Source organism: Pongo pygmaeus, chromosome Y (genome assembly GCF_028885625.2).
Source record: "Pongo pygmaeus isolate AG05252 chromosome Y, NHGRI_mPonPyg2-v2.0_pri, whole genome shotgun sequence".
NCBI classification, from domain to species: Eukaryota; Metazoa; Chordata; class Mammalia; order Primates; family Hominidae; genus Pongo; species Pongo pygmaeus.
This window is the reverse complement of record NC_072397.2, coordinates 5,208,528-5,280,616: the sequence shown is the minus strand read 5'-3', so window position 1 is coordinate 5,280,616 and position 72,089 is coordinate 5,208,528. Positions and strand designations below refer to the sequence as shown.

Below are 72,089 nucleotides of genomic sequence, written 5' to 3'. Positions count from 1 at the left end.
AATGTCTCATAGTTCTGGATGCCAGAAGTCAAAAATCAAAGTATCAGCAGTATTGCTTCTTTGTGATAGATCTAAGGGAAAATTGTTCTAGACTTCTATCCTAGTGTTTGGTGATGGCTAGCAATCATTTGTATTCCCTAGTTTGTAGACACATCACTCTAATCTCTGCCTCCATCTTCATATGGTGTTCCTCGTTTGTCTCTATATCTTCACATGGCTGTATTCTTATAAAGACACCAGTCACATTGGATTAAGGTACTATCCTACTCCAATATGACCTAATATTAACTAATTATATATGCAATGACCCTATTTCTAAATAAGGTCACATTCTGAAGTACTTAAGATTAAGACTTCAACAAATCTTTTGGGAAGGAGGCAATTCAAACTACTACAATACATTTTGAAGCTCTGTTATTAAGCATATTCACATTTGTCATTTTTATGTTTTTCTGATGAAATGACTCTTTGATCTAACAATGTTTCTTCTGTTACTCGTCTTCTTAATATATTTTTATTTATATTTATTGTTTGCTATTGAGTTTCTATCTCAACTTTTGTTTTTCCATTCCCACTCAACTGCCTTCCTTATGATTATTTTTATGTTTTCCTAATCCCTTTGGGATTCATTTATTGGCCTTTTAGCAATATTCCCTTTGTACTCTTACTTTATTTTACTTTGCTATAGATTGAAATATTCAAACTTGTGTTACATAGTTTCTCAGAGTTAATAGTCTACCACATAACACAAAATTTAAGAACCATTATGCCCCATCTAGTATATATGATATTACAGTAGTATATATTATATCCATATATATGTATACATATATATATTATAAACCTCTCAATATTGTGTTTTCCCCTGCAAATAATTATAATCATCCTTTGGTATCAATGGAGGATTGTTTTCAGGACCTCTTGTGGATACAAAACTGCCTACAATCTCAAGTCTGTAATATTAATATTAAAGTGGCATAGTATTTACATATAACCTATACACATTTTTGTATGCTATAAATCATCTCTAGATTATTTACGGTAATAACTATTACAGTGTCAGTACTATGCAGATAAAAAAAGGCTGTACATGTTCAATATAAATGCAATTTCTTTCTGAAATATTTTGCAGCTGAAGTTGGCAGAATCTACAGATGTGGAAACCATGAATACGGAGGGCTGACTGTGTACATTTTTAATTAACTTAAGAAAATAAAAAATCTAAATACTCTTGTATATTTATTTATGTGTATATCATTTGTAGTACTCTTTATTTGTCCTATATATTCCAGTTGTACCTAGTATCATTTCCTTATAGTCTAAAGGACTTTATGTTGAAATTTTTTATTGTAGTTCTACTGGCAACAATTCATTTAGCTTTCATTTATCTGAAAATATATATTTTGAAGGATATTATCATGGGGTATAGGAAAAAAAAACTTGCAGCACTTTAAATATGCAGTACCTTTGATATATGGCCTCTGTTGTTTCTGATGATAAGTCAAATATTCTATAACTCTGTATTCATTTGAATGCAGTGTGTTTGCTTTTCATAGCTACCATAAGGATTTTGTCTTTTTTTCTTGTTATCACTTGGCCATGCTGTACCTAAGTCTGATTATATTTATCCCTCTTGTGTTTTGATGAGACTTTAGGATTTGTAAGTGAGTTTTTCACAAAATTTGCAAATTATCAGCCATTAATTCTTCAAATATTTCTCTGTCCCATTCTCTTCCTTTTCTCCTTTAAGAAATGCGATTATATGTATATTAAACTGTTTGATATTTTCCCAAATATCACTAAAGCAATGCTCATTTATTTTCAATATTTATCCTCCATTTAGTTCAGATTTTATTCTTCTTGCTTATTTATCCTTAAATTCACTGATGCTTTATTTTGTCCTTTCCTTTTTCTTGTTAATCCTATGCAGAGATTTTTCCTAGTGTTTTAGTTAGCATTTAAAATTATACATATTTATGGGCTACAAGGTGATATTTTGACATGTGTATGCAATGTGTAGGGATCAAATCAGAGTAATTAAAATATTCATCACTTCAAACATTTATTATTTCTTTATGTTGTGAACATTTAAAATCCTCTCTTCTAGTTTTTTGGAAATATACAATAAATTAGTTACCTTATTTGCCTTACAGTGCTGCAGAGCACTAGAATTCATTCCTTCTGTCTAGCTGCAACTTTGTATCAATTAACCAACCTCTCCCTATCCTCCCTTCCCCTCTACCTTTCTCAGCCTCTAATACCAACAATTCAACTATTTACTTCCATGGGCTCATTTTTTTTTTTCAGTTCCCACATGGAGTGACATGATGTGGTATTTATCTTTCTCCGATTGACTTATTTTGCTTAACTAATGTACTCCAAACTTATTCAAGTTATATGCAGAGATTTTTTTTAAAATGATGTAATTTTAGCTCTAGAATTTCCATTCTTATAGTTTCAATTTCTCTATTGAGATTCTCCATTTATTCATTCATTCGGTTTCCCCATTTTTCTTAAAATATCTAAACACATTTATAATAATTATATTCAAGTCCTAGTCTGCTTACTCAAACATCTGAGCTATTTCAGAACCTGTGTCTATTAAGTGCTTTCAATCCTTATTACAGGTCACGTTTTCCCATTTTTTCCTTGTCTTGTGGGTATTACATTGTAGATACTACTACTGTTTTCTTCCACTGAAGAGTGTTGATTTTTACTTTTAACACGTTGTTAAATATGTTTTGTTTTCTTTGTGGTGGGCAGGAGCTGAAATGTCTGCTCAGTTCTTTCGACCTTTTATTTCTTGCTTTCTTCTAGGCTTCTGTGCATTTTTGGTGTTCCCCATTCTGTGTTCCCTTCTTTTCCTGATTTTCCCCATCACTTTCTAGATACTCTTGCAGTCCTGATGAAGCCTACTTGCTTGCCTTTTCTCCTCATTTCTTCTTTGCTTGCTTGCTTCTAGCTTTCTTTTTGATCTGTAGTCACTCCTTGCTGTCCTTGAACTGGAGCGTCTCCTATTAGAAAAAAAACACTGTTTACAATTAGACTCTATCCAGCGTAAACCCCCCCAGTTTCTGAGTTTGTGCCTGCTTTTGATTATTCCCTTGTACCTGTAATTAGTGCTTTTGTCGGTTTCATTTTCTTTTGTTTATATTTGTTTGTTTTACTATTTTGTCTGGATTTTATAGTTACGTATGGCAAGATTAATATGTTGCAAGTTACTCCACTTTTGGTGGGAAGTGGACCTTATTCATTTTTCAAGAACATATACCTTTTATTATGTGTCATTTTGTTTAGTAAGTATTAACTCAAAGTAATACACAAGGTTAAGTACTGTTATTTTAACTCAAAATAATATACAAGGTTAAGTACTGTTATTTTCTTCATTTTATTAATGAGGCAATTGAAGCATGTAATGTTTACCTAACTTTCCCAAGTCCACACAGCTATTAAGTGGCAGTGGCAGGATTTGATCCCAGCAGTGTGGGTGCTATGATATGCCACATTTATAGCCAACTGTTCGTTCTAACGCAAACATCAATTTCCAAAATTGTTTGGGTTTATAAACTTACATCTAATGTAGCATATGGGAAAATGACAAATCTACATAAAACGAATACATAGTCCTGAAAGTGTCTATGAATTGCATTTATAGTTGTCCTTTTCCAAGTATTGACAGCAGTTCCAGGATAAGTCGAACACATCTGAAGAGAAGAAGGTAGATTTCTGATTTCTAAAATAATAGTTTGCTTCTAGCAAGCCATGCTACACAGGAGAATGGTTCAGTATATGGCTGAGAGAAGATATTACAGGGAGGAGAAATAAGTTTTACATTCTGAAAGATGACAGAGAACTAGGTGAAGCGGTGCGTACTAGTCAAAGTGATGGTAACTAAGTTAAATGAGAAGACAATGTAAGTTAGGAAAGGTGTATTAGGAAAAAGCATTCAGGCAGATGTGTTTTTTGGTTTTTGTTTTGAGACGGAGTCTCACTCTGTCACTCAGGCTGGGATCATATGGCGCCATCTCAGCTCACTGCAAGCTCCACCTCCCGGGTTCACGCCATTCTCCTGCCTCAGCCTCCCGAGTAGCTGGGACTACAGGCGCCCGCCACCGCGCCCGGATAATTTTTTTGTCTTTTTAGTACAGATGGGGTTTCACCATGTTAGCCAGGATGGTCTCCATGTCTTGACCTCGTGATCCACCAGCCTTGGCCTCCCGAAGTGCTGGGATTACAGGCGTGAGCCACCACGCCCGGCCAGATGTTATTTTTATAAGCAAAATTTCAGAAATATAAAATAATTGTGGAGACTTTTTGAGGTATCTGGAGGAAAGTTGTTATATAAGTGTGACTTATTTTACTTCTTGCTGTGAGGCAAAATATTGCTTCAAGAAATACCTTTAGCAGGAAGATTTTTTGAATAGGATTTGGAGGTCATATTAGCATTTCATATCAAAATTGGGATAAATCAGCTACTTAAAGAAAGTAAAATCCAAAACCTCCTAATAAGTTTTCAAGGACTTTGTAAAATTTTGCATTAAAAATTTGATAGTTGTGGGGCAGGCACAGTGGCTCATGCTTGTAATCTTAGCACTTGGGGAGGATGAGGCAGGAGGATTGCTTGAGGCCAAGAGTTCAAGACCAGCCTGACAAACACAGCAAGATGCCATCGATTTTAAAAAAGTAAAAATAATTTGATAGTTTTTTAAATAAATACCAGTATCACCCCTCCTGCATAGCACAGTCTACATAATGTGAAATTTGAAATATTTTTCAGCTAAAAATTATGAATTTCTTTTTCTTTTTAAAAAATGTATTTATTATTTTAATTGGCAAAACAATGTCAATGGCGTACAACATGATGTTTTAATATATGTATGCATTATGAAATGTCTAAAGCAAGCTTATTAACATATGCATTATCTCATATACTTATATTCTTTTGGTAAGAACACTTATATTCTACTCTCTTAGCAATTTTAAAGTAGACAATACATTGTTATTAAATGCAGTCACCATGATATACGATAGATCTCTTGAAGTTATTTCTCCTGTCTAACTGAAATGCGTCCTTTTACCAGCATGTCCCCAGTCCACTACTCCAACCTCTGGTAGCCACCATTTATCAGAGAGTAACAGAAACTCAATTTCTTGAGTTTGATTTTTTTTACACTCTGCCTACAAATTAGATTATGACACATTTGTCCTTTTGTGCCTGGCTTATTTCACTTAACATCACATCCTCTGCATTTATTCCTGTTGTCACAAATGACAGGATTTCCTTCTTTTTTAAGGCTGGATAGTATCCTATTATGTGTATATACCACATTTTCTTTACCCATTCATTCATTGATGGACATTTAGGTTGACTCCATATCTTGGATATTGTGAAAAGTTTCATAAACTGATTTCATTTCCTTTGGATATATACCCAGTGGTGGGAGTGCTGGATCATATGGTAACTCTATTTAATTTTTTTGAGGAATTTCCATGTTGATTTCCATAATGGCTGTGCTAATTTACACTCCCAACAACAGTGGAAAATCTTACTCTTACAAATTTTTGTTTTCTGTATAAATATGATATATTTATCTTCACGTTGAAACTGCATTTTGTACAGCTTGTTGTTACAGTATAACTTATAGCTATATTGATTTTATTATTTTGCAGAAAATAATATATGGAATAATTAGATCTTAAGTATAATTCACCTATAAACATCTTAGCTGAATATGATTTTTTACAAATATTATTTAGTCATATATGTAATTTTTAAATGTACTAATTTTAAGATTTCTTATATATGTAATGTAAACATTATAAAGGCTCAGCATCAAGGAAGACACTATGGCCCAATTTACCCAGAAAATAATGTATCTTGGCCGTAAGGCCCATCTAATTTATCATTTAAACCAGAACTTACACTTTTATCAGAGTATATTTTTTAGCTTTTTGAATTTTAAATATTTTAATATTTAAAGAAAAGTTGCAGAAAAATAGTAAAGTATTTCTAAATTCCCTTCACTCTGCTAACCCAAATGTTACCATCTCCTATAACCTTATTACAGCATTAGGAAACAGACATTATAATTCAATACTATTAACACATCTAGAGATTTTAGTTTTTTGTTAACCGTCTTCCACTATGTCCCTTTTCTAGTTGAGATTATAATTCAATATCCTACATGTATCAATTTGTCATGCTTTCTTTTTTTTTTTTTTTTTTTTTCTGAGACGGAGTCTCGCTCTGTCGCCCAGGCTGGAGTGCAGTGGCGTGATCTCGGCTCACTGCAAGCTCCGCCTCCCAGGTTCACCCCATTCTCCTGCCTCAGCCTCCCGAGTAGCTGGGACTACAGGCGCCCACCACCATGCTCGGCTATTTTTTTCTATTTTTAGTAGAGACGGGGTTTCACCGTGTTAGCCAGGATGGTCTCAATCTGCTGACCTTGTGATCCGTCCGCCTCCGCCTCCCAAGGTGCTGGGATTACAGGCGTGAGCCACCGCGCCCTGCCAGTTTGTCAGGCTTTCTTAGACTTCTCTAATCTGTGACAGTTCTTCAGTCTACTTTGTCTTTTAAGATCTTGACATTTTTAAGATTATAAACCAGTTATTTTGTAAAATGAGATTATGATTAAGCATTTTGGGCACAAATAAAACAGAAGTAATGTTATGCTCTTTCCAGTATATCATTTCTGGAGCTATGTGATGTCAATATGTACTATTACTGGTGGTAGTAACTTCAGTCTCTTAGTTACGCTGGCATTGGCCAAGGTTTGTTTGTTTGTTTGTTTTTCTGTGAAGTTACAATTTTCCCTTTTGTCATTAATGATTTATGAAGATACTATGAGACTATGTAAATATCACATTTCTCATACTTTTACCCATTTATGTTAGTTATCATGATTCCTGCCTGTAACAATTATTGTGGTGTTTAAATAGTTATGGTTTTCTGTTGCTGTCATGCCTTTTACCTTTATTGTTTGGAATTCTACTGTAAGGAAGAGCTGCCCTTTCCCCCATCTCTGTTTATTTATTTACACAATTATTTATTTATGTCAATATGGAGTCATGGATATTTATTTCCAGATTTGGCTGTTAGTGGCTCCAACAAGTTGGCTCTTGTGTACCTTTCATCACACCTCCATTTTTGAGCCCTTTGTTACTTTCTGGCACCACAAAATCAACTTGGTTCGTGTTATCATTTCCCCACCCCAGTCCTGGTTATCAACTGTTTATCCAAGGATCTCCAGTTCTTTTACTTGGAAAGTAGTATTTACAAACTAAGATCTAGGTACCACATTTGTCAATTTATTGCTACTGGGATGTCATTGCTTCTAAAGCTTTCATCAGAGAGCTAAGAAATGTGTGTGTGTGTGTGTGTGTGTGTGTGTGTGTGTGTATCCTCACACAAATATCTCTATTTCTAAACCTATTGATCCCTACACATAATAATATCCATGACTTCATACTGACACAATTGCAATAAAGCACTAAGTGTTCCTTCTAGTCTTCCTTCTTTCTTATTTGTAACTATTTTCTCTAATGGGGAGAAACCTGACTCTGGTCCACAGTGTATTTCTTTATTTGCTCATTTATAAAATAAGGATAAAATAGCTTCAGATTTTTAATACACACTCCTGTGAAAGCAAATTTTCTCACTAGAATATCTGTGTACAGTTTTTGTTTTATTTTGTTTTCATTTTGCTTTGCCTTACAGGATACATTTACTGTTTTTTAAACTTATTCGTGTTAATTCTTTTTTCTTCTTTTTCTTTAGCATAATTACAATTTTCATTCGTAATATAGTTTGGTTTATTTATTACTGCTTTTTATTATATTTTTGGTTCCCATATTTTTTATTTTAGTTATTTTGAAATTTAATTTTTATTTACTTGGGGAGTATGTGAATCTTTAACATAGTTTCAAAATCAGAGCTATATGAAAATGTTCTGTGAGAAAATTGTCACCCTCCTATACTTAGTACTCAGTTCTCTGCCCCCATTCTTACTGCATTATTCTCACTCACCTCTTATTAGTAACCAATCTTGTTAGATTCTGGCTTTTCCTTTCCAAAATATTTTTGGGTGTATATTGTATGTACTCTCTTTCTCTCTCTCTCTCTCTCCCACTCTCTATCTATCTTATATATATCCTTATTCTTACGTGAATGGTAGCCTACTATAGGTACTATAGCCTACCATAGGTGCCTTTTGCACTTTGACATTTTTCACCTTCCAGTACATACTGGAAATAAGTCTATATCAGTTCATAGGGATCACCAAAATTCTGTATTCATTTTATAGCCTCTTCACACTCATTTGTGTATATGTGCCATAGTTTATTCAGTTATTTTCTCTGTATGGTCATTCAGTATTTTTCCCAATATTTTGCTATTATAAAAACTTTCAATGAGTAACCTTCTGTGTATGTGTTTTCATATTCTTATAGGTACATCTTTAAAGTAGATACCCCAGTTGGGCTGGTGGTTCAAACATTAAGTGGATACATAGTCTGGTTAGGACTCCCCATAGGTTTCCTTACTTGTTAAAAAAAAAAAAAAAAAGAGATAATAATGCATTCCTATCATAGGTATTTTGAAGATTAAAAACATAGAATATATAAAACATCTTACATATAGGAAATACTTAGTACTGCTTCAGTCCCTTGACTCTATTCACTTACTTCTTCAACATTACACACACTCACGGACACATTCACACATATATGCAGTTATGCACTGCATAACAAAGTTTTGGTGAGTGATGGACTACATATACAATGGTGTTCATTCAGTAAACAAAATCTAATTTATTATTGAAGAAAGAAATTTTGTATAAATTTAGTGTAGCTGACATGTATAGTGTTTATAAAGTCTACAGGAGTGTACTGTATATCCTAGGCTTTCACATTCATTCACCACTTACTGACTCAATAAAAATTACATATTTTATTATGTATTGCATATTACATTATTACATAAACCTATTATGTAGTGAATAGGATAGAATGTTCAACAGATTTGACTCAGGCCATGCATGCTCCAATGGTTGGTTCTGGGATTCTCATGTGTTTGCTCCGTCATGAAGAATTAGTTGTTTTACTTAAGAGTTAAGACATGACTGAATGAAAACCAAGAGCTAAGGTGCAGAGAAAGGTATGGAGGCCTGGTAAATAGAATTAAAATGATTGAGAAACTTAAAACTTGCAAATAAAAATTTACATGTGGCTACATGGAAAACTAATTGTGATACTTTTTTTTAGATTTTGTCTGTTGACTTTAAGAAGCCACAATCAATAAAACTCCAGTTTCTTTTTGTACATAGTAGATCCATATCTAACATTTCGAAATCCAACAGAAGTATATAAATAAATAGGGGAAAAAGGTTGTTTTTTTTAATCAATATCATTTAGCTGGTTGGTATTCAGTTCAATGTATCCAACATAAAAAAGGGATTCGTTAACATCTGACATTCCATTAGTGTATGTACAATAGAAGTAGTACTGATGTTATCAAAGAGCTATGTTATAATTCTAAGATTTTTACTGGATTCTATTATTTTACAAATATTAGAAATGACACTCATTAGATACCACACTAGATTAAACATGAACATTATTATCCTCCTTTTAATACAATTATAATGCTATAAATGCCAAAAGGATTAATTGGATGTGTGAATAAGTCACTACCACATATTCATTCATACAAACTTTGCATAGACTTTTTGCAGAGACTAATATTAGATATGCTTTTAGATATGAACTAGATACTGAATTCATAAACATTTTCATTATCTAGAGATTAAATCAATCAAAATGCCATAGAACTTTTCCAGTTGTACTTCATCCATGAAGAACAAAATTTTGTTTTTAAAAAGAACAAATGATAAAGAATTGTTTCTGGTCCTGGATCATTATCACATACATAGTAATTTTTTAATAATTGTTTTTCCACTTGATTCCACTGAAAGGAGAGCTCATTACATTCTAAAATTTACCAGTCATCGTGTGATTTCAGTATACTCTCTTTACTACCATTAGTTCATTTTAACAAGCGTAAGATTGTGTTCAATGGTGGCACTCTTTCACATCCAGCTGTATTATATCTAATTGAATCAAACTTTTAAAATTCATTTCATTTGTTTTTTTTCTCCATGACATTAGGCAGTCTGTTTAAATAGGTTGTGCACATTACTTGTAAGTCTGTATGTAGTAGCTTTTTCAGCAGATATCAATGCATTTTTTCATCCTTCATTATTATGCACATTTTTTCTTTACTCATAAATCATGAGTTTGAGTGCTTTTATTTGAAGAAAAAAAACTCTTGTTTGTATCACAAATTTAAAATACAAAATAATTGTATGTGTGTGTTTGTATGAGAGTGTTCATATGTGTCCTATGAATAAAACAAACATTGAGTGCTTACTATGTGTACGGCATTGTGCTTAGCGAAATGTTAGATAAAATCGATTTCTTTCTTTATCATTGTGAAAATGTGACGTAAATAGATTGCAAATATTGCTGTTTTAAAATCTTTTTTTGGCTAAAAAATGCAATGCATTGAAGGGATATATATCTAATTTTTCATGATAGAATTATTATGCATTGCATGCCTGTATCAAAATATCTCATGTATCCAATAAATATATATACCTACTATGTAGCCACAAAAAATAAAACTAAAAAAATTAAATAAGCAATGCAAAATTGAACAAGGTAGTTTTCACACCCATTACATTACAACTGGTGTTATTAAAGTTACACCTCATTTATTCAGAAATCAGATCTTGGCACCTTCAAATTCTAAAATGGGCTGCCCCAAAGCAAGAATTTAGAATATAATGAAATGGATAAATTCCTGGAAATATAAAACCTCTCAAGATTGAATCAGGAAGAAATTGAATAATTGAGCAGACCAATAATGAGTTCTGAAATTGATTTAGTAATAAAAAGCCTACCAACCAGAAAAAGCCCAGGATCAGACTAATTCACAGCTGAATTCTATACAAAAGAGATGGTTCCATTTCTACTGAAATTATTCCAAAAAAATGAGGAGTGAGGACTCCTCTCTAACTCATTCTATGAGCCCAGAATTATCCTATTACCAAAACCTGGCAGAGACGCAACAGAAAAAGAGAAATTCAGGCCAATATCCTTCATGAACATAGATGGAAATCCTCAACAAAATACTAGCAAACCAAATCTAGCAGCAAATTGAAAAGCTAGTCTACCACAATCTACTTAAGCAGGCTTTCTTCAACATATGCAAATCAGTAAATGTTATTTACCAGATAAATAGAGCTAGAAACAAAACCACATGATCATCTCAATAGATGCAAGGAAGGCATTTGATAAAATTCAACATCCCTTCATGTTAAAAATCCTCAAAAAACTAGGCATTCAAGGAACATACTCAGCCAACATCATACTGAATGGGCAAAAGCTGAAGCGTTTCCCCTGAAAATGACACTGAGAAAAGAATACCCTCTCTCATTACTCCTGTACCACTGGAAGCCCTAGCCAGAGGAATAAGGCAAGAGAAAAAAATAAAAGGTGTCTAAAAAGAAAGAGAGGAGGTCAAACTATCCCTGTTTGCAGATGATATGATTCTATACCTAGAAAACCCCAGAGTCTCTGCCCAAAAGCTCCTTGATCTGATAAAAAATCTTCAGCACATTTTCAGGATATGAAATCAATGTACAAAAATCAGTAGCATTCCTATACAACAACAACATCAAATCTGAGAGCCAAACCTACAATGCAATCCCATTCACAATAGCCACAAAAATAATAAATACAGTTAACCATGGAAGTGAAGGACCTCTACAATGAGAATTACAAAACGCTGCTCAGCAAAATCACAGATGACACAAAAAAACAAAAAATACATTTCATGCTCATCGATAGGACGAATCAATATTATTAAAATGACCATAGTGACCAAACCAATTTATAGATTCAATGCTATTCCTATTAAACTACCAATGATATTCTTCACAGAAGTAGAAAAAAACTGCTTTAAAATTCATATGAAACTGAAAAACAGCCTGAATAGACAACACAATCTTAAGAAAAAGAACAAAACTGGAAGCATCATATTACTTAACTTCAAACTATACTACAAGGCTACAGTAACAAAAACAGCATGGTACTGGTACAAAGATAGACACATCAACCCATGGAACACAATAGAGAGCCCAGAAATAGTGCCATACACCAAAAACCATTTGATCATCATCAAAATCAACTGAAACAAACAGTGGAGAGAGGATTCCCTATTCAATGAGTGGTGCTGGGAAAACTGGCCAAACATATGCAGAAGATATGCAAGGAACCCCTTCCTTGCACCACATACAAAAATCAACTCAAGATGCATTGAATACTCCAGTGTAAAACCTAAAACTATAAAAACCCTGGAAAATAACCTAGGAAATACCATTCTGGACATAGGGCCTGACAAAGATTTCATGATGAAGATGCCAAAAGCAATTGAGACAAAAGCAAAAATTGAGAAATGGGACCTAATCAAACTAAAGAGTTTCTGCACAGCAAAAGAAACTATCAATAGAATAAAGAGACAATCTACAGAATGGGAGAAAACATTTCCAAACTATGCATCTAACAAAGGTCTAATATTCATAATCTATAAGGAACTTAAACAAATTTACAAGCAAAAAACAACTCCATTACAAATTGGGCAAAGTACATGAACAAACACTTTTCAAAAGGCCGAGATGCCACCAATAAGCATATGAAAAAATTCTCAACATCATTAATCATAAGAGAAATACAAATCAGCACCATGATGAGATACCATCTCACATCAAACAGAATAGCTATTATTAAAAAGTTAAAAAATAAAGGTACTGATGAGGTGGTGGAGAAAAGGGGAATGCTTATATACTGTTAATGGGAATGCAAATTAGTTCAGCCATTATGGAAAGCAGTTTGTTGATTTCTCAAAGAACATGAAACAGAATTACTGTTCAACCCAGCCATCCCACTATTGGGTATATTCCCAAATGATATGGGTTGGATCTGTGTCCCTACCAGATGTCATACCAAATTGTAATCCCCAGTGCTGTAGATGGGAGGTGATTAGATCATGGAGGTGTTCTTCATGAATGGTTTAGCACCATCCCCTTGGTGCTGTCCTCTGGATAGTGAGTGAGTTCTCATGAGATCTGGTTGTTTAAAAGTGTGTAGCACTTTCCCCATTGCTCTATCACTTGCTCCTGCAATGTAAGATGGCTTCTCTTGCCATATCAGACTCCTTCTCCCCCTTTGCCTTTCACCATGATTGAAAGCTTTTTGAGGTCTCCCCCGAAACAGAATCCACTATGCTTCCCGTACAGCATGCAGAACCGTGAGCCAATTAAACTTCTTTTCTTTATAAATTACCCAGTCTCAGGTATCTCTTTATAGCACTGTGAGAACAGACTAATGTAGAAAATTGATAATAAGGAGTGGGGCATTGCTATAAAGATAGCTGAAAATACGGAAGCAACTTTGGAACTGGGTAATGGACAGGATTACCCTGTCTGAAGTGGCAATCAGCCACTTCAGATTGAGCAGCAACAGGTCTGTGATGCTCTTAAGATGTCTGCGGCTGCACGCATGCCACAATGACTGGCTGTCTTCTTCCCTTGGAGGACGCTTGCTTCAGCTTCTCTTGTCACTGGACATCAGACTCCAGGTTCATCTGCCTTTGGCCTCTGAGGCTTGCACCAGCAGCTTGCCAGGAGCTCTCAGGCCTTTGGCTGCAGACTGAAGGTTGCGCTGCCAGCTTCCCTGGTTTTGAGGCTTTCAGACTTGGGCTGGGCCACTACTGGCTTCTTTCTTCCCCAGTTGCATTCAGCCTATTGTAGAACTTTGTAATCATGTGAGATAACTCTCCCTAATAAACTTCCTTTTATATATACATATATCCTATTTGTTCTGTCCCTCTGGAGAAACTTGATTAATACACCAAGGAAATATAAATTGTTCCACCATAAAGACACATGCACTTGCATGTTCATTGCAGTACAATTTGCAATAGCAAAGACATGGAATCATCCTAAATGCCCATAAACAGACTGGATAAAGAAAATGTGGTACATATACACCGTGGTATATTCTGCAGCCATAAAAAAAGAATGAGATCACGTTCTTTATAGCAACATGAATGGAGCTGGAGGCCGTTATCCTAAGCAAACTAACACAGGAACAGAAAAGCAAATACTGCATGATCTCACTTACAAGTGAGAGCTAAACACAGAGTACATAAAGACACAAAGAGGCGTACAACAGGCACTGGGGCCTACTTGAGGGTGGAGAGTAGAAGGAGGGCAAGGATTGAAAAACTGCCTATTGAGTACTATGCTTATTACTTTGGTAACAAAATAATCTGTACACCAAACCACTACAACATGCAATTTTTCTATGAAACATACTGGCACATGTGCACCTGAACCTAAAATAAGTATTTTTTAAAAAAATGATATAAGGATCCTAGGCATGCAGCATATTTGCATGATACTCCAAGAGGAAGTTGTTTTTACCTTGAATGGCAATATAAGGTGTTGGTTAAAAGCTGGCTTAATATCCTGGCTTTCCCAAATTCCAACTCTAAAAAAAGGAGCTAAATTAATTTTTTATTGTGCTTAATTAAAATTACCTTTTGCAAGTTTTGAGTTCCTCAACCATTTCAATTCTATTTACCAAGCACCCCAACTTCCTCTGCATCCTCTTGGTCAACTATGGCAACATATTTACATACAAATACATGTACCTATGGCACACAACTTCTGATAGCTCCATCTAATGATTTTTGAACTTTACAATGGTGTAAAACCGATACACAATAGGCAGGAACTGTACTTCGAGTGCCCTTACAAGCATTCTGCTTTTCACTTTTAGTACAGTGTTCAATAAATTTTATAAAATATTCAATACTTGATTGTAAGATAGGCTTTCTGTTAGATGATTTTACCAACTGTAGGCTAATGTTGTGTTCTAAGTATGTTTAGGATAGGCTAGGGTGGCCCGCCCGGTGTGGGGGCTCACACCTGTAATCCCAGCACTTTGGGAGGCCAAGATGGGCGAATCACTTGAGGTCAGAAATTCGAGACCAGCCTGGCCAACATGGTGAAACCCTGTCTCTACTAAAATCCAAAAATTAGCGGGGCGTGGTAGCAGATGCCTGTAATCCCACCTTCTCAGGAGGCTGAGACAGGAGAATCGCTTGAACCCAGGAGGCAGAGGTTGCAGTGAGCTGAGATCGCACCAATGCACTCCAGCCTGGGCCACAAAGCGAGACTCCTTTTCAAAAAAAAAAAAAAAAAAAAAGGCTATGATGTTTGATAGGTTAGGTGTATTAAATGTATTTTTATTGTATATTTTCAATTTATGATGTGTTTATCTAGACATAATCCCAACAAAAGACAGCAAACATCTGTAAGTCACTCAGAATAGTGTACACACATAGCGTGTGTGTACATTTAACTTTCAAGATGGTTGATTATCATAAGCATTTCAACATATAATCTTGCATTTCAAAGTATGCTTCTGTTATCTCATTTAATTAGTGGTATTCATAACTAATTTACAGAAAACCTCTCTTTCATCATTTTATAGATTAGGAGACTGAAGCTCAACCAGTTAAATAATTTTCTTAAGTATAATTAGCAAGTAAAAGAATATGGTCAGTAAAATAGGAGATGGCTTTAAGAGCAGTTTCTGTTGATAACTTAAAAACCAAGGGAGTAGGGGAAAGGCCAAAACAAAACAACAAAAACCTCAAAAGCCAAAGTAGGTGGCTATGACTCACCTACTTACCCAAGAGTTGAACAGATTTGCATAAGGACCATACTGCTTTATATTATATAAAGGGGAAGCAATTATATTAAGCAAGTACTGCCACTTCCTCCTCCTTCAGCCATTAAAGTCTTCGTAAATTGCAACATTCATCACTTTACCTACATGAGGACATGTAATCATTTCTTACACATTACTCCATGAATCTGCTTTGGAGTGTTAGTGTTAGAAGCACAGAGTCTAGAACAGCAGTCTCTAATATGAGTCCTTATTACTTCTGTTGCTTAACATATCTGTGCCCCAGTGTCCTTTTCCGTGATATGGAGATAATAATAGCACCCGCTTCAAAGGATTGCTTTGGATCTTTACGTCTTTCTAATTAATTGTTCTTATTACCCCCAAGTAAAGGGATTTGACAGTAAAATGAATCAAATTTTCTCTCCTAGGTTAAAATATGTTAAATAAAATAAACAACAACAAAAAGGCTGGTGTGTGTATAGCACATTTAGTGTTGGCAAGATGGCTAATATTAATGCACTTTTTAAGTTAAAATGTAAGCTTTATATGAAAACATTGCTAAATTGAGATAGTAGAATAAGGTGTTTACTATGTTAACTTTCAAAATATAACTAGTATTATTTTGGGGCTATATTTTCTTTGGGGTAACTGGCACATTTTTCTGTAAACCATTATTGCTAAAGTCCAGAGATTTGAATTTCTCTTTAAATCTGCACTGGTCCCTGCTCCCATATTTCACTCATGTTGTTTTATCTATCAGTGCATTCCTACATTTTGAATGCATTTTGAATTCCTAAATTCTGGAAAAAAAACTTTATATAAAGTGGAGAAAAAGAACAAATTATTGTTTTACTTTAGATTTTCATAGTCATTCACATATTTTGAGGTGAATATTTGGACAAGAGAACCACAGTTGCAAAAATACTGGGGCCTATACAAAATATGTAATTCTTTTCTAATCTGAATTTTTTGAAAAGTGTTGACCTTTTTTGTGGCCAAGAACATCTATTTAATATGATACAGTATACCAGACTAATTTTAATTTGCATATTTCTGTTGGTCACAATCATCAAGTAATTATGTTTATAATTATATATACAAGCAACACACATTGTTTTGTTTTTGTTCCCATAAGTTTTCCACACTTTTGCATGCTGTTCCAGTACTCCAAATCTTAAAACAAACAACTGAAAAACAAAAAACAAAAAACAAGGATGATTAAATAAATTAACTTTCTATATCAGTGGTCTATTCCGCATTTAAAAAAAACTTAAAACAATAAAAATTTACCATTACATATTAGTCTGTGGTTGAGCTGAAACTTCTGCTGATCTGAGCCAGGTATGACTGATGTGGAACGACTTGCTCATATGTCTACACTGAGCCAGTGAGTTGGCCAGAGGCTGGTTCTTACAGGATGGTCTCATTCGTATGTCTGGTGACTGGATGGATAGGTGTAGGCAGGGGCAATAAGGGTGACTGGTATCTCTCATCATTCAACAGATTAGCCTGGGCATTAGCCTGGGTTTGATCACTTGATAATGAATGATTCCAAGACAATGAGTGGAAGAATATAATCTCTCTGGTCCTAGCCTCAAAACTGGCACAATGTAATGCTTGATGCACTCTATTTGTTAAATAATTTGCAAGAACACCACAGATCTATGTGGTAGAAAATAGACTCTTTCTTTTGGTGGAATGAGTGACAAAGTCACATTTCACAGGTGCATGGGTAGAGGAACAGGAATAATTAGAGTCACAACTTTAAACAATCCACAATACCCTCTTATAGATGATTGACTATTTGTGCACTTACCTTTATATACTTACTTGAAAATTCTAGAGGAAGTGAAAATTGAGACATACTACTTGGATTTAGAAATTCAAACTACTTTGCGATGGAAGAAATGGTCTGTTTCTTATTCATACATAAAGTTCATTTTAGATCAAAATGTTATCACCTGGCAAAATCAGTTTATTTCTTAATTTAATGCCTCTTAGTTACCAAGTAGCTGTTTACAAATAATGAACACACACAAGAAACTTTTATGTTGAATACATAAATAAGAAAAAAAATGAATAACTACATCTTATCTAATCACTATATTTTCTTTTGTGTAATGCTACTAGTATATTCATGAAACTAAACATTTGAAGATAAAAATACTTTATATGTGCATTTTAAACACTATGAGAGACTTCCTAAATTATTTATCATATTACTGCCATGCTCATATATTATTCTATATACTTCAAATAACTATATTGGTTTGGAAATCCATAATACTCAGAGATTTCCAAATTTCACCCATTGGAATACTTAAATATGTATTATTTCATAGGGAACTTTCAAGTATATCCAAAAATATTCTAATAACCACCATAAATATTTCACAGGTGTAGAAGAAATAGGATGGGTTTTGCTGCATTAATAGACATCCCAAATATGTCAATGGCTTGATCCAATAAAACAATTTCATGCCAAGTATATTGTACATCTCCCTGACATTCCAGGTCACCTATGTTGGCTCAAATTTCCAGGATGCACAAATGTTATGATACCTTGTTTTAGGCTGTTCTTGCATTGCTATAAATAAATACCTTATGTTGGGTAATTTATAAAGAAAAGAAATTTAACTGGCTCACGATTCTGTAGGATGTATAGGAAGAATGGCACTGGCATCTGCTCAGCTTCTGGGGATGCCTGAGGGAGGTTTTACTCATGGCAGAAGAGGAAGTGGGAGCAGGCATCTCACATGGCAAGAACAGGAGAGAGGCAGGAGATGCCACACACTTTTAAATGACCAGACCTCCTGAGAACTCGCTATCACAATGACAACACCAAGCCATGAAGGATCCTCCCCCAAGATCCAGACATCTCCAACCAGGCCCCATTTCCAATATGCGGGGTTATTTTGTTTCAACATGAGATTTGAGTAAGGACAAATATCCAAACTATATCATACCTCCATGAAAGTCATGAAAGAGTCAAAAGCAGGTTCACAAGTCAAACTCAAGTTATCCATTACTTTGATCTGAAATTAGTACATACTACTTCCATTTACTTTTTATTAGCCAAAGCAAGTCACGTGGCCACTCCTGTCTTTGCAGGGTGTGAAGTGGTGGTAGTAACATGCAGTCCTTCCACTCCTTCAGTATGTCTGTAAGGAAAACTGGTAATATTGGTGAACTGAGCTAATGTCCCCCACTATAGCTGTTATTAATTTGGGTGATTAAAAAAATCTTAGTCACACTTTTTCAATAGGAAATTTACAGACTTGAATTCCCCATGAATGTGAGAGAAAAGTTACAAATGATGCTCTTCTGGCCTAACAAAGAAAACATAAGTTTGCAGCTTTCAGGGAGTGCTATCAATTTAAACAGAATTGCCAGGAGTATAGTTATTAAGTAAGATATTTTATCAGAATTCCAGGCTTTTTAAAAGTTAAAATTTATTTTTAGAAGGTATAGCAACTACCTTGTGTTCAGGGTGTCTTAAATATTTGTATTACATGTAAGGGAAGTTTTAAGCAAGGAAAGCTTTAAGATAGTAGAAGGGTGTCCATTTTGTATGCTATAGGAGGGACTATTTTCTCTTGATTTTGTGGAGGTTTCTTTCATGGAAAAACTAAAAAGCTTTTTGTTTTTAAAGCCAAGTAGTGGATTTAAAAAGAAAGAAGGCTAGCAAGAAAAGTGTAAACTTCTATAATATGGAAAAGAAAGGGCCAGAATGAGATTAAAGTAGAGCATAGGGCATATAATCTTCTGCGTCTACACTGATGATATGGTGTATATTAAGTTTTTCAATGGTCATATTTTTCTCTTGATCATCTCCCTCATTGGATGCAATAATGTCTAAATTCAGAGAAATTATGCTTTAATTTTTCAGTTGTTGTACAGGGAAGATATGCATATAACACATGCCAGTCAACTAGGAGGCTAAAATATTAATATTTCCATATCCATAAATGCAGAATAACAGATATACTAATCAGATTATCTGGTCATCAGCTATTAAGAAATAAGTTGACATCATATGAAGGAGGGCAAAAGGGCAATACAAATCTGGTACTTGTTTCTTAATATTTCAGAGAAAAGGAGAAAAGAAAAGGCCTATATACAAAGGGAGCTATAATGAATCATTTGGTATTCATATGGCAGCAAAGAAAAAATGTTTATATGTGAGAAGGAATGATAGTGGTGATGAAAGGTAGCCTAGTTGCCCTAAATATAATACACAGACTTCAACATTTTGCATAAAATGGACCTTGGTTATTTTATTTCATGCTATTTTACTCCAATCAAATGTTGCTGCTCTGAGATTTAAGAATAGTTTACCCTTAAATATGATAATCCCAAAGTGAGTAGAATTAGCATGTATCTGTTTGAGATTTGACATGTATAAACTTTTTGTCTTCATCTGTTTACGTTAATAGCATAATTTTGTTAAAATTGAACAAGAGCTGTAGAAAGCACTTATTGCTTATTTATTCTTATTTACTCTCTTAGCTTGGTTATTTTAAAATATCATATTTATTTATGGAGGAGTTGCTTGTTATACTAGACTTTTCAAGTGTACCTCACTGACAGGAACTTGACCCAGGAAGAAAATTGTGTGTTTGTGTCAGAAAATATTAATCACATAGAAATGTAGATTCCGTGACCTTCATTGCCCTATCTTTTCTCAGATCTCATAAAATGATTTTGGGACTCCGATGGCAAATTTTAATGGAAGACTGCTATAATTGATTGTAGGCTTTAGAGAGTCAGAATGCAACATCATGCTGTTCAGTCAGTTCGAATCAACACCCACTACACTATTAGATCTATATACAGGCCAGCAGATAGGCTGATATTACCAGAGCTGCAATCTCTTAGGTGATAAGGTATAAATCAAAACTTAGGAAGCTATACGTAAGGGAATATACAACTCAAAGCCCTTTCTCTTTGGCAATATTAAGATACCACATTGTTTTTCACTCCAAGTGAGGTGGCGAACTAGCCACGGAAAAATTCAAACTTCTAAATATTTGTCATCTTTCTGGAAAAAAAGGGGCTAGTTATGCTCTGTTAAAAAAGTGACTACTTAAGCAATAAACATGACAATCTTCATTGAATTTTAACATATATTGCTAAGATGCAAATTTATCCTTCACATTTTGTTGCTAATTTTCAACATAAATGTGTGTATGCCAAGTGTTTAAAAATAATACTCTACATTCTTAGATGTGACAAATATGGCATGCACTAATATCTAAGAATGAAAGAGAAGGTTACTCTGAGAGGCTAGATATGTGTGCTAGTAGGAATCAAATCATTTTTTTCTCTGTCCTTATTCTTAAGCTACTAAAACTCAGGACTTCATTTTTTTTTATGTTATGTTGATATTATGATCTACAGTGCCAGAAAACTCAGCCTATTAGCCTTAAGCTCATCCATTCTTGCTGAGTATGCTTCTTACACTACTGACCATTTTGTAAACATGTCCCATTTGTCAAAATACAGACATGGGAAGTATAGATTGCTATTCATTTCATGTGCTGAAAAAAACTGCTGACCATGGACATTTTATTGAATGCCTCTGCAACACCATCTTGAAATATAACAAATCATATATGAGAAAGTAATAAAGAAGGATTGCTTCAAATTTGTTAATTTACCTATTTTCCTCAAGCACACTTACGTCCATTGTCCGAACAGAAAAAGAAAAAAGCAGTATCTTTGGTACTAGCTTCCAGTGGATTCCCTGGAGCTGTGTAAACAACCACTGTCTCTGACCTTTTGCTGCATGCATTTACAAAAGTAGTATATTTTAAACATATGTTGAATATAAGGCTTTATGTTCTGCAAGGGGGACGTAGCGGTAAATGAGGCAGATATAATCTGGGAGTCAAATGTTATTAAACTCTAGCAGCTCTGCAAGGTACTTTATAACATGAGAAACACACCTAGCCACCCACCCCTATTCCCCAAACACAGAAATATAGTTGGTAATAAAAATGCAAAACAGCGAAGTGTCAGTTCAATTGGTGAGCATAAATTCATTACCACAGGCAAGTAATTTCATGGCTATTTGAAACACAAGAAATAACTCTAGAGGTAAAGAAATATGAGTGATGGAGAGTTGTACCTAGAGAAGCTCTCAGCCTGGAATAATACGTTTTACACAACCCACAGAAAAATGCAAATAGAAAGAAGTTGTTGGATATGCTCAAGCGGAATGGTGAAATAAAAATGGGCAGAAAAAAAGACAATCTTAGTCACTTAATACTAAGTGTTTTGCCAATACACTGGTGAAATATATAAGTAGTTAACAACAACAGAAGTGCTGAACTTCATATGACCATTAAGCTTATTCTTTGATATTTACACATAATTTTTAAAGCCTAATACGTTTAATTCTATAGAAAATCCACTTTCCTCCCCAGATTTTGCAAACATCATAGAATCTTTATTCTCATGGTAAATTCTTGTTCCTCCTACTTTCCACCAACAAACTTTAGATCTAATATCTTATTGCTTTTGCTAAGTTATGTCCAAATGTGAAACTCAGCCTGTGTTCCTTAATTACCGAAAAAAGCACTTGTTTGTATCATCAATGTATGTAGCATATTTTAAAGGGTGTTTATTCATGAAAATTTCTATCAAATAATATCTTAAATTTCCATATTAATTTATGTTTGCAAAAGATTTTTATACCCATTCCACAGGTATTTTTCCCACTGGCAAGCTTTCTCAGAATAGATGTTCTGAAAAGATTGCTGGGTGTCCTTAAAAGAAAACTAGGCATCGTATAAGCACATACTTCTGGACTTTCTGACCCATATAGGGTCGCTTCACCTTTCCTAGTTTTTGAACTCTTTAACAACTCTGTTAGTTGTAGAAACTGACAGCAATATGAATGATTCTTGTCCATAATCATACCAATACGTTTTGTCCATTAGAAATACAATTAATCTCTCTCTCTGCAAACCACTGTTACATTTCATTATAAACATATTTCAGCATCATTTAATGCTTATATATGTGTGGTTCTTTGAATGTTCTTTGAACTAGTTGCAACATACTAGTTACTGGTTCCCATATCGATTAGCAAATTTAAAAGTATATTTGGCATGTGCTCATTCTATATTTGTGTGAGAAAAGATTATGAACTCTTTTGAAACAGTAACTTTCAGGATCTAATACAATTTACTAAATTCATTCTGTCCTTCTAGATAACCCATCTACCCCTGCTTCTTTATTTGCAGAAATTTTTTGTGTGTACTATCACAGAATCAATTACCATTAGACTTATTTGAATGATATATCCAAGGATGTATTTTTGTGCACACTTAAAAACAATAATACCCAGGTTTCTACTTTAAGCATCTGAAAATAATTTGAAGAAATGATAAAATTCTATATATTTTCTAAAATTCCATATGTTGTTCTCTTTCCCCTATTAGTGTATGTAATTTGAAAAGAGCAGAATAGATATATACTTCCTATTGATACAGCTTATGCCATGGCTATAAGAAATAAGAAGTATCAACCACGTAGTCTGATTTTTTTAACCCTGATTCATGCCTGCAGTATATATGGAAGTTTAAGTTGTTATATGTTGATATGGGATTGATTTTATAATGTTGAATGAGTACTTCTTAAATAATTTTCTTATTTTATTACCTTTTTGATTTCTAGAATTGAAAGAATCTCTAATTCTCAGATGTCCTTCAGCCAGGGGGCCTACAAATACAGGCCAGCAATAAAAATAAAATGATAAATCTTTCTCCATCTTTTTTTTCTTTTCTCCTGTGGGAGTCTTCTCTAGGATGACTCATGTCCATTCTTATTCTAGGCAATAATAAAACTTACTACAAAGTTGTGGTCAGTTTCATTTTGCAAAGCCATAAAAAGTTATGAATTAATCACAACTTTGTAGTTTGGAACATTATTCACCTATGTTTAGAAGCTCAAGCTTTAAAGTTTATCAGGGGAACCCACTCTAGATAATTCATCATTATTTCATGTAGGTTTTTTTCTATTTCCCTAAGTGTCGGCCGGTCTGAGAAATAAAGAGAAAGAGTACAAAAGAGAGAAATTTTAAAGCTGGGTGTCCGGGGGAGACATCACATGTTGGCAGTCTCCATGATGCCCCCTGAGCGGTAAAACCAGCAAGTTTTTATTAACAATTTTCAAAGGGGAGGGAATGTACAAATAGGGTGTGGGTCACAGAGATCACATGCTTCAACAGCGACAAAAGATCACAAGGCAGAAGGTCAGGGCGAAACTAGAAGCACTAATGAACTTCCATGTCCTGCTGTGCACGCATTGTCAGGATTCAAGAGCAGAGAACCGGTCTGACTAGAATTCACCAGGCTGGAATTTCTTAATCCTAGCAAGCCTGGGGGCACTGCAGGAGGCCAGGGTGCGTTTCATCCCTTACCTGCAACTGCATAAGGCAGGCATTCCTTATGCCTGGGCCTAGGGCAGCCATTTTAGAGGCCCCCCCGGGAATGCATTCTTTTCCTAGGGCTGTTAATTATTAATATTCCTTCATTAATATGGCTCTGTCCCGCCTCGCCCACAGACAGCCAGACTTTAAGGTTATCTCCCTTGTTCCCTGAAAATCGCTATTATCCTGTTCTTAAGGTGCCCAGATTTCATATTGTTCAAACACACATTCTCTACAAACAATCTGTGCAGTTACTGCAATCATCACAGGGTCCTGAGGCGACATACATCCTCAGCTTGCAAAGATGACGGGATTAAGAGATTAAAGTAAAGACAGGCATAGAAAATTATAAGAGTATTGATTGGGGAAGTGATAAATGTCCATGAATTTATGTTCTTCCGTCACAGCTTATGTTCTTCCATCACAGCTTCAGCAGGTCTCTCCGTTCAGGTTTCCTGACTTCCCTCAACAAAGTAAGAGAATGTTCATATTCATAGGAAGGAAGAACTGACAGGATGGCTGAAATCTCATGTGACTTGAAAACTTGTTATATTCAACTGTAATCATAAGTGTACCCAAAACCATATCAGTCTTCACTCTGGCCATAAACACAGTAGCTGTATTAGAGTAATGGAAAAACATAGTGGAAAAATGAGAACTGTTAAAAGAAATTTCACTTGTACAGATTTCACCTTCCTTTAGGTAATTTGCTATTAAATAAAATGTGAAAGAATATAAATATAGGAACATGAAGATAATATTAAAAATAATCATGTCTTAAAACAATGGGATATATGTCTTCCTGTCTTCCTACATATAGGAAACTCTGTTGGCTTAAGAGGAACTGCCAAAACATTATTTATCTAGTGGTCAAATAACATGGAAAGATTCCTTAAATCACGAATTAAGAGTGCTCCTTTGAAAAGTAAAGCTATTCTGGCTGAGAAATTAATAACAGAAAGGCATGACAAAATCAAAATGCTAACAAAAAGAAGCATAAAGCATACTAGGTCATCATTTAAGCTTACCATCATATTCTGAAATACCAAAAGCAATCTCAGACAATTCCAAAATAAACTGTGTGAAAAACCTCACAGTAAACCTTAAAATTTCCTTAGATTCTCATAATGAACTCTTTTTTAAAACAAATGTAATCTCATTTTAGTTTTAAGATTTCGGTGGCTATTTTGTAAATTTCAAAGTCTATGCTTTGTGGTTACATACCTATGAGGTCTTAGTAGAAATAGGTAACTTTGATACCATACAAATACAGAGTTTAATTTTTTCTCATAACTTTAGTTATGAAACTAAATTCTAATTTCTCAAATATTTTTCATAGTCAATGCTAGCATTAACAACTAGAAGAATAACAAGATTGAAAGAGATTCTTGTTTGGGTAAAGTCAATATTTGGATTGAATGAGAGAATGGGGAACAGGGTATATTTAATATACAAAACTTTCCACTAATTAATGAAAGGATCTCTTTATATGTTCCCACATGAATCCCAGTCCAAATATTTTCTTTTATTTAGTCATAAATTAATACAAATATTAAAGTTTATGGATAAAATGGGAAGCGTATAATAAAATTACTGTAAAATAATTATCCTTCTCAGTAATATCTCTGAGTCACTATTTGAAGGATCATTATCCTGCCTCCATCCAACTTTGCCATGAAAAATAGGTTTTTATTGTGTTAAACCACCTGATATTGAGATTTTTAAAAATCTCAATTTTTAAAAATGAATTGGTGTTTTCTCAGGAATGTTTTATTACCATCCCCATGGTACTGTCCTTGTGATAGTGAGTGAGTTCTCACAAGATCTGGTTGTTTAAAAGTGTGTGGCACCTACCTGCATTTCCTTCTGCTCTGTGCATGTGGAGTGTCATCCTCCCTTGAAGCCGAGCAGATGCCAGCACCATGCTTCTTATATAGCCTGCAGAACCATGATTCAAATAAAGCTCTTTTCTTTATAAATTATCCAGTCTCAGGTATTTCTTTACAGCTGTGAGAGAGCTAATACAGTAAATTAGTACTGATGAATGAGGCATTGCTATAAAGATGCCTGAAAATGTGGAAGCAGCTTTGGAACTGGGTAATGGGCAGAGGGTGGAATAGTTTGGAGGGCTCAGGAAGATGAGGGAAAATTGGGAATTCCCTAAAGACTTGTTGAATGGTTGTGAACCAAATGCTGATAGTGATATGGAGGGCTCAGGAAGATGAGGGAAAATTGGGAATTCCCTAAAGACTTGTTGAATGGTTGTGAACCAAATGCTGATAGTGATATGGACAGAGATGGCCAGGCTGATGAGGGCTCAGATGGAGATGAGGAACATATTAAGAACTGGAGCAAAGGTCACTTTTGTTACATATTGGCAAGGTTGGTTGGACTGTGTCCCTGCCCTAGGGATCTGTGGAATGTTGAACTTGAGAGAGATTATTTAGGGTATCTGGAAGAAGAAATTTCTAAGCAATAAATTTTTCAAGATGTTACCTTGCTGCTTCTAACAGCTTATGTTCTTATGCATGAACAAAGAAATGACTTGAAACAGGAAATTATTTTTAAAAAGGAAACAGAGCGTAAACGTTTGGAAAATTTACAGCCTGTTCATGTGGTAGAAGAGAAAAGCCCATTTTCAGGGCAGCAATTCAAGAAATGAAATAAGTAATGAGGATTCAAGTGCTAATAGCCAATAAAATAGGGAGAAAACCTCAAAGGCATTTCAGAGGCCTATGTAGTCTTGCGACACTGCTCCCTGCATCCAAGCCACTTCAGCTTCAACCGTGGCTAAGAAGGGCCCAGGTAGAGTGTGAACTGCTGCTTCATGAGATGGAAGCCATAAGCCTTGGTGGCTTCCAGATGGTGTTAAGCCTGATAGTGTGCAGAATGCAAAAGTTGAGGGTTGGGAGCCTGTGACTAGATTTCAGAGGATGTATGGAAAAGCCAGGATGTCCAGGCAAAAACCCACTTCAGTGGCACAGCCCTCATGGAGAACCTCTACTAAGGCAGTGTAGAGGGGAAATGTGGAGGTGGAGCCCCAACACTGACTCCACACTGGGGTACTGCCTAGTGGAGCTGTGAGAAGAGGGCCACCATCCTCCAGACCCCAGAATGGTAGATCCACTGACAGCTTGCACCCTGCATCTGGAAAAGCTGCAAGCACACAATTCCAGCCCTTGAGAGCAGGCATATGGGTTGAATCCTGCAAAACCACAGGCACAGAGCTGTCCAAGTCCTTGGGACCCCACCCCTTGTATCAGCATGCCCTGAATGTGGGACATGGAATCAAAAGAGATTACTTTGGAGCTTTAAGATTTAATGACTCCCCTGCTGCATTTCAGACTTGCATGGGGCCTGTAGCCCCTTTCTTTCATGAATTAGTCCCTTCTCAAACATGAATATTTACCAAATGCCTATACCTCCATTGTGTCTTGGAAATAACTAACTTGTTTTTGATCTTACAGGCTTATAGGCAGAAGGAGCTAGACTTGCCTCAGATGAGACTTTGGACTTTGGAATTTTGAGTTAATGCTTAAATGAGTTAAGACTTTGGGGGTCTGGTGAGAAGAAATGATTGCATTTTCAAATTTAAGAAGGGCATGAGATTTAGGAGGGACCAGGGATGGAATGATATGGTTTGGATCTGTGTCCCTGCCCAAATCTCATGTCGAATTGTAATCCCTAATATAGGAGGTGGGGCCTGGTGGGAGGTGATTGAGTCATGAATGTGGTTTCTCATGAAGGTTTAGCATCATCCCCTTGGTGCTGTTCACATGATAGTGCGTGAGTTCTCACAAGATCTTGTTGTTCAAAAGTGTGTGGCACCTCCCCACTTCCTCCTGCTCTGGCCAAGTGAAGTGTTGGCTTCCCCCTTTGCCTTCTGCTATGATTGTAAGTTCCCTGAGGCCTCCTCACAAGCCAAGCATATGCCAGCATCATGCTTCCTGTGCAGCCTGTGGAATCGTGAGCCAATGTAACCTGTTTTCTTTATAAATTACCCAGCCTCCGGTAATTATTTATAGCAGTGTGAGAACAAACTAATATATGATCCTTTATCACGTGTTTCCAGAAATTCCTACCTACCACTGAGGGTCATACATGAAGCCATCAACTACTCATTCTCTTGACCTGGGTAATGTAGTATGTTAGAAGAAAAGTGTGTGGCATCATGGATGAGTGTGAATAATTCATACTAGAATGGGAAGAGTTTAAGGAGCTATGTGCAATACCTTGAGTCAATCAGGTTTCTCCCATGTTTTCCCCAGGAGAAGCAGAATCATGGGCATATTTTCATCTGCAGCACAGCAGTGTTACTGAATAGTCACACAAAGGGTACAGCTGATGTGCCTTGGATGCCTTGGTTGAGCAAACCCAGCCACATAAAAATAACAGCTCACAGTTATTGAGCTGTGCAGGATTCTAAGTAAGTTCTGAATTATTTTATCTGTTCTTCAAAAATACAACTCTGATATATGTAAATTTCTTGTTTTTTATTTGTTTGGAATCAGAAACTAAGCAGCTTATCTAATGGCAAAACCTTATTGATTCATGTGAACTTTCCATCAAAATGTACGTGAAAAAATTATTTAACAGTTTCCACAATCTCCAATCAGATAGCTTGGAATATGACATCTGTTGGAGAAACTTAAAGTTCTACCACCAGCTATGCCTACAGGCTCCCCATTTGTCTGATTCATGTATTTATCCCCTGAATTCTGAGACAAAAATTTACAACTTGGTTGTGTTCTCATATTATGAGGTAGAAGATATGTATGCTCAGTAAAAGCGATAATGCACAATTAGTCCTGATTTCACACTCACAAACTTCAATTTGAAATGAATATATTATTTGGGTTTTATAAAGCAGGGCTCCCAGATTTCATAGAAATATATCTCCAGAGATTCTCCTTCCAGGAAGTCCTTGACTTCAGTGTTAAGCTATATAATTACCATCAGAAGTCTCTCGAACTCTCCACCTCCAATAGCAATTTTCAGAAGCCTAAGCATTTATGCAGATGGATGCCTTAAGTTTCAAAACATAATTCACTGGCAATAGGATAATAAATTAAGAGAAGCTTTTTAAATATATCCTTTAGACTACTTCAGTGGTTCACTTGCCAGAGTTCCCTGTCTCCCTGAGGCAGATGGATTAAAGCATATATAATCTCTTGAAATGGGGCTTCATCATCTTTCTAGAGCTGTGGTGTTCAGAAGTGTGGCAATGTTTCAGCCCCATGAGTTCAAGATAAGTCATTTTTTACTCAGTGTTCAGCAGGAAACTTCTACTGTCATACTGTCATATCAGTGTATATATTTTGACTGAGTATAAATATACCATTAATTAGGATGGTTATAGCTTTGTATTGATTTATTTCTAGAAATCATATTCTTGCATATCTGCTCACATAAAACTGAAAGACATTACTCCACCTCAGCATACATTTACAATGTTTGATTAAATGCATGTGATACTCAAGTGAATCTTCTCAGTACATGTTCTCTTCAGGGAATAATAGCCAGATGCCTGTGTTACCAAGACATATATTTCTTTATAAGGGCACCTTATATATGATTTTTGTGCTCACTAGAAGTTTAGGGTGAGTACTGACTAAAAAGTATATAACAAAATATGCTTTTTATCTATTTATAATGATTACATTCAAATTTTTATAATTCTACTGTTATTGAAAGCTTCTGGATATAGTAAGTCAGAGTGTATGATTGCTGTAAAATGAGCCATTGAATTAACTATTTATGTGAATTAAGTTCTTTATTAATACCAATAAAAATTAATGTTAATGTTTATGACAGCCAATTTTAAATTTGTCCTATATCAAAAGCTGCTTATTCTATTGATTGGATTGACAATAAGTAAAGGTTGTAGATTTGAACTTATGAAATGTATTTTTACTGATAAAATATCACTCATGTATATTATGCAGTTAAGTTTTACATAATATCTTGCTTGAAAACAGTTCTATATATGTGTATATACATATAGACAAATATGGATGTACAGATTGATAAATATACATTTATAGATATAAATAGATAAAGAAATAAGATCACAAAATATTTTCATACTAAAAGTACTAGGAATACATAATAATTTTCTATGCATGACATCACTAGGATGCTCATCTTCATTAACATGTGAAAAAATCCTGGTAACCATTAAGATTATGACATGTGCATCTAAAAACAGAGCCCTCATACATATGAAGCAAAAACTAACAGAATTGAAGGTAGAAATAGACAATTCAAAAATAATAGAGACTTCAATAATCCACTTTCAGTCAAGGATAGAACAATAAAACAAAATCAAAAAATGAAATAGATGATTTGAACAAATACTAGATCTAACAGACATTCATGAAACGCTCCACCCAGAAACAGAAGAATACACAGTTTCATCAAATGCTTATAAGGATGCCATCTAGAAAGTGAAAAAAAATCCAGAGAAAGGAAGAAAACAGGTGTAAATATACTTGATGAGGGTCTAGTAACCAGAATATGTAATAAACTTATAACCCTAATAAAAAGACAAACGACTACTTTAAAAAATAGGCAAATGATTTCAATAGGTATTTTTCCAAAAAAGCTTTATAAATGGCCAGTAAACACATAAAAAGATACTCAGCATAATTAGTCACTGAGAATTCAAATCAAAACCACAATAAGACACCACCTTATTCCCAATCGAATGGTTATAATTTTTAAAACAGAAATACAAGTGTTGGTAAAGATGTGCAAAAATTGGAACTCTCCTACATGGCAGATGCTAACTAAAAATCATACAACTGCTTTGAAAAACAGTTTAGCAGTTCATCAAAATGTAAAAACCATATAATTCTGCAATTTTGCTCCTAGGTGTATGCCCAAGATAATTGAAAACATGTGTTCTTACCAGAAGCTTGTACACAAATATTCATAGAAGCATTATTCGAAATAGACAAAAAGTGGAAACAACCCAAATGTCCATCAACTGATTGATGGCTAAACAAAATGTTTGTGATATATACATAAAATGGAATATTATTCAGCCAGAAAAATAACGAAATACTGACACACGCTACAATATGAATGAACCCGGAAAACATTATTCTATGTGAAAGAAGCCAGTCACAAGAAATCTCATATGGTATAATTCAATTTATATGAAGTACCTAAAATAAGTGAATCTATAAAAACAGAAAATAATTAGTGGTGACCAGGGACAGAGGGAAGGGAGGAATGAGGGGTGATTGCTGGTGGATATAGGTTTGCTTTAGGAGGTGGTAAAAATATTCTGGAGTTAAATAGTGGTGATGGTTGCATAACATTGTGAATATTTTAAAAAATACTGTATTACATATTTTAAAAAGGTGAATTTTATGTTAGATGAACTCTTTCTAAATAAATAAGAGGACAGATACTAATACAGGTGTTTGTTTTGAATTGCTTAAAGCATTAACAGAGATCTGACCACAGTGACTTAAAGAAAGTGTTTTAATGCACACACACATGCATTCAAATAAAATCCAAAGAGAGAGTGTTCAAGGATAGCAAATGTGATAGTTACAATAATATGCCTCTAAAGATATCCATGCTCAAATCTGCAAACCATTAAAGGAAAAAAAAGACTTTAAATAAACAGGCTGGGAACAATAATTGAAACATATATGATAGGAAAAGGGATAGATAGAAGAGAGATAGCTCCTAGAAATTGAGAAGAAAAAAACCAAATCTTCATTAAAAATATGGAATAAAAGAAATGGAAATTTTACAGGAATCAAAATGTCCCTTGACCAAATGAAAATATGCATAAAATTACTTATAATAATATAAATCTAAATTACAACTACACAGCCGGTACTGTTTCTCATAAGCCATATAAGAAAAAATCCAAAAGTTTGACAACACCATCTGTTGGTGAGCTGTGAGGAAAATGACATTTTCATATAGCTGGTAGAAACACAATATGATACAAGTTCTGTGAAGAGAAGAATAAATTTTTGAAAAATAACCAGAGTATATAACTTTTGACCCAGTAGTCCCATTTCTAGATGTCTGTCGTACAGATACACCTGCACAGTTTTGAAATGACAAATCTCTACACATGCCTATTACAAAATCATTTGCAACAACAAAATATTGGGAAAAACATGCATATTAGAACAGTCCAAGTATCCAAAAATGGGGAACTTATTAAATAAATGATGATGCATCAAATTCAGTATTGTACAGACATGCAAAAGAAAGAGGAAATTATCTGCACTGTGTCATTGAGAAATGCCCAGGATATATTTTCAAGTCAAAACAGCAAGGTATGTAAAAATGTGTATAATGATACATTTATGTAAGAGTGAGTGTGAGGATCATTATATGTCTCTGTGTGTGTGTGTATGTGTGTGTGTGAGTGTGTTCTGCTTACACTTGCTCATACACCAACAATTATAATTACCTATGGTATGATAGTGGGGATAGAGAATGGGTAAAGGGTACGGTGGTGAAAATGAGTCTTTTTCCTTTATTTTATGTGTCTTATAAGACACATTACATATTCAAAATAAGTTAAATAAAACAAATTTAAACTTACAAAGAGGGAAAAAATCTTTGAGAACAATTCTTGCATCAAATTCAGTTTTGTCAAAACATCCTCATGACGTAGCCCAAAGTTTCTGTCTCTTATGAAAGCCAGTGGTTCTTAATCTCTAATTTCTCATCCTCATTTATCTAATAACACATCACTTTAAGAATTGAAAGTCTTTACTTGCATGAATGCCAGAACTGAAGCAACATTCCAAGTACTAAAGAATGAGTTCACCTCCAAATGCATCCCTCTAATAGTCAAGTAGATGTGTTAAACACTATTGTAGGGGCCATGATACCTAAAGAAATAAGCATTCCACACAAAAATTGATCTCTTCCATGTACTTACTTGACAGGGAAGCTGGTACTACTCCTATTTTTGAAAAAGGACTACTGTTTTATTTTTTTATTTTCTCTTTTTTTGGGGGGTTTTTTGTTTGTTTGTTTCTAAAGCTGACTTTGAGACGTAGAAACCCTAACATCAATGTGCTCAGTATGCTTTTATGGTAAAGCCCAGCTATTACAGTCTGAGGTTAGGAAACCAATAATGAAATTAACATTACAAATGACATGGACACTATTTTTGGAGATATATAATTTTTGCGTGAATTGCATTCAACGTAACTAAAATTGCTGAGCACATGGCATATCACATCAGCTAAAACACCAAGGGAAATTATAATACCCCATCATGAGGATTTCTCTAGCCACAAAATGTTACAGCCATTAACTAGCAACCAGGACTTACTACGTTGATTCACCAGGTACATAAAGAAGTTGTCTTTACATAAAAGTGTCTAAGTAGAAAACTAGAGTCACCCAAACACAATTCTTAAAGATTTAGGGCAAAACCAGCCATATATATATACACACACATACATGGAATATATATATACACATATATGGAATATATATATACACATATATGGAATATATATATATAAATATATGGAATATATATATACACACATATATGGAATATATATGCAATATATATATACACATAAGGAATATATATATATGGAATATAAATGTAAGAAATATATATATGGAATATATATATAAGGAATGCATATATAGAATATATATGGAATATATATCTAAGGAATATATATATTGAATATATATAAGGAATACATATATGGAATATATATATGGAATACATATAAATAAGGAATATATACACACAGAATACATACATAAGGAATATATACACATGGAATACATACATATAAGGAATATATACACACGGAATACATATATATAAGGAATATATACACATGGAATACATATATATAAGGAATATATACACACGGAATACGTACATATAAGGAATATATACACATAGGATACATATAAGGAATATATACACATGGAATACATACATATAAGGAATATACACACACGGAATACATACATATAAGGAACATATACACACGGAATACATACATATAAGGAATATATATGTATAAGGCATATATATCTGGAATGTATATATAAGGCATATATATCTGGAATATATATATAAGGCATATATATATCTGCAATATATATAAGGCATATATATGGAATATATATAGGGCATATATATATCTAGAATATATATATATGCCATATATATATCTGGAATATATATATAAAGCATACATATATCTGGAATATATATATAAGGCATATATATATCTGGAATATATATATAAGGCAAACATATATCTGGAATATATATATAAGGCATACATATATCTGGAATATATATATATATAAGGCATACATATATCTGAAATATATATATGAGGCATACATATATCTGGAATATATATATATATGAGGCACATATATATCTGGAATATATATATATGAGGCACATATATATCTGGAGTATATATGTATGAGGCACATATATATATCTGGAATATATACATATATGAGGCACATATATATATATCTGGAATATACACATATATGAGGCACACATATACATCTGGAATATACACATATATGAGGCACACATATACATCTGGAATATACACATATATGAGGCACACATATACATCTGGAATATACACATATATGAGGCACACATATACATCTGGAATATACACATATATGAGGCACACATATACATCTGGAATATACACATATATGAGGCACACATATACATCTGGAATATACACATATATGAGGCACACATATACATCTGGAATATACACATATATGAGGCACACATATACATCTGGAATATACACATATATGAGGCACACATATACATCTGGAATATACACATATATGAGGCACACATATACATCTGGAATATACACATATATGAGGCACACATATACATCTGGAATATACACATATATGAGGCACACATATACATCTGGAATATACACATATATGAGGCACACATATACATCTGGAATATACACATATATGAGGCACACATATACATCTGGAATGTACACATATATGAGGCACACATATACATCTGGAATGTACACATATATGAGGCACACATATACATCTGGAATATACACATATATGAGGCACACATATACATCTGGAATGTACACATATATGAGGCACACATATACATCTGGAATGTACACATATATGAGCACACATAGGTATCTGGAATGTACACATATATGAGGCACACATAGGTATCTGGAATGTACACATATATGAGGCACACATAGGTATCTGGAATGTACACATATATGAGGCACACATAGGTATCTGGAATGTACACATATATGAGGCACACATAGGTATCTGGAATGTACACATATATGAGGCACACATAGGTATCTGGAATGTACACATATATGAGGCACACATATGTATCTGGAATGTACACATATATGAGGCACATATATGTATCTGGAATGTACACATATATGAGGCACATATAGGTATCTGGAATGTACACATATATGAGGCACATATAGGTATCTGGAATGTACACATATATGAGGCACATATAGGTATCTGGAATGTACACATATATGAGGCACATATAGGTATCTGGAATGTACACATATATGAGGCACATATATGTATCTGGAATGTACACATATATGAGGCACATATATGTATCTGGAATGTACACATATATGAGGCACATATATGTATCTGGAATGTACACATATATGAGGCACATATATGTATCTGGAATGTACACATATATGAGGCACATATATGTATCTGGAATGTACACATATATGAGGCACATATATGTATCTGGAATGTACACATATATGAGGCACATATATGTATCTGGAATGTACACATATATGAGGCACATATATGTATCTGGAATGTACACATATATGAGGCACATATATGTATCTGGAATGTACACATATATGAGGCACATATATGTATCTGGAATGTACACATATATGAGGCACATATATGTATCTGGAATGTACACATATATGAGGCACATATATGTATCTGGAATGTACACATATATGAGGCACATATATGTATCTGGAATGTACACATATATGAGGCACATATATGTATCTGGAATGTACACATATATGAGGCACATATATGTATCTGGAATGTACACATATATGAGGCACATATATGTATCTGGAATGTACACATATATGAGGCACATATATGTATCTGGAATGTACACATATATGAGGCACATATATGTATCTGGAATGTATACATATATGAGGCACATATATGTATCTGGAATGTATACATATATGAGGCACATATATGTATCTGGAATGTATATATATATGAGGCACATATATATCTGGAATATATACATATATGAGGCATATATATATCTGGAATATATATATGAGTCACATATATATCTGGAATATATATATGAAGCAAATATATATCTGGAATATATATGGGGAATATATATAAGGAATGTATATATGGAATACAAATAATATATATTATATATTATACTGTATATATATTTTATATATTATATATTATTATATGTTATATATAATATATGTTATATATTATATTATATATTATATATGTCATATATTATATTATATATTATATATGTCATATATTATATTATATATTATATATGTTATATATGCCTTATATATATTCCATATATTATATACATAATGTATATATAGTCCATATGTATTCCTTATATATATTATATATGGAATATATATAATATATACATTATATATAATATATATGGAATATATATAAAAGGAATATATATATGGAATATATATATAAGGAATATATATACAGAATATATATATAAGGAATATATATGGCATATATGTATAAGGAATATATATATGGAATTATATATAAAGAATATATTTAGAATATATATAAGGAATGTATATATGGAACATATATATGTGGAATATATATATGGAACATATATATGTGGAATATATATATGTGGAATATATATATAAGGAATATATATATGGGATATATATATAAGGAATATATAAATGGGATATATATGTATAAGGAATATATATATATGGGATAGATATATAAGGAATATTTATATATGGGATATATATATAAGGTGTGTATATATATAGGATATATATAAGAAATATATATAGAATATGTATGGAATATATGTGTATGGAATATATATAAGGAATACATATGGAATATATATATAAGGAACATATATATAAGGAATACATGTGGAATATATATATATGGAATATATATACATAAAGAATATATGTATGGAATATATATATAAAGAATATATGTATGGAATATGTATATATAAAGAACATATATTCCATATATATGGAAAAAGAATATATATATGGAATATATATATACAAAGTATATATATGGAGTATATATATAAAGTATATATGGAATATGTATATAAGGAATATATATATATATAAAGAATCAGAGGGTGATTCCTTCTCTCAGATAATTGTTCCCTTTTATTATCAGCTTATAGGAACTTATGGTGAACCTACATTCTCTCTCCCAGGATAGGTAACAACTCGAGGAGAAAGAGAATACAACTGACAACAATTTTCCCACTGTCAAGGACAGGTTCTGAATAAAACTTGGATGAATTAATTACTGATGTGTTTAAGTATTCTAATTTTTTTTTCTTTTTTTTTGAGTTGGAGTCTCTCTCTGCCGTCAGGCTGGAATGTAGTGGCATGATCTTGGCTCACTGCCACCTCCACCTCCCAGGTTCAAGTGATTCTCCTGCCTCAACCTCTTGAGTAGCTCGGACTCCAGGCACCCACTACCACACCCAGCTGATTTTTGTATTTTTTTTTTTTTTAGTAGAGATGGGGTTTCACCATGTTAGCCAGGATGGTCTCGATCTCTTGACCTTGTGATCTGCCTGCCCCTGCCTTTCGAAGTGCTGGGATTACAAACTAAGTATTCTAATATTTGTTATACATATAGGAATCCTGATCACCCTTGGGAAGTGATTTGCCTGAGTTTGATCACAACCCAACTTGATAGCTATATGGCAAGTAACTCTTTCACTTGCCTTTCTTCCATGCCACACTGGTGTATTCATCAAAAAACACTTTTCCCTTGTCAGCTACTGAGACTTCTATTCTCTATGATAAAAGATTCCATATCCTTATTCCAAACAACTTGCTTACCAATCCCATCTTATCCAGATCCATTAGTGAACCTCCTTGCATTATATTGTAACAATGGCCAAACAATGTAGGTCTCTCTTGAAAACAACATGACTAATTCATATTATATTAGTCCTGTGAAATTTATACATAAAAGTGCTACTTGTCTCTACCCCAAATCCAATTTCCCATGACCTATGGCTTTCATTCCTGATATTTTTTGCAATATCAACACCAGTACTGTCGTCCTAACCAATCAGAAACTGGAGGAGCTACAGGGTATCTATTAATTTCTGTAAGACATCTTCTAATATGCAAGAAAGTAACACAAACCTTATCTTCATAGACCCCCTTCATAAGAAGAAATGCATGGCTCATCTGATATTTACAACATCCCCTCCCTTCCAGACCCTGTACAACAATTTATTGGATCATTCAAGTTGATAAAATTAATTAGCTATATCACATCGTTTCTTCAATTTTTTCCAACTACTAATATGTAAATATGACATAATATCTCACAGATTTCACAACCAATCCAACAGATGAAACAATGAAGTTGTTCAACCCAGAAGAGTCAAGCTTTTCATCAGGTGGACTGTCCCTGCCACCCTAACCAGAATGAAGGAATTTGAAGGAGTGAAGATTTCAGCTCTGTTACTGACTTCTTAAAGCCATAAAAACTCTTCCTGATTCAAGTGTCTGATGAGAATGATTCCAACAGCCTCCAGCCTCTCCCCCTCCTTCATTTTTTGGTCAATCTTTACCTAAATCTAAATTCCTGTCCCAGTAGTCTTAAATCTCTTAGAATTATTGTTAATTTTTGGCTGTTTGGCATATCCAAACTAAACATTAACACAACCCAGAGAAGAATGCATAGCATAGAAAGATATAGGAGCTATATTTTATTCCCTCCCAGGAATGATCTGTTTAAATATGCTCTTGAGTAAGATATATATTGAGCAAAATGAATATTTCTTTTAATCTGGAATGTCCTATTTCTATGTACCATAATCCAACTAATATGAATATATATATATAAAGTTATTTAAAGTTTTGTAAAATAGTCAAGCTGTAAATTTAAAATTATCTTCAACACACATATATATATACCAACACACATAAAATAAAGGATTAAACATTTCTAATAATGATTATATAAAATCCACACTAACCATACACAGTATGTTGAGTTGCCAGATTCAGAGATAATAATAACACGTGAACATGAATGTCAAATTGCTAGTAATCAGAAAAATGTGTGCCAGGTGCAGCGGCTCATGCCTGTAATCCCAACACTTTGGGAGGCTGATGCAGGAAAATAACTTACGGCCAGGAAACTGATACCATCCTGGACAACATATCAAGACCTTGTCTCAACTAAAAATAAAAAATAAAGAAGTTATCCAGGCATGGTGGTGCATGCCTGTAGTCTCACTCAGGAGGCTGAAGCAGGAGGATCACTTGAGCCCAGGAAGTCCAGGCTGTAGTGAGCTGTGATGGTGCCACTGCACTCCATCCCGGGCAACAGGGAAAAACCTTGTCTCAATTAAAAAGAATAATGAAAAGAGAGAAAATCACAGGAGTTCAGGAAAAATGGGCACACATGTATTCCATATTTTTCATCATTTTACCTACAATGAATATGTGAAAGAACCATATAGAAATTCCATCATTGTCAGGTATTATGAAGTTTTGCTACTAATCCCATTTTCTGAGTTTTTTAAGTTAAAAGGGTCTGAAAATATTTTATTATTATATTATCATATTGTCAGTAATTCTTTTCCTCATGCTAATATTAAAGCAAGTTATATAGTAAGAATACCAGTTAAGATTCTGTGTTTGATAATCCTCTATGGTTCCTACAGAGTGAGAATGATATAGGACTACAAATATCCAGATTCAATTCTATTCTATTCCATTCTAAGTGGAAAGCAATTTAAGAGAAAAGTTGCTGTGCTCTTACCAGGGGTGTAACAGGGCCCATAATTCCTTAACTCTCATTGAAATACTTTTTTCTAGGTTTTATTTCAGCATAAGTTATTTTAAAATATAATATACATATTTTAAAAGATATTTCTACCAATAGTTATTAAACAAACACTCATGGAACCTCCATTTAAGTCAAAAACAATATCAACCACCTGCCAGAAAGTTTCAATTTATTCCTTATTAATTTGAATGCCTTCCTTAACTTATCTTAATATTTTGGTAATAGTTTCCTTCTTTTCACTATCATTTTAACACCAGTGATGCATCACTAACTGATATTTTATTCCCATGGTTATAAAGTATAATGTATGTATGTTGTTTCTCATCCTTTTTTGTTCATTATTTTGTTGCTAAGATTCATCAAGTGGTGTGTATCCATAGTTCATCAATTTTCACTAATTTTATTTGTCCATTCTCCTGTCCTGAGTAATTGGGATGTTTCCAGGTTTTTGGCAATTAAATTCAATATTATGAATATACTGGATATGCGTATCTGGTACATATAAGCACCTAGGTCTCCAGGGAAATACTAATATAACTGTCTGCATTGATTTAAATAATCTATTTGTCCTGTCCAATATAGTAGCCAATAGCTGCTGGTGGCTATTGAGCATTTTAAATACAGCAAGTGAAACTAGGGAACAAAGTCTTAATTTTATTTCATTTCATTATGATTAAATTTTATACTTAAATAGACACATGTGACTAGTGCCTGTCATTTGATACCACTGACTAACTTGACAAGTATTTTAATATTAAAGACCCCTGGACTTGAAAGGTGGAATAGGTACTTCTGATTGCACAAGAGAGTTTACAACAAGAAAATTAAAATTAAAATTCAGGACTTTAAATAATTAGCTCAAGTGACAGTCAAATGAACAGAGGGTTTATATGTCAGCCTTAAAAAACAATCTCTTATTTCTTATAACATCAGAAGCAACATATCTAAAAATAGGACCCCAAATTAACTGCAATATTTGTAAAATTGCGATGAAAATTTAATTCATAGATTGTCAAGTTTCAGATGTAAAATTTATAGCATCCATTGGAAAGTAGTGGGACTTTAGGAATTGAATGTGAATGCCTTTTAAAAAGAAATCTAAAGATGAAAAAGATATAAGAGACTTAGACTTTCAAGTCTCCCTGATGTTCCCTTGCTGCTGGAACCTGACTCTCCATCTGCCCTTGAAGAGACTAGGCTTTACTTACGTTAAGACAATATAATAACATTAACTCAGGCAGCTGTTTTGCAAGTAGATACATATTCTCCTCAAGTCTCATCACAACCATTCTTTATTTGCTATAGAACTATAAACAACCTTAGACAAGGGTATGCTCTGAAGCAAAAGTGCTAAGTCAGACCTAGAAAGAAATACAATGTATTCCAAAAGTGTTTCAGAAATTGGGGAAATATTTGCAAGAGTAGATTCTGAGGGAATCTCTGGTCTGGAAGCAAGTAGGATATTATAAATTACTGGGCTAGTCTCAATTTACTGGTATGGATACACCAAGCAAAAATTCGAGATGACATATATTAAAGTGAACTGGAAATGACTCAAGAATTTATTTCATTGGTTAATTGAAACTTGGACTTGTGAAGGCTTTTATTCAATGATGTTAAGATGCTAGAACTTTTATGGCATACATTAGTGAAAGAAATACAAAGATTTAGGGAGATATGGATATTGTAATGGCTTTGTCATTTACATATTAAATATCTATCTTTACCACTATCTTCTTCAATAAGTCCCAGAAACCATGCCCTTTACTGAGAATCTGTGAAATATAGACATGCATTGCTTAACAATGGGGAAATATACTCACAAATATGTCATTTGAGGGTTTTGTTGTCTTGCAAACATCATAGAGTGTACTTACAAAAACCTAGGTGGTATAGCCTACTATACACCTAAGCTATGTAGTATAAACTATTTGTTCCTAGACTATGAACCTGTACAGCATGTTATTGTACTAAATACTGTAGGTAATTGTAACACAATGTAAGTAGTTGTGTATCTAAACATATCAAAATATAGAAAAGGTACAGTGAATATATAGTATAATAGATTAAAAATGATGTATCTGGATAGCGCAGTTACCATGAATGTAGCTTGCATGACCGGAAGTTGTTCTTAGTGAGTGAGTGAATGGTGAGTGAATGTGAATGCCTAGAACATTACTGTATACTACTTTAGGCTCTATGACCACTGTACACTTAGACTACACTAAATTTATGAAAACGTATTTTTCTTTCTTCAGTAATAAATTTACCTTAGCTTACTGTAAGTTTTTACCTTATAAAATTTTAAATTTATAAAGGTAGAATGAGTACTTTTGATTGTACAGGAGAGCTTACACCTTAAAAGGGGTACTTAAGTACTTATTCCAGCATTTTAACTTCTTAACTCTTTTGTAATAACACTTAGCTTAAAACACAGACACATTGTATAGCTGTACAAAAATATTTTCTCTATTTATTTTCTTATTCTATATGCTTTTTTCTATGTTTAATGTTTTTTATTTTTTTTTTTTACTTTTGAAATTTTTTGTTAAAAACTAAGACACAGACACACACTTTAGCCTTGGCCTACATAGGGTCAGGATTACCAATATCACTGTCTTCTACCTCCACACATTGTCCCCCACTAGAAGGTCTTCAGGGGCAATAACATGCATGGAGCTGTCATCTTCTATATAACAATACCTTTTTCTGGGTACCTCCTAAAGGATCTTTCTTTCTCTCTTTCTTTCTTTTTCTTTTTTTTCTTTCTTTCTTTCTTCCTTCCCTCCTTCCCTCTCTTTCTTCCTTCCATTATTTCTTTCTTTCCTTCCTTCTTTCTTCCTTTCTTTCTTTCCTTCCTTCTTCCTACCTTCCTTTCCTCCTTCCCTCTCTCTTCCTTCCATTGTTTTTTCTTTCCTTCCTTCCCTCCCTCCCTCCATCCCTTCTCTTTCTTTCTTTCTTTGTCTGTCTGTCTGTCTTTATTTTTCTCTTTCTTTCTTTCTTTTCAGAGTCTCCCTCTTGTTGCCCAGGCTGGAGTGCAATGGCTGAATCTCAGCTCACTGCAAACTCAGCCTCCCGGTTCAAGCGATTCTCCTGCCTCAGCCTCCCAAGTAGCTGGGATTACAGGTGCCTGCCACGAGGCCCAGCTAATTTTTTGTATTTTTAGTAGAGATGGGGTTTTGTCATGTTGTCCAGGCTGGTCTCAAACTCCTGGCCTCAGGTGATCCACCTGCCTTGGCCCCCAAAGTGCTGGGATTACAGGTGCCTGCCACCATGCCCAGCTAATTTTTGTATTTTTAATAGAGACGGGTTTTTTCATGTTGGCCAGGCTGGTCTCAAACTCCTGGCCTCAGGTGATCCCCTGCCTCGGCCTCCCAAAGTGCTGGGATCACAGCTGTGAGCCACGACACCCAGCCTCTTGCTTTTTGACTTCTTAATAATAGCCATTGTGACTGGTGTGGAATGACAGCTCATTGTGGTTTTGATTTGCATTTCCGGGAGGGACCCTCTTCACTGAGGGTGTGAGGGTCTGCTTCAGGAAAATATTTCCAAGTTTTTGTGACCTGGTTCAGGGAAGACAGACAAAGACAGCTTTCTGTTTCTGCAATTTTCTCAAATTCCTTCGGCTTTATTTTAAACTGCCAAGATTCCATAATTTGGGAAGCGTGTTCAGAGCCACATCACTGTGGATAAGGAGCCTTTTCCTGTTCTCATTCAAGCGGTTTTCTTTCTCTCTCTCTCTCTTTTTTTTTTTTTTTTTTGAGACAGGGTCTCGCTCTGTCACCCATGCTGGAGTGCAGTGGCGCGATCTCGGCTCACTGCAGCCTCAACTTTCTGGGATCAAGTATCCTCCCACTTCAGCCTCCCAAGTAGCTGGGACTACAGAAATACACCACCACGCCAAGTTAATTTAATTTTTTTTTTTTTTTAATAGAGATGGGATCTTGCTATGTTGCCAAGACTGGTTTTTTATTTTTATTTTTATTTTTTTTTTGAGATGGAGTCTTGCTTTGTCTCCCAGCCTGGAGTGCAGTGGCGCGATCTTGGCTCACTGCAGCCTCCACCTCCCAGGTTCAACTGATTCTCCTGCCTCAGCCTCCTGAGTAGCTGGGATTACAGGCACCCACCACCATGTCCACCTAATTTTTTTGTATCTTTAGTAGAGACAGGGTTTCACCATGTTGGCCAGGCTGGTCTCGAACTCCTGACCTCCGGTGATCTATCCACCTCAGCCTCCCAAAGTGCTGGGATTGCAGGCGTGAGCCACCGCACCCGGCCAGTTTTTGATGATTTCTGCAGTAAACATCTCCACGTGGAGAAGCAGCAAACTGGGACTATAGACGTGCACCAGCATGCCTGCCTAATTTAAATTTTTTTAAAAAATTGTTTTTTTTTAAGAGATGTAATCTTGCTATGTTGCAGACAGATCTCAACCTACTGGGCTCAAGTCAGCTTTTTGCCCCAGCCTCCCAAGGTGCTGGGATTAGAGGCATGAGCCACCACCCCCAGTCTTCAGGTGATGTTTGAGTATTTCTGAAGTAGAAATCTCCTTTTTCAGAAACAGCAAGGGGGCTGAGAAAAGGAGGGAAGATGGACAAGGGAGGAACAGATACCTGAGGATGTGGGACGTCCTGGGACCACGTGAGTGACAGAGGAAAGTCAGCAGGCTCCAGCTCTGAACTTCACCTCCTAGAGCCGAGTGAGAGGAGAGAAAACAGGGCCGGACGGGCGTGGTGGCTCACGCCTGTAATCCCAGCACTTTGGGAGACCGAGGTGGGTAGATCACCTGAGGTCGGGAGTTCGAGACAAGCCTGACCAACATGGTGAAACCCCATCTCTACTAAAAATACAAAAATTAGCCTGGTGTGGTGGTGCACGCCTGTAATCCCAACTACTCAGGAGGCTGAGGTATGAGAATCACTTGAACCCGGGTGGCGGAGCTTGCAGTAAGCCAAGATCGTGCTATTGCACTCCAGCCTGGGCAACAGAGCCAGACTCCGTCTCAAAAAAAAAACCAAAAAGGAAAAGAAAACACAAAAAGAGGAAATTCTGAATCCAGTGCCCACTCCTTGCAGATCCGAGAACAGTGGTACCAGCCTCTAGTCTCATTGTGACGTTTGACTCCAGGACGATGAATTTAAGCTGGGACTGCCAAGAAAATACAACCTTTAGCAGATGTTTCTTAATTGACAAGAATAGAGTCGTGGAACCCAGGGTGAGACAAATTTCCCATGCTCAACCCCTGTCCTTTACACAGACCTTTCTGAGTTAAAAGCAACATGGCCAGCCAGGTGCGGTGGCTCAGGCCTGTAATCCCAGCACTTTGGGAGACGGAGGCGGGTGGATCACCTGAGGTCAGGAGTTCGAGACCAGCCTGACCAACATGGTGAAACCTCGTCTCTACTAAAATACAAAATTAGCCAGGCGTGCTGGTGCATGCCTGTAATCCCAGCTGCTCAGGAGGCTGAGGGCAGGAGAATTACTCGAACTCAGGAGGCGGAGGTTGCGGTGAGCTGAGATGGCGCCATTACACTCCAGCCTGGGCAGCAAGAGCAAAACTCTGTCTCAAAAAATAATAATAATAAATTAAATTAAATTAAAGTGAGAGGGCCACAAACACGTGTGGTATTTGGAGAAATGTCACAGCCACAATCTCAGGGGGACTGAGAAAGTGCTGTTGGCTCATGTCCACAAGGTGTACCGGAGCCTGATTCCCTGAGGCAGAGCATATTTTACCATATTTTAGCCCAAGAACGTATTTTACCCCAAGGGAAGAGAAATCCTGACAAATGCAGTTGGATGTGCGTCTGGGTCTGTGGTGGAAGAAGGGTGGAGAAAGTGTCAGTGACTTTGTCAGTGTGTCACCATCCTGGTCCCCCAAGGGATTAAGGTCAGGGTTTTTGGAACACAGGAGACAGAGACAGAAGAGTGGGGAGAGGGGAGGGAAGGAGGGAGAAACACAGAAAAAGAGAGTATAGAAGAGGAGGGAGAGGAAGAGAGAAATATAGATGATCGATAGATAGGTGATAGATGATTTATTGACTGATAGGTGATAATAGATGATTGGGAGATTGATAATCAATTCTATAGATAGATGTTACATGGATGGATGGGTGGTCTTACTATGTGACCCCAGATGACATACTTTTTTTTAATTTTGAGATGGAGTTTCACTTCTGTTGCCCAGGCTGGAATGCACTGGTGTGATCTTGGCTCACTGCAACCTCCACCTCCTGGGTTCAAGCGATTCTCTTATCTCAGCCTCCTGAGTAGCTGGGATTACAGGCACCTGCCACCATGCCCGGATATTTTTTGTATTTTTAGTAGAGACAGGGTTTCACCATGTTGGTCAGGCTGGTCTCGAACTCCTGACCTCATGATCTGCCCCACATTGCCCTCCCAAAGTGCTGGCATTACAGGTGTGAGCCACCGTGTCCGACCTTTATTTTTTGGGATGGAGTCTCGTCTGTTGCCCAGGCTGGAGTGCAGTGGCGTGATCTCAGCTCACTGCAAACTCTGGCTCCCAGGTTCAAGAGATCTCCTGCCTCAGCCTCCCGAGTAGCTGGTATTACAGGTGCCTGCCATCACACCTGGCTAATTTTTGTAATTTTTGGTAGAGACGGGGTTGTTGGCCAGGCTGGTCTCAAACTCCTGACCTCAAGTGATCCTCCCGCCTTGGCCTCCCAAAGTGCTGGCATTACAGGTGTGAGCCACTGTGTCCGATCCTTTTTTGGGGGGGATGGAGTCTCTGTCTGTTGCCCAGGCTGGAGTGCAGGGGAGTGATCTCAGCTCACTGCAACCGGTGCCTCCCAGGTTCAAGAGATTCTCCTGCCTCAGCCTCCCAAGTAGCTGGGATTACAGGTACCTGCCATCACACCTGGCTAATTTTTGTATTTTTAGTAGAGATGGGGTTTCACCATGTTGGCCAGGCTGGTCTCAAACTCCAGACCTCAAGTGATCTACCCGCCTCAGCCTCCCAAAGTGCTGGGATTACAGGTGTTAGCCACTGCACCTGGCCTCTAGTCTGATACTTTTAGCACTGCTAGAGTGTAAGATTGAGTTTTCACCTGCAAGCTGGTATTTGGCATATCCACTCAGATTCCTCGGAGGAAGCGTAGGGGGATGATTTCACAAAGGGAGGCAGGCGTGCGTCGCCAAATCCAGGTAAAAACCAATACCATGGCCGGGCGTGGAGGCTCACTCCTGTAATCCCAGCACTTTGCGGGGGCGAGGTAGGTGGATCACCTGAGGTTAGGAGTTTGAGACCAGCCTCGCCAACATGGTGAAACCCTGTCTCTACTTCAAATACACAAATTAGCTGGGTGTGGTGGCAGGTGTCTGTAATCCAAGCTACTCGGGAGGCTGAGGCAAGAGAATCACTTGAACCTGGGAGGCGCAGGTTGCAGTGAGCCGAGATCGCACCACTGCACTCCAGCCTGAAGAGTGGTAGGAGACAGAAGGTTGTTTCCTAATCGGCTCTGTCTGGTTGCAACTCTTCAGCTCAGTAACAACGAATGTTCGTGCACATTTCGTGAAATTCGTCTACATGGAGGAGTCATATTTGAGGTTCACGTGAATACCAGTCAAAGAGGATTTCAGCAAAAACTGCTTTATCCAAACTCAGGTAAGCAGGACAGCTCAGAGATCTGTTTACAGCACTACCCATCACCATCCCGCCAGCATCAAAGTACATCCCGTTGAGCTTCGGAGTGAAAATTATTTTGTTTCTGCCTCTTCCCAGGAAGGGAGGGTACCGCTGCTCAGAATTTCCCCTGTTTCATCTACAATGTGGATTTCATGAACTGTACCTGGGCAAGGGGTTCAATGGCCCTCCGTGACGTCCAGTATTTTTTGTACATACAAAACTCAAAGTAAGTGTTCACCTCATGTGAAGAATTATGAGGAATGCAGGGACGGGAGAAAAATCACGCTAGTTTTTTTTTTCTTTTTCTTTTTTTAAGACATGATCTTGCTCTGTTGCCCAGGCTGGAGTGCAATGACACCATCTCAGCTCACTGCAACCTTGACCTCCTGGGTTCAAGCAATTTTCCTGCCTCAGCTTCCCAGGTAGCTGGGATTACAGGCGCCCGCCACCACATCCAGCTAAATTTTGTATTTTTAGTAGAGACTGGGTTTCGTCATGTTGCCCAGGTTGTTTTCGAAGTCCTGACCTGAAGTGATCTGCCTGCCTTGGCCTCCCAAAGTGCTGGAATTACAGGCATGAGCCACCACACCAGGCTCTATATATTTATTTAGAGACAGAGTCTTGCTCTATCACCCATGCTGGAGTGTAGTGGTGTGATCTCAGCTCCCTGCAACTTGTGCCTCCCTCCCGGGTTCAAGCGATTCTCCTGCCTCAGCCTCCCGAGTAGCTGGGACTACAGGTGCACTCCATCACACCCATCTAATTTTTGTATTTTTAGTAGAGACGGGGTTTCACCATGCTGGCCAGGCTGGTCTTGAACTCCTGACCTCAAGTGATCCGCCCACCTTGGCCTCCCAAAGTTCTGGGATTACAGGCGTAAGCCACCGCACTGGGCTTGTTGTTTTGTTTTGTGTTTTTGTATTTTTTAGTTTTGTTTTGTTTTGTGTTTTTGTGTTTTTCTTTTGTTTTGTGTTTTTGTTTTTTTTGTTCCATGTTTTTGTGTTGTTTTGTGTTTTGGGGGTTATGTTTTGTGTTTTTGTGTTTTGTTTTGTGTTTGTTTTCGTTTTGTGTTTTTGTGTTTTTGCTTTTTTGCTTTGTTTTGTGTTTTTTTGTTTTGTTTTGTGTTTTTTGTTTTGTTTTGTGTTTGTTTTTGTTTTGTTTCATGTTTTTGTGTCTTTTGTGTTTTTGTTTTGTTTTGTGTTTTGTGTTTTTGTTTTGTTTTGTGTTATTGTGTTTTTGTTTTGTTTTGTGTTTTTTGTTTTTTCTTGTGTTTTTGTGTTTTTTGTTTTGTGTTTTCATGTTTTTGTTTTGTTTTGTGTTTTTGTTTTGTTTTGTATTTGTTTTTGTTTTGTTTTGTGTTTTTTTGTGTGTGTTTTCTTGTTTTGTGTTTTTGTGTTTTTGTTTTGTGTTTTTGTTTTATGTTTGTTTTTGTTTTGTTTTGTATTTTGTGTTTTGTTTTGTTTTCCTGATTGCTCTCTGAACACTTTCTAATCTTTCAGGAGAAAAAGGGAGATCCGGTGTCCTTATTACATACAAGACTCGGGAACCCATGTGGGATGTCACCTGGATAGCCTGTCAGGACTAACGTCTTGCAATTACTTTCTGGTTAATGGAACCAGCCGAGAAATCGGCATCCAATTCTTAGATTCACTTTTGGACACAAAGAAAATAGGTGAGAATAACACATATGATTTTCCTATTGTTTATAGGTGAAATGGAATTCGCCTCAAAATCTGTGTAACTGAGGCCAGGTGTGATGGCGCACACCTGTAATCCTAGCACTTTGGGAGGCCGAGGCAGGCCAATCACCTGAGATCAGATGTTCGAGACCAGCCTGACCAACATGGGGAAACCCCATCTCTACTAAAAATACAAAAATTAGCCGGGCATGGTGGCACATGCCTGTAATCCCAGCTACTCGGGAGGTTGAGGAGAATCACTTGAACCTAGGAGGTGGGCATTGCAGTGAGGTGAGATTGTGCCACTGCACTCCAGCTTGAGTGACAGAGCAAGACTCTGTCTCAAAAACAAGCAAGCAAACAAACAAAAAAAAAAGTAACAAATTAGAACTGAGCCGATTTAACTTTCCTCTTTTTGAGATACAGTCTCACTCTGTTGCCCAGGCTGGAGGGCAGTGGTGCAATCTCAGCTCACTGCAACCTCTGCCTCCCAGGTTCAAGCGATTCTCCTGTCTCAGCCTTCTTAGTAGCTTGGATTACAGGTGCCCGCCACTATGCCCAGCTAATTTTTATATTTTTAGTAGAGACTGTGTTGCACCATCTTGGCCGGGCTGGCCTCAGTCTCCCAAAGTGCTGGGATTACAGGTGTCAGCCAACACACCTGACCTCCCTCTTTCTCTCCTTCCTTCTTTCCTTCCTTCCTGCCTTTCTGCCTTCTTTCTTCCCTTCTTTCTTTCTTTCCTTCCTCCTTTCCTTCCTTCCTTCCTTCCCTTCCTTCCTTCCTCCCTCCCTCCTTCCTTCCCTCCCTCCCTCTCTCCCTCCCTTCTTCCTTCCTTCCTTCTTCCTCTCCTTCCTTCACCTTCACTTCTTTCCTCTTTCCTTCCTCTTTTTGTTCATTTCTTCCTCACCAACATCTCTTCATGTCCCAGTGCCCCACTCCTGTCTGGCCTCTTGGAGCCAGCCCCATATGCCCACACACTGTCCTCTTCCCAAGCCCACCGCATCCCACCCATGGACTCCTTCATCCCGTTGGACGTTCCCAGCCTCTTCAGGCTTAGAAGTCTCACAGAAGTGTGACTCCTGCCCATTGAGCCCATCCCCACCTCCCACCCTGGACCGCCTGCCCCACTGGGTATCTCTCCTGTACCTGGTAGCTGCCCCACCTCCACTTGGACCCAGTGTAGACAGAAAGATACCCTGCACCACCTCCACCTGGACCCAGTGTAGACAAAGATGTGTCCCTAGTCCACCTCCACCTGGACCCAGTGTAGACAGGAGGAGACCCTGCACCACCTCCAACTGGACCCAGTGTAGACAAGGAGGTGTCTCTACTCCACGTCCACCTGGACCCAGTGTAGACAGGAGGAGACTGCACCACCTCCACCTGGACCCAGTGTAGACAGGAGGAGACACTGCCCCACCTCTACCTGGACCCAGTGTGAAAGGGGCCAGCCCCTCTAAACCTGTGAGTATATCTCGTCAGGTGGGATGAGAGACTGAGAAAAGAAATAAGACACAGAGACAAAGTATAGAGAAAGAACTGTAAGCCCAGGGGGCCGGCACTCAGCATACGGAGGACTGGCACCGGCACCAGCACCTGTCTCTGAGTTCCCTCAGTATTTATTGATTACTATTTTCACTATCTCAGCAAGAGGAATGTGGCAGGAGGACAGGGTGATAGTGGCTAGGAGGTCAGCAGGAAAACATGTGAGCAAAGGAATCTGTGTCACAAATAAGTTCAAGGGAAGCTACTATGCCTGGATGTGCACGCAGGCCAGGTTTATGCTTCTCACCACCCAAACATCTCAGTGTAGCAAAGAGTAACAGATCAGTATTGCCACCAGCATATCTCACCTCCAGCCACAGGGTGGTTTTCTCCTGTCAGAACAGAACGAATGTATGATCGGGTTTTACATTGAGACATTCCATTCCCAGGAGCATGCAGGAGACGGAGGGCTTCCTCTTATCTCAACCGCAAGAGGACTTCCTCTTTTACTAATCCTTCTCAGCACAGACCCTTTATGGGTGTCGGGCTGGGGGACAGTCAGGTTTTTCCATTCCCACGAGGCCATATCTCAGGCTGTCTCAGTCGGGGAAAACCTTGGACAATACCCAGGCTTTCTTGGACAGAGGTCCCTGCAGCTTTCCGCAGGGCATTGTGTCCCTGGTTAATGGAGAATGGCGATGACTTTTACCAAGCATACTGTCTGCAAACATATTGTTAACAAGGCACATCCTGCACAGCCCTAAATCCCTTCAAACTTGATTCCATACATGTTTCTGTGAGCACAAGGTTGGAGCTAAAGTTACAGATTAACAGCATCTCAAGGCCAAACAATGGTTCAAAATACAGATCAAAATGGAGTTTCTTACCTTCCTTTTCTACATAGACACAGTAACAGTCTGATCACTTTTCCTTTTTTTCTTTCTTTCTTTTTTTTTTTTTGTTTTTGTTTTTCTGAGACAGAGTCTCACTCTGTCGCCCACCCAGGCTGGAGTGCAGTGTCGCGATCTTGGCTCACTGCAAGCTCCGCCTCCCAGGTTCATGCTATTCTCCTCCCTCAGCCTCCTGAGTAGCTGGGGCGACAGGCGCCCGCCACCACACTCGGCTAATTTTTTTGGATTTTTAGTAGAGATGGGGTTTCAGCGTGTTAGCCAGGATGGTCTCAATCTCCTGACCTCGTGATCCGCCCACCTCAGCCTCCCAGAGTGCTAGGATTACAGGCGTGAGCTATGTCACCCAGCCCCTGGATCTCTCTTTCTTTTCCCCACACAGAGTAGACAAAGAGGTGTCCCTACTCCACGTTTATCTGGACCCAGTGTAGACAGGAGGAGACCCTGCCCCACCTCCACCTGGACCCAGTGTAGACAAAGAGGTGTCTCTACTCCATATCCACCTGGACCCAGTGTAGTCAGGAGGAGACCCTGCCCCATCTCCACCTGGACTCAGTGTACATAAAGAGGTGTTCCTACTCCATATCCACCTGGACCCAGTATAGACAGGAGGAGACTCTGCACCACCTCCACGTGGACCCAGTGTAGACAGGAGACCCTGCCCCACCTCCACCTGGACCCAGTGTAGACAAAGAGGTGTTTGTACTCCACATCCACCTGGACCCAGTGTAGACGGGAGGAGACCCTGCCCCATCTCCACCTGGACCCAGTGGAGACAAGGAGGTGTTCCTACTCCACCTCCACCTGGACCCAGTGTAGACAAAGTGGTGTCTGTCCTCCATATCCACCTGGACCCAGTGTAGACAGGAGGAGACCCTGCACCACCTCCACCTGGACCCAGTGTAGACAGGAGGAGACCGTGCCACACCTGCACCTGAACCCAGTATAAATAGGAGAAGACTCTGCCCCACCTCCACCTGGACCCAGTGTAGACAAAGAGGTGTCTTTACTCCATATCCACCTGGACCCAGTGTAGACAGGAGAAGACTCTGCCCCACCTCCACCTGGACCCAGTGTAGACAGGAAGAGACTCTGCACCACCTCCACCTGGACACAGTGTAGGCAGGAGGAGACTGTGCCACACCTGCATCTGAACCCAGTGTAGATAGGAGAAGACTCTGCCCCACCTCCACCTAGACCCAGTGTAGACAAAGAGGTGTCTCTACTCCATATCCACCTGGACCCAGTGTAGTCGGGAGGAGACCCTGCCCCACCTCCACCTGGACCCAGTGTAGACAAAGAGGTGTCTCTACTCCATATTCATCTGGACCCAGTGTAGAGAGGAGGAGAATCTGCACCACCTCCACGTGGACCCAGTGTAGACAAAGAGGTGTCTCTACTCCATATCCACCTGGACCCAGTGTAGACAGGAGGAGACCCTGCCCCACCTCCACCTGGACCCAGTGTAGACAAAGAGGTGTCTCTACTCCATATCCACCTGGACCCAGTGTAGACAGGAGGAGACTCTGCACCACCTCCACCTGGACCCAGTGTAGACAGGAGGAGACCCTGCCGCATCTCTACCTGGACCCAGTGTAGTCAAAGAGGTGTCCCTATTCCACCTCCACCTGGACCCAGTGTAGACAAAGAGGTGTCCCTACTCCACCTCCACCTGGACACAGTGTCAACAAAGAGGTGTCCCTAGTCCACCTCCACCTGGACCGAGTGTAGACAGGAGGGGACCCTGCCCTACCTCCACCTGCACCCAGCGTAGACAGGAGAAGACTCTGCACCACCTCCACCTGGACCCAGTGTAGACAAAGAGGCGTCTCTACTCCATATCCACCTGGACCCAGTGTAGACAGGAGGAGACTCTGCACCACCTCCACCTGGACCCAGTGTAGACAGGAGGAGACCCTGCCGCATCTCTACCTGGACCCAGTGTAGTCAAAGAGGTGTCCCTATTCCACCTCCACCTGGACCCAGTGTAGACAAAGAGGTGTCCCTACTCCACCTCCACCTGGACACAGTGTCAACAAAGAGGTGTCCCTAGTCCACCTCCACCTGGACCGAGTGTAGACAGGAGGGGACCCTGCCCTACCTCCACCTGCACCCAGCGTAGACAGGAGAAGACTCTGCACCACCTCCACCTGGACCCAGTGTAGACAAGAGGATACCCTGCCCCACCTCCACTTGGACCCAGTGTAGTCAAAGAGGTGTTCCTACTCCAGGTCCACCTGGACCCAGTGTAGATAAAGAGGTTTCCCTACTCCACCTCCACCTGGACCCAGTGTAGACAAAGAGGTGTCCCTACTCTGTGTCCATCTGGACTGAGTGTAGACAGGGGGAGACCCTGTCCCACCTCCACCTGGACCCAGTGTAGACAGGACCTTTCTGGTTCAGGGGTGGGTCCTGCGCCCTCATTGCAGAACGATTCAACCCTCCGGGCAATGTCACTGTACGTTGCAACACGACGCACTGCCTCGTACAGTGGAAATAGCCCAGGACTTATCAGAAGCTATCGTACCTGGACTTTCAGTACCAGCTGGACGTCCACAGAAAGGCCGGTGAGAGCTCCCCAGGGCTGGGCACCAGGAGGGAGGCGTACAGGACACACCCACACAGGAGCCTGGGAATCCCAGGGAAGTGGCCTGGGGGAAGGATGGGTGGGTGGTGAGCAGTGACTCTGGGGTGAATGCACTTCGGGTAGCGGAGGAAGAGGTGAAGGGTCTGTGGCCTGTGAAGCCACCTTGAAGAAGGTTGCAGGGAGGATGGACAAGGATGATCCTGCACCCATGGAACCAGGAAGTGGACCGGGAGGTGTGGGGGACGATGCCACAAGCAAGGGAAAGCGTCCGCTCCACCTCCAGCTGGATGCAGTGTAGACAAGAAGGAGAGCCTGCCCCATGTCTACCTGGACCCAGTGTAGCTAGGAGGAGACCCTGCCCCACCTCCATCTACACCCAGTGTAGACAGAAGGATACCCTGCCCCATGTCTACCTGGACCCAGTGCAGACAGGAGGAGACCCGACCCCACCTCCACCTCCATCCAGTGTAGACAGGAGGAGACCCTGCCCCACCTCCACATAGACCCAGTGTAGACAGGAGGAGCTCTTGTCCCACAACCACCTGGACCTAGTGAAGACAGAAAGAGAGACTGCCTCACATCCACCTCGCTCCAGTGTAGACAAGAGGAGATCTTGTCCCACAACTACCTGGACCCAGTGTAGATAGGAGGCGACCCAACCCCACTGCCACCTCCACACAGTGTAGACAGGAGGAGACCCTGCCCCACCTCCACATAGACCTAGTGTAGACAGGAGGAGCTCTTGTCCCACAACTACCTGGATCCAGTGTAGACAGGAAGAGACCCTGCCTCACGTCCACCTCGATCCAGTGTAGACAAGAGGATATCTTGTCCCACAACCACCTGGACCCAGTGTAGACAAGAAGGAGAGCCTGCCCCATGTCTACCTGGACCCAGTGTAGACAGGAGGAGACCCGATCCTACCTCCACCTCCACCCAGTGTAGACAGGAGGAGACCCTGCGCCACCTCCATGGAGACCCAGTGTAGACAGGAGGAACTCTTGTCCTACAACTACCTGGACCCAGTGTAGACAGGAAGAGACGCTGGCCCACGTCCACCTCGATCCAGTGTAGACAAGAGGAGATCTTGTCCCACAACCATCTGGGCCCAGTGTAGACAAGGAGAGCCTGCTCCATATCTACCTGGAAGACAGGAGAATACCGAGCCCCAACGCCAGTGGGACCTTTCTGGATGGGTTACAGGAAGATATCTGGCCAGGAAGAATTCTGTGTTTACAGCTCCTCATTCTACCTGTCTTTTAGATTCGGGGTTTATGGAAGGAGACCTGCCCACCACTCCTCAGGGACTCTTTCCCATTCAGTGCTCACACCAAGAGAGACACTGTGTGAACCATCTAGTGTTTTAGAAATGGAAACGATGAGCCTTGTGTTGTGTTTTGTTTTGCTTCTAGAATAGCCAGACTGGCACGGAAAACCTACTAGTAAGTGAAACCACAGACCCCACTGACGACCCTCAGCGTAACCCTACAGTCCCCTTTTCACCAGATCTAGTGTAACCCTACAGTCCCCTACTCACCACACCTAGTGTAACCCTACAGTCCCCTACTCACGACCCCCGGAGTAACCCTACAGTCTCCTACTCACGACCCCTACAGTTCCCTACTCATGACCCCTAGCGTAACCATGAGCCCTGGCATAACCCTACCCATGAGCCCTGGCATAACCCTACAATCCCCTACTCACCACACCTAGCATAACCCTGCAATCCCCTACTCATGACCTCTGTAGTCCCCTACTCATAATCCCTAGCATAACCGTACAGTCCCCTACCCATGACCCCTGGCATAACCCTATAGTCCCCTGCTCACCACACCTAGCGTAATCATACAGTTCCCTACCCGTGACACCTGGCATAACCCTACAGTTCCCTATTCACCACCCTGGCAGAACCCTACAGTCCCCTACTCACCACACCTAGTGTAACCGTAAAGTTCCGTACCCATGACCCGTGGCAGAATCCTACGGTTCCCTATTCACCACCCTGGCAGAACCCTACAGTCCCCTACTCACGATCCCTACAGTCTCCTACTCATGACCCCTGGAGTAACCCTACAGTCCCCTATTCATGAGCCCTAGCATGACCCTACAGTCCGCTACTCAAAACCCCTACCGTAACCGTACAGTCCCCCACCCATGACCTCTGGCAGAACCCTACAGTCCGCTACTCACGACCCCTAGTCTCCTACCCATGACCCCTGGTGTAACCCTACAGTTCCCTATTCACCACCCTGGCAGAACCCTACAGTCGCCTACTCACCACACCTAGCATAACCGTATGGTTCCCTACCCATGACCCCTGGCAGAACCCTACAGTTCCCTATTCATCACCCTGGCAGAACCCTACAGTCCCCTACTCATCACCCCTACAGTCTCCTACTCATGATCCCTGGAGTAACCCTACAGTCCCCTATTCACAAGCCCTAGCATGGTCCTACAGTCCCCTACTCACAACCCCAACCGTAACCGTACAGTCCCCCACCCATGACCTCTGGCAGAACCCTACAGTTCCCTATTCACCATCCTGGCCGAACCCTACAGTCCCCTACTCATGACCCTACAGTCCCTTACTCACCAAACCTAGCGTAACCATACAGTTCCCTACCCATGACCCCTGGCAGAACCCTACAATTCCCTATTCACAACCCTGGCGGAACCCTACAGTCCCCTACTCACAAACCCTACAGTCTCCTACTCATGACACCTACTCATGACACCCTACAGTCCCCTATTCATGAGCCGTAGTGTGACCCTACAGTCCCCTACTCACAACCTCTAGTGTAACCCTACAGTCCCCTACCCATGACCTCTGGCAGAACCCTACAGTCCCCTACCCACGACCCCTGCAGTCTCGTACCCATGACCCCTGGCAGAACCCTACAATTCCCTATTCACATCCCCTGGTGGAACCCTACATTCCCCTACCCATGACCCCTAGTGTAACTGTACAGTTTCCCACCCATGACCCCTGGTATAACCCTACAGTCCCCTACTCACCACCCCTAGTGTAACTGTACAGTCCCATACCCATGACCCCTGGTGGAACCCTACAGTCCCCTACTTATGACTCCTAGTGTTGCCCCACATGACCCCCAGCGTAACCCTACAGTCCCCTACTCACGACTCCCAGTGTTGCCCCACATGACTCCCAGCGTAACCCTACAGTCCCCTACTCACGACCCCTAGCGTAACCCCACATGACCCCCGGTGTAACCCTACAGTCCCCTACCCACGACCCATGTCTGCCTGGACCCAGGGTAGACAGGAGGAGACCCTGCCCCACCTCCACCTAGACCCAATGTAGACAAGAAGGAGAGCCTGCCCAATGTCTACCTGGATCCAGTGTAGACAGCAGCATACTCTGCCCCACATACAGTTGAACCACTCACAACCCTAGCATCACCGTACAGTTTCCATGAACCCAGTGTAACCCTACAGTCTTGGTTTATGGGACACTTAGTGCCAGTGTGGCCCAGGGGTGGACACGGTGGACCCTGAACTGGAGGATGCAGATCTCACAGGGGTCCGCTCTTAGCCTCAACCTTCATGTCCCAATGGTTGAAATATTTATGCTCAGCCTGTTCTACTGATTTTCCATTTTATTCCTCTTTCCTCTACTTGGGTTAAGAATATATTCCAGTGACTGTCTAAGGAGATAATGTCTCCCTCTAAAATGCTTTTAGAGTGAGTACTGTTGCCGGATATTTACCAAGTCTTGCAGTCACTCTGACCCTCAGTATCCTCCTCTGTCCAATGCATATGCCAGACTTGGGGATCTTAATATCCCTTGCTAAACTATCCATCTGAAGCTCTGTTAATATCAGTTGTTGCTCCTGAATCATTTATTTATGTATGTATTTATTTTTGAGACGGAGTCTCGCTCTATCCCCCAGGCTGGAGTGCAGTGGTGCAATCTCGGCTCACTGCAACCTCCACCTCCCAGGTTCAAGCGATTCTCCTGCCTCAGCCTCCGTGGTAGCTGGGACTACAGGCACCTGCCACCACACCTGGCCAACAATTTCTGTTTCAAAAAATAAAATTTTAACCAGGCATGGTGGCTCACGCCTGTCATCCCAGCACCTTGGGAGGCTAAGGCAGGCAAATCACTATAGGTCAGGAGTTCAAGACCAGCCTGACAGACATGGAGAAACCCGGTCTCTACTAAAAATACAAAAATTACCCATGCGTAGTGGCGGGTACCTGTAATCCCAGCTACGTGGGAGGCTGAGGCAGGAGAATCACTTGAACCCAGGAGGCAGAGTTCGCGGTGAGCCCAGATCATGCCATTGCACTCCAGCCTGGGCAACAGAGCGAGAGTCTGTCTCACATAAAATAAAATAGGCTGGGCGCGGTGGCTCATGCCTGTAATCCCAGCACTTTGGGGGGCCGAAGCGGGCGGATCACGAGGTCAGGAGTTTGAGACCATCCTGGCTAACATGGTGAAACTCTGTCTCTACTAAAAATACAGAAATTAGCCTGGGATGGTGCTGGGCGCCTGTAGTCCCAGCTACTTGGGAGGCTGAGGCAGGAGAATGGCGTGAACCCGGGAGGCAGAGCTTGCAGTGAGCCAAGATTGCGCCACTCCACTCTAGCCTGGGTGACAGAGCGAGACTCCGTCTCAATAAATAAATAAATAATTTTATTTTTATTTCTTTATTTATTTTGAGATGGAGTTTCGCTGTGTCACCCAGGCTGGAGTGCAACAGCACGATCTCGGCTCACTGTAACTTCCGCCTCCCGGGTTCAAGCGATTCTCCTGCCTCAGACTCCCAAGTAGATAGGATTACAGGCACACGCCACTATGCTTGGCTAATTTTGTATTTTTTTTAATAGAGACGGGGTTTCACCATGTTAGTGAGGCTTGTCTCGAACTCCTATCCTCAGATGATGCACCCACCTCGGCCTCCCAAAGTGCTGGGATGACAGGTGTGAGCCACCGTGCCTGGCCCAATTTTTGTGTTTTTGGAGACGAGGTTTCACCATGTTGCCTAGGCTGATCTCGAACTCCTGACCTCAAGTGATCTGTCTTCCTCAGCCTCCCAAAGTGCTGGGATTACAGGCATAAGCCACCACGTCTGGCCCATGGTGGCGAAGTTTTAACAGCTCACCACAAATTTCCTTGTGCGCAAAACATGGGGCAGGCATGTCGCCTTTCATCTCAGAGCCATCTTACTTAGGAACCAAAAAGAGGGAGGCAGGTTTGCTGGTCCCAGTTCCCAGCTTGACTGTTCCCTTTGGCTAAATGCATTTGGATACCCGAAGAGATTTAATTTCCTTTCACACGTCAATCAACGATTCACCGCAGACGCAAACCTGTATGTCTCTCTAGGCTCTGACGACCGAAACCTCAGCTTTGTGTACATTTATGTGCTCCTGATTGTGGGAACCCTTGTCTGTGCCATCGTCCTCGGCTTCCTCTTTAAAAGGTAATCTGTGAAACACCTGGGCTTCCCCCAGGCAAACAGGCCAGGCCGGGAGCAAAGAGCTTTCCCCAAAGTCTCTGTCTCTGAGAAAGAGAAACACAGCCTTGGCCAGGAACGGCGGCTTACGCCTGTCATCCCAGCACTTTGGGAGGCCGAGGCGGGAGGATCACCTGAGGTCGGGAGTTCGAGACCAGCCTGACCAACGTGGAGAAACCCCATCTCTATTAAAAATACAAAATTAGCTGGGCATGGTGGCGGGTGCCTCTCATCCCAGCTACTCAGGAGGCTGAGGCAGGAGAATCGCTGGAACTCAGGAGGCGGAGGTTGCGGTGAGCCGAGATCAACCCGTTGCACTCCAGCCTGGACAACAAGAGCGAAACTCCATCTCCAAAAAAATAATAATAATAATAAATAAAAAGAGAGAAACACAGTCTGCAAAGCTACCTGGTGGTTCCATGACCCATCCAGTAATACAGAGAACTTGCTTGGGACCCCACGTTTTTGCTGGACGTGAGACCCCCGCAGAGCTCAGCTGCAGGCACAAAGGTTACGGTATCTTCCTGTCTCCTGTGGCTTTGCCGCTAAGGGACGATCCTTTCTGCCTTTCCCAGCTCCTGGGGGCTCCCTGCGTCCCTGGGCTTGTGGCTGCATCACTGCCGTCTCTGCCTCCGTCTCCACGTGACCTCCTGTGTGTCTGTGTCTCCTCTTCTGTCTCGTAGAAGGGCATCTGTCATTGGATTCAGGGACCACACAGATACACACTAAGAATCATCAAATGGGCGGGCGTGGTGGCTTATGCCTATAATCCCAGCACTTTGGGAAGCTGAGGCGGGTGGATCATGAGGTCAGGAGATTGAGACCATCCTGGCTAACACGGTGAAACCCCGTCTCTACTAAAAATTTAGCCCGGCGTGGTGGAGGGTGCCTGTAGTCCCAGCTGCTCGGGAGGCTGAGGCAGGAGAATGGCGTGAACCTGGGAGGCGGAGCTTGCAGTGAGTGGAGATCATGCCACTGCACTCCAGTCTGGGTGACAGAAAGAGACTCCGTCTCAAAAAAAAGAAAAAAATCACCAAATGATGAAAATCTTAAGGAACTAGGCTAGGCGTAGTGGCTCACGCCTGTAATCCCAGAACTCTGGGAGCCTGAGGTGGGAGGATCACCTAAGGTCAGGAGTTTGAGACCAGCCTGACCAACATGGGGAAACCCTGTCTCTACTAAAATTACAAAATTAGCCAAGCATGGTGGTGCGTTCCTGTAGTCCCAGCTACTCATGAGGCTGAATGAAGTAGGAGAATAGCTTGAACTCAGGAGGCAGAGCTTCCAGTGAGCTGAGATTGCACCACTGCAATCCAGCCTGGGTGATAGTGAGACTCCGTCTCAAAACAAACAAAAAGAACTGAAAGAACAGGAAATCCTATAGGAATACACAGTGATGCTCACAGGGAATCTTTCTAGAATCTTCCCTCAGCCTCTCAGGCACAGGGATGGGAATGGAAGAGGCAGTCAGCTGTGGGCAGCTTCAGGGAGTCTGAGGTCACTGGTGTTGAAGGGCTGAGCTGCAGAGGCGAAACGCCTGCCTTGATCCCACCAGCCTTGAAGAGCATGGTTTCTGGGTTGGAGGTGTTTTGTTTTGTTTTGTTTTTTTGAGATGGAGTCTCACTCTGTTGCCCAGGCTGGAGTGCAGTGGTGCAATCTCAGCTCACTGCATCCTCCACCTCCCAGGTTCAAGCGATTCTCCTGCCTCAGCCTCCTGAGTAGCTGGAATTTACAGGTGTGCACCATGATGCTTAGCTAATTTTTGTACTTTCAGTAGAGACGGGGTTTCACCATGTTGGCCAGGCGGGTCTCAAACTCTTGACCTCAAGTGATACACCCACCTCAGCCTCCCAAAGTGCTGGGATTACAGGCGTGAGCCACTGCACCCGGCCTAGTTCCTTAGGATTTTCGTCACTTGGTGATTCTTAGTGAAGCTGTTTTGCATAGTTGAGCAGACACCCTGCACGCAGCATCCCTCGGCACAGGGCATTGATAGAAGGAACTCTGGTGACCTGCGGTTCGTTCTCTTCACACTTTTCTCTGTGTCTCAGGTTCCTTAGGATACAGCAACTGTTCCCGCCAGTTCCGCAGATCAAAGACAAACTGAATGATAACCATGAGGTGGAAGACGAGGTAGGTAGGGATGGGTGGAGCGGTGACCTGGGATGGGAAGTGGGGAGTGGGGAGCGTGGGACATGGCCTCTGAGTGTCAACCATCTTGCTTCTCCACCAGCAGCGACCACAGCGTCGCCATGGGTGAGACGGGAATCTGTATCCCACTCCTGGGCCTTCTCCCGGGTCAGTCTGGGTCAGGATCTTCTCCTGGATTGGGGTCAGGGTTGTATCTGTGAGCTCCATCAGGAGAAACTGAGGCAGGGTAGTGGTCAAAAAAAGGAGAAGATGGTAGAGAGGGCTGGGCATGGTGGCTCACGCCTGTCATCCCAGCACTTTGAGAAGTTGAGGCAGGTGGATCACGTGAGGTCAGAAGTTCGAGACCAGCCTGGCCAACATGGTGAAACCCCATCTCTGCTAAAAATACAAAAACTTAGCTGGGCATAGTGGTGCACGCCTGTAATCCCAGTTACTCGGGAGGCTGGGGCAGGAGAATGTCTTGAACCCAGGGGGCGGAGGTTGCAGTGAGCCAAGATCACACCACCGCACTCCAGCCTGGGTGACAGAGTGAGATTCCATCTCAAAAGAAAAAAGAAGGTAGAGAGGAGAGGCAGAAATAAAGAGACAAGAGACAGAGGCAGAGAAAGATGGAGGGAGAGAGATGGAGGAGAGAGAGAGGAACATAGAAGAGAATGAGGAGACACAAAAGAGAGGGAAACAGGTAGACAGACTGACAGAAACAAAGGCAGACACACAGACAGAGAGAGAAACAGAGAGGAGGGAGAAAAGGGAGAGGGAAAGAGAGAGACACACACAGAGAGGAAGACAGAGACATATGAAGAGAAAAAGACAATCAGAGAGACAGAGATGGAGAAACAGAGACAGACAAAAACAAACACAAAGACCCAGGCGGGGGCTGGGCGCAGTGGCTCACACCTGTCATCCCAGCACTTTGGGAGGCCAAGGCGGGTGGATCACTTGAGGTCGGGAGTTCAAGACCAGCCTGACCAACATGGAGAAACCCTGTCTCTACTAAAATTACAAAAATTAGCCAGGTGTGGTGGTGCATGCCTGTAATCCCACCTACTCTGGAGGATGAGGCAGGAGAATCACTTGAACCCAGGAGGCGGAGGTTGCAGTGAGCCGAGATCGCTCCATTGCACTCTAACCTGGGCAACAAGAGCAAAACTCTATATCAAAAACAAAACTAAACAAAACAAAAAAACAACCGCAGCAGGGAGAGGAGAGAGACAGAGAAGAACAGAGGCACAGAGAGGGGAGAGAGACAAAGACAGAGAGACACAGAGAAAGACACAGAGACAGAAAAAGAGAGGGAGACGGAGAAGGAGAGAGAGAGACAGGGACAAAGAGAAAAAGACAGAGAGACAGAGGGAGAAACAGAGGGAGAGACATAGGTGGACACGGAGAGGGGAGAGAGAGAGAGAGAGAGACAGAAAGAGACAGAGACCAAGAGATGGGAGTGGAAGAGAGAGACAGAGGGAGGAAAGAGACAGAGAGGGAGGCAGAGAAAAGAGACACAGCGACACCGAGAGAGACAGGGAAGACAGAGGAGTGGGACTTAGTCTCAGCGAGAGCCCAGAGAGGGTGAACAAGTGCGAGGAACCATGTGACCTGCACCCCGAGACCCCAGTGGCATTCCTCTCCCACCCACCTCTCTCTGGCTCAGGGACTGTGCCTTATGTTGCAGTAGGCCAGCAGGCTGGAAAGTCAGGCCAGGGCTAATGCTGCATCCCAGAGGCAGAACCGTCCTGCATTCTCAGAGTAGGAGATGAAATTTTTAAAAAGGAAATAAAACTCTTGTCAGGGGAACCTCAGCTTTTATTCTTTAGACCTTTGACTGATTAGATGAGGCCCACCCTTCTCCTTTAGACCTTCAGCTGATTAAATGAGGCCCACTCTTCCCCCTTTAGACCTTCGGCTGATTAGATGAGGCCCATCCTTCCCCCGTTAGACTTTTGACTGATTAGATGAGGCCCACCCTTCCCTATATACCTTTGACTGATTAGATGAGGCATACCCTTCCCCCTTTAGCCTTCTGACTGATTAGGTGAGGCCCACCCTTCCCCCATATACCTTCAACTGATTAGATGAGGCCCACCCTTCCTCCTTTAGACCTTTGACTGATTAGATGAGGCCCACCCTTCCCCATATACCTTCGACTGATTAGATGAGGCCCACCCTTCCCCCTTTAGACTTTTGACTGATTAGATGAGGCCCACCCTTCCCCCATTACCTTCGACTGATTAGATGAGGCCCACGCTTCTCCTTTGGACCTTCAACTGATTAGATGAGGCCCACCCTTCCCCCTTCCACCCTTCAACAATTAGATGAGGCCCACCTTCCTCTTCATACCTTTGACTGATTAGATGAGGCCCATCCTTCCCCCTTTATATCTTCAATTGATTAGATGAGACCCACCTTTCCCCCTATATATCTTCGACTCATTAGATGAAACCCACCTTTCCCTTTTTAGACCTTTGACTGATTAGATGAGACCCACCCTTCCCGTTTAGATCTTCAACTCATTACATGAAGCCCACCCTTCCCTCCTTCCCCTTTAGACCTTCAGCTTATTAATTAGACAAGGCCCACCCCCTTTAGACCTTTGACTGATTAGATGAGGCCCACACCTCTTTAGACCTTCAACTGATTAGATGAGGCCCACCCCTTTTAGAGCTTTGACTGATTAGATAAGGCCCACCCACATTCTCCAGTCCTATCTCTTTTTCCTGGAAATCAGCTGATTGTGAAGTTGACATCTACAGAGCACCTCCGTAGCAGCCCGTGAGTCATGGTTTGATTCAATAACTGGGGACTGTAGCCTAGTCACAGGGACACGTCATTGGTGCTGGGTATCCGAGATATCATTGGTGCCAAGTATCCGAGACAGAGACCAAGAGATGAAAGAGAAACAGAGAGACTCAACCCGAAAGAGGTAGACACACAGGAAGCTGGAGATAGAGAGAGACCCAGAGATGGGGGTGGAAGAAGGTGAGAGGGGGAGGAAAGAGAGACAGAGAGGGAGACAGAGAAAAGAGGCAGAGAGACCGAGAGAGAGGCTCAACAGCAAGACCCCAGAGAGGGTGACTAAGAGCAAGACCCCAGAGAGGATGAGGGATCTGTGTGACCCGCATCCTCCCGGTTTCCACTTGCACACCCCCGTCCTAGACCCGGCCATCTGTCATTCCATTACCTTCCACCCCCACACCAGCCTCCTCCCTGGCCCCTGCTTTCCAATGACCCCCGGGGTCCCCCACATCGAGGTGCCAGGATGACGGCTTCAGGCTTCAACCTTCCCTTCTCTGAGCTCCGTCAGCCCCAAGGGCTTAGCACCTGCTGTACCCTGCCCAAATTTCATGCTCACAAGCTCTTCCAAAGGCCACCCTGTTCATCAACAACTATGAGGCTGCACGGGTGGATCTGTCTCAGATCTTTACCCCAGGAAAAACCCCTGGCCAGGCACACTGGCTCACGCCTGTCATCCCAACACTTTGGGAGGCTGAGGCGAGTGGATCACCTTAAGGTCACGAGTTTGAGACCAGCCTGGCCAACATGGTGAAACCACATCTCTACTGAAAATACAAAATTTAGCCAGTAGCCACTAAAGCAGGAAGGGTGGGCCTTATCTAATCAGTCGAAGGTATATAGGGGGAAGGGTGGGCCTCATCTAGTCAGTCAAAAGTCTAAAGGGGGAAGGATGGGCCTCATCGAATCAGTTGAAGGTATGTAGGGAACAGTGGGCCTCATCTAATCAGTCAAAGGTCTAAAGGGGGAATGGTGGGCCTCATCTAATCAGTCAAAAGTCTAAACGGGGAAGGGTGGGCCTCATCTAATCAGTTGAAGGTATATAGGGGGAAGGGTGGTCCTTATCTAATTAGTCGAAGGTCTAAAGGGGGAAGGGTGGGCCTCATCTAATCAGTTGAAGGTATATAGGGGAAGGGTGGGCCTCATCTAATCAGTCAAAGGTCTAAAGGGGGAAGGGTGGGCCTCATCTAATCAGTCAAAAGTCTAAAGAGGGAAGGGTGGGCCTCATCTAATCAGTCAAAGGTATAGAGGGGAAGGGTGGGCCTAATCTGATCAGTCGAAGGTCTAAAGGGGGAAGAGTGGGCCACATCTAATCAGTCGAAGGTCTAAAGGAGAAGGGTGGGCCTCATCTAATAAGTTAAATTTGTGGCGGTGGGCACCTGTAATCCCAGCTACTCAGGAGGCTGAGGCAGGAGAATCGCTTGAACCCGGGAGGCCTAGGTTGCAGTGAGCTGAGATTACACCACTGCACTCCAGCCTGGGCAACAGAGTGAGACTCTGTCTTGAGGGAGAAAAAGAAAATAAGCACAGCCCACTGAGTCCCAGGCTGAGCTCGTGAAGATCTGACAGCCTGAATCCTCCTTTTTCTCAGATCATCTGGGAGGAATTCGCCCCAGAGGAAGGGAAAGGCTACCGCGAAGAGGTCTTGACTGTGAAGGAAATTACCTGAGACCCAGAGGGTGTAGGAAGGGCATGGACATCTCTGCCTCCACGACACTGGGGAACTGTTTTCTTGTTGATGATGCTGTGAGCCTTTATATAATTTTCTATGTTTTTATTTAAAAACATGATATTTCGGGCCAGGCACGGTGGCTCATGCCTATAATCCCAGCACTTTGGGAGGCCAAGGTGGGCAGATCACGTGAGGTCAGGAGTTCAAGACCAGCCTGCCCAACATGGTGAAACCCCATCTGGACGAAAAATGCAGAAATTAACCCAGGCGGATGCCCATCACCCCAGCTACTCAGGAGGCTGAGGCAGGAGAATCACTTGAACCCGGGAGGCAGAGGTTGCAGTGAGCCAAGATCATGCCATTGCACACAACCTGGGCGACAGAGCAAGATTGCATCTCAAAACAAATAATAATAATAAATAATAAAAACCTGATATTTGGCTGGGTGCTGTGGCTCATGCCTGTAACCCTAACACTTTGGAGGATTGCTTGAGACAGGAGTTTAAGACCAGTCTGGGCAACATAGCGAGACCCTATCTCTACAAAAAATGCAAAAATTAGCTGGGTTTGGTGGCTTGTGCCTGTAGTGCCAGCTATCTGGGAGGCTGAGGTGGGAGGATCACTTGAGTTCAAGCTGACAGTAAGCTATGATTTCACCGCCACACTCCAGCCTGGGTAACAAACTAAGACCCCATCTCTCTGTCTCAAAAAAAGTGATATTTCACAAAGATGCTTAGATTCCAAGAAGCTTTTGCATCTCCCTCCAATCCAACCACTGAGGCACTGTCTAGTCTCCTCCTTGAATAACTGACCTGCTGAGCTGAGTTTGCACCATTGCAATCCAGCCTGGGCCACAAGAGAAAAACTCCATCTCATTAAAAAAAAAAAAAAAAAAAAAAAATTCATGGCCGGGCACGGTGGCTCACGCCTGTAATCCCAGCACTTTGGGAGGCCGAGGCAGGCAGATCAGGAGGTCAGGAGATTGAGAGCATCCTGACTAACATGGTGAAAGCCCGTCTCTACTAAAAATACAAAAAATTAGCCGGGCGTGGTTGCGGGCACCTATAGTTCCAGCTACTTTGGAAGCTGAGGCAGGAGAATGGCATGAACCCAGGAGGCAGAGGTTGCAGTGAGCCTAGATTACACCACCACACTCCAGCCTGGATGACATAGTGAGATTCCATTTCAAAAAAAAAAAAAATTTATTTATTATTGTACAGTGCCAGGCCTCCCTGGGTTAAAAACCCAGTTTTTAGCAGGTCTGGTTCCTTCTGGAGGACAAAGTGATGATATAGTTTGGTTGTTTGTCCCTTGCAAATCTCAGTTTGAAATTTGCTTCTCCAGGTTGGAGGTGGGACCTGGCAGGAGGTGTTTGAATCAAGGGGGGCAGACTCATAAATGGCTTGGTGTCTTTCTTGTAGTAATGAGTGAGTTCTTTCTCTATTTGTTCCTGAAAGAGCTGGTTATGAAAAAGAGGCTAGTGGCCGGGTGCAGTGGCTCACGTCTGTAATCCTAGCACTTTGAGAGGCCGAGGCGGGCAGATTGCCTGAGTTCATGAATTCGAGACCAGCCTGGGCAACATGGTGAAACCCCGTTTCTACTAAAATACAAAAAATTAGCCGGGTGTGGCGGCAGGTGCACCTGTAGTCCCAGCTATTCAGGAGGCTGAGGCAGCAGAATTGCTTGAACCCGGGAGGCAGAGGTTGCAGTGAGCCAAGATCACGCCATTGCACTCCAGCCTGGGCAACAGAGTTAGACTCTGTCTCCAAAAAAAAAAAAAAAAAAAAAAAGGTAAAAAGAAAAAGAGGCTGGTACCTCCTTCCCTGCCTCTTGCCACCTCTCCCACCATGTAACACCAGCTCCCCTTCCTCTCCCACCAGGAGTGGAAGTTGCTGAGGTTCTCACCAGTAGCAGATACTGAAGGCGTGATTCCTGTACAGTCTGCAGAATCATTTGTCAAATAAAACTTTTTTTTTTTTTTTTTTTTAAGATGGAGTCTCACTTTGTCTCCAGGCTGGAGCGCAGTGGCGCAATCTCGACTCACTGCAACCTCCGCCTCCCCAGTTCAAGCAATTCCCCTGCCTCAGCCTCCCAAGTGGCTGGGAATACAGGTGCCAGCCACCACGCCTGGCTAATTTTGTGTTTTGTTTTGTATTTTTAGTAGAGACAGGGTTTCACCATGTTGGTCAGGCTGGTCTCAAACTCCTGACCTCATGATCCGCCCCCCTCGGCCTCTCAACGTGCTGGGATGACAGGCGTGAGCCACCACGTCCAACCAAATAAACTTCTTTTTAAAATACATTACCCAGCCTGGGGAATTCCTTTGTAGCAACACAAAACAGACTAAGACAAGATGGAAATTCATTTCCCTCCCTTTCCCACGTCTAGAAAAGGCTGACTTTCTTCATTGGTGGTTGCTGTCACTCAGGCCTGCTCTTGCCTCCTCATATCTCACTGGACTGTGACTCTCCTGCCTCCCTCTTATAAGGACAATTATTATTATTATTAATTATTATTATTATTATTTGAGATAGAGTCTTGCTCTGTCACTCAGGTTGGAGTGCAGTGGCACGATCTCAGCTCACTACAACCTCTGCCTCCCAGGTTCAGGCAATTCTCATGCCTCAGCCTCTCGAGTAGCTGGGATGACAGGCACCTGCCACCACACCTGGCTAATTTTTGTATTTTTAGTAGAGATGGGGTTTCACCATGTTGACCTGACCACAGGTGATCCACCTGCCTCAACCTCTCAAAGTGCTGGGATTACAGGCGTGAACCACCGCACCTGGCCGTTATAAGGACAATTATAATTATATGTCAGGCCCATGGGGACAGTCCAGAATCATCTCTCCATGGCAATATCCCTGGAATAAAAGTCCTCCTTCCATAGAGAGCATTCTGTAATGTGTCGACAGGATGCTCATCCAGGTAAGAACATGCTGGGGGCTGTTATTCTGTGTAACACATGGGAATTAGGACGTGGACATCTTTGAGACCATTATTCTGTCTACCACATGGGATTAGGACGTGGACATCTTTGGGACCATTATTCTGTCTACCACATGGGATTAAGATGTGGCCATATTTGGGGACATTATTCTGTCTACCACATGGGATTAGGATGTCGACATCTTTGGGGCCATTATTTTGTTTACTACATAGCATTAGGACATTGACATCTTTGGGGTAATTATTCTGTCTACCACATAGAGATTAGGAGGTGGACATCTTTGGCGCCATTATTCTGTCTACCACATGGAGATTAGGACGTGGACATCTTCGGGGCCATTATTCTGTCTGCCACATGGGATTAGGACGTGGCCATACTTACAGGACATTATTTTGCTTCCCACTATCAGTGGGTGATTCAATCATCACAGATGCTTAAACATCAACTGAGATGGTGGCTGACAGGTGGTCTAGAGCCTATAGGAGACTTCAGGGCTTGGAGCCGAGAGAGAGCTGACCTTGGGATGGATCTCATGATGAGAATGGCAGTTCTTTCCTTCCTCATGGGCGTTCCACGTCCCTCCTGCAAACCCCGGCCAGCCCCTTGCTTCCAAGTTTCAGGGGAGATTTGACAATGGAGCAGAGGCAGACTTACAGAACCTTCTACACCTGACCTTTTAATTCACAAGTCAAAGCTTGGGGAAGAGATGGGGCCAGGCTTTTGGCAGGGAGGAGTGTCTAACACAGCAAGGAAGAAAAAGTGTGGAATCCCCTGGGCCCGCAAGAAGTGAGAGGAGGAGACCCTCGCAGAGTGCCCCAGGAAGCAAGTCCACCTCCCCAAGGAAGCACCACATCCCTGGGTAGGAACCTGTGGGTTTCAGAGACCTCAGGCCCCATTTAGCTCAGAAGCAGAGGCCTCCAGTGTCAAAGAGACAGCAGAGGCCAGGTGCAGTGGCCATGCCTATAATCCCAGCGCTTTGCCAGGCCAAGGCAGGTGGATCACTTGAGGTCAGGAGTTCAAAACCAGCCTGGCCAACATGGTGAAACCCCGTCGCTACTAAAAATACAAAAAAAAAAAAAAAAAAAGCTGGGCATGGTGGCACATGCCTGTAATCCCAGCTACTCAGGAGGCTGAGGCAGGAGAATCACTTGAACCCGGGAGGCGGAGGTTGCAGTGAGCCAAGATAATGCCATTGCACTCCAGTCTGGGTGACAGAGAGGAGCTGTGGCCCGGCACAGTGGCTCATGCCTGTAATCCCAGCACTTTGCAAGGCCAAGGCAGGCAGATCATTTGAGGTCAGAAATTCAAAACCAGCCTGGCCAACATGGCAAAACCTCGTCTCTACTAAAAAGACAAAAAAAGAGCCAGTTGTTGTGGCAGGCACCTATAATCCCAGCTACTTGGGAGGCTGACGCAGGAGAATCGCTTGAACCCAGGTGGCGGAGGTTGCAGTGAGCCGAGATGGCACCTTTGCACTGCAGCCTGGGCGACAGAGCGAGACTCCATCTCATAAAACAAACAAACAAACAAACAAACAAACAAAAAACATGGCTGGGCGCGGTGGCTCACACCTGTCATCCTAACACTTTGGGAGGCTGAGGTGGGCGGATCACCTGAAGTCAGGAGTTTGAGACCAGCCTGGCTAACATGATGAAACTCCGTCTCTACTAAAGACATAAAATCTTAGCTGGGTGTGGTAGTGTCTGTAATTGCAGGTGCCCTACTCAGGAGGCTGAGGCAGGAGAATTGCTTGAACCTTGGAGGCAGAGGTTGCAGTGAGCCAAGATCATGCGATTGCACTCTGGCCTGGGTGAGAAGGCAAGACTCTGTCTCAAAATAAATAAATAAATAAATTAAATTAAATAAAAAACAGCCAGCAGAGACATGGCCTAGGATGACTGAGGCCCCTGAAGGCTGTGGAGATCAGCCCCTCCCCTGTGTTCTCTGGCACCTAAGGACCCTCTCCAGGGGATGGGTGGGCAGAGGCTGTCAATATTTTAGATGATAGACATAGATGATAGATAGATAGATAGATAGATAGATAGATAGATAGATAGATAGAAAATAGATAAAATAGAGAGATGATAGATAGATAGAAAATAGATAAAATAGAGAGATGATAGATAGATAGATAGATAGATAGATGAATGGATAAATAGGTGGATAGATAGGTGGATGAATGGATAGATAGATGATAGATAGATTATAGATCGATAATAGATGATAGATTGATGATAGATAATAGATGATAGATGATAGAAAAATATATGATTGATAGAAAATAGATGATAGATAGATGGATAGATAGATAGGTA

The 72,089-nt window shown here is 40.4% G+C and overlaps 1 protein-coding gene across 1 annotated transcript; it reads left to right on the top strand.

Annotated features, from left to right (window-relative positions):
* The first annotated feature begins 38,636 nt into the window (after positions 1-38,636).
* On the top strand, positions 38,637-66,821 carry LOC129025638 (granulocyte-macrophage colony-stimulating factor receptor subunit alpha-like). Its single transcript, XM_054473284.1, has 10 exons — positions 38,637-38,718; positions 45,508-45,647; positions 47,933-48,056; positions 48,174-48,303; positions 49,577-49,748; positions 54,598-54,713; positions 56,150-56,179; positions 58,216-58,278; positions 62,266-62,347; positions 66,744-66,821. Exons 1-10 carry the CDS (start codon positions 38,637-38,639, stop codon positions 66,819-66,821), a joined length of 1,017 nt encoding a protein of 338 aa, XP_054329259.1.
* The last annotated feature ends 5,268 nt before the right edge of the window (positions 66,822-72,089 follow it).

What these genes read in the sequence shown, in the direction of transcription:
- LOC129025638 (XM_054473284.1), top strand. Translation starts at nt 38,637, where the DNA reads ATGGCTTTCATTCCTGATATTTTTTGCAATATCAACACCAGTACTGTC. An exon ending in TTTTGGACACAAAGAAAATA is followed by an intron (nt 49,749 to 54,597) that starts GGTGAGAATAAC and finishes TCAACCCTCCGG; the next exon opens with GCAATGTCACTGTACGTTGC. An exon ending in ACCATGAGGTGGAAGACGAG is followed by an intron (nt 62,348 to 66,743) that starts GTAGGTAGGGAT and finishes CCTTTTTCTCAG; the next exon opens with ATCATCTGGGAGGAATTCGC.